Here is a 72,089-nt window from a genome sequence, read left to right as displayed (position 1 = left end):
GTCATCGACTTGGCGTGTGATTCACATGTTGGAACGGACACGCATCTCGTGAATGGCGGGCGACGCGACGTCCTGCTGTGGGTAGATTTTAAAAAATTTCAGATAACAGCCATCACTCGCGAGAGAGTCGAACTGCCATCAGTGGCAAAGCTCTGTAGGCCGCGGGACGGAGAAATATGTTCGGCTTAACTATGTATAATAATTCGCACGTGTGTTTTGCCAAATATAGACAGTACTGTTAACGACGCAAAACCGAGGTAAACAGACTTTTTTATTTCATACAAAGGCTTTACGTATTCTGTCATCAGAGAGGCCGCACAGATGAGATTTCGCAACTGTGGTTTCAACCTGGACAGCGGCTGTACTCCAGAGTAATTCGTCGAATCATTGACGCCCCGACGTGGGGAAACAGCGTCGCAGACATCGACATCTTCCCTGGCAGTACGACGACAATGATACGGTCACCAAAAGAAGAGCGATGGAACTTCATAAAATAATCCCGAACCGCTACTCAAGTTTAACTCGTCAAGAGCACCGACAGCATCTGACGCAAGAATGGCGTCGCGAGCAACTCCGTTCCCAGTTGTAACGGAATTGTCGGCCCACAGCAGGTTTCGCGGCAATTTATAAACACCGGGTCATTTTAATTGTCCGTTTATCTCATACCGAACAGCTATAGAGCGGTGACCGAGAAGGAAATCCGATTACGATAATGAAGTAAAGGCTTTTCTTAACTGTAGTTTAATCGGAAGACCTTAATATTTCTTATCGTGTTTTCTATGGGTTAAGGGAGACAACACTATGGTCTTTCAGTGAATTCCCCTAGGCAACGAAAGTAAAAAACAGAAGATTTACCCAGAGTTGGGAAATTGCTTCATCGCCTCACTAGTAAATGCGACCTCATTTCATGGCAGCTGTGGTTTGGAAACTGAGTTTCAGCTGTGGGCAAAAGTTTGCTACCGAAACTAACTAGAGACGCTCCTTACTTCCCAAATAAAGCATCGCATACGGCGAGAACTGAATAACAGGCACAGAAGTGAATGAGAGGAACTCATATATAATGATTTAATCGTTGTTTTCCTTTCTGGTCTCAATATACACCTGCGGCACAACCTGAGCAAAACGCGTGTGACGTGGTCCACGTGTAGGAACGGTCAAGCATAGTCTGTCGGAACAAAGAGGTGCTGTCAGTTTCTGAACACCAGAAGACAAAACAGCTTCATTTGTCACCAATCCTGATTACACTGAAAGCTGCTACATGTAGCCTCTGGAACCGTACGTGGATAAACTCCAAAGCAGTTTCGATATTTACTTCGAAGCGTCGGTCTGAACGAAACAAAAGTAGTATGCGTCATTCACAGAAATATTCAGAGTACGTTATAGTGCTACAACGATGAAAAACAATATTACGACGATGTCAAACCTTATTTTCATGATATAAAGAACTGAGGATATTAAAAATGTAATTATAATTTTATTATTTAAATTTTTTTGCTCATTGAATCAAAGACTTTCTATTGCACGGATTAATCTAGCATTGATCATACAATGTAAACTAGCATTGTTTGTACTATGAAACTATATATGATTGTTAAGTGAGAACTAATTCTATGTAAGACATTTGGTCTGGGCGGATTTTGATCTTGTACTGATCGGTAGAGAAAGAAAAATTTCTTAATCGATGTATGTAATGTGAATGTATAAAGGCTATAAAAAGGAGAGAGAGACAGATAATCCTTGCGGACAATGACCATATTGTATAAGAATACAAGTTATTCAAAACAAATATCTCTAAAGCGTATCGTACTGTGATTTAAAAAGACTGATGATTGCGGTGTTTAATCTAAACCTGTCCCGAATAACAGCGAAGAACATTTATGTCATCATTATATTTTCTTCGTTTGACCACGGTTGTGATTCGCATGTTACTTTTTGTTACGCGACGAGTTAGGAATATTTTCATTATACGCGCAAAAGTGCACACAGCTTTGATCGAACCTGCATCTTTCGGAAACGATAACTCTTAATCAGTACAATGACGCGAATACCGTCTGAATCGCAACCGTGATCACAAAAGTGTTTCCTGGACCTGATTTTTATAAATGTGTAGACTTGAAAGCGAACAATATTGCACCATCGCTGGCTCGCAACAATTGAAATAAACGAAACAGGGACTGAACAAATTTAAAGGCCGTCAGCGTTACGAAATCTGAACGACGTAAGTTAATTAATTAAATATTAACAGGAAGAGAATTATTAAATTTTAAAGATTAAATGGTAGCAAGAATTTAAAGCATTTTAGCATCAGTACGTTTCTTTGCATTAGTAGTTGAGTATCAGATACCATCATATCTATTTAAAAGATAGTGCGTAAATAACATTGCCACCTTTTATAATTATTGTTCTAGCAATTCAACGTGAGACGCTTTCCTATGTAAAGTCAGTGTATTGGAGACATATTAAACATTTTATTAGTACACACTAGTTTTAGCTTAGCAACTGTGCTTGCCGTAATTGGGACACGGTTTTTAAAGATTATCAACATACACAATGCGTGCCATTTTGTAGTGCGGTTTCCTGGTATGGACTTTTGCGACACGTCGGAGAGCGGACACCACACTTCGTACGAGCGCCTAGTAATGTTAAATTTCTTCTCTATTCTCATTAGGGCAACTTTCATGCTGATTTGATACGTGGATGGAATGTACAAGAAATCACAGCACTACTTTGCAGTGGAGGAAGCAAACCACAACGAAAACTCTTTGGCAACAAAGGCTGTGCAATTCGAATGTCGATGCAGAAAATAAAGCGATGGAAATTTGTGCGTTTTATATGTTTAGATAACATATTAAAGCAGTAGCAGAACAAACAGTACACCATTTAAACGCTAAAACTTAATTATAGGACAAATCTTTCGCAATACTAAACGCATCGTCTTAGTGAGAAAACTGTAAGGCCGAGCTCTGTCGAAGGCAGGGGCTGCACGTGTGGCGCTGCAGAGTGGGCCGTAATAAACAGGGCGAGTGTGTCCGTATTGTGACGTCACGGTTGTGTACCACGGAACGAGGCCTGCCGCGATGGGTACAGAATGTGCGTACAAATGGTTCAAATGGCTCTGAGCACTATGGGACTTAACATCTATGGTTATCAGTCCCCTAGAACATAGAACTACTTAAACTTAACTAACCTAAGGACATCACAAAACACCCAGCCATCACGAGGCAGAGAAAATCCCTGACCCCGCCGGGAATCGAACCTGGAAACCCGGGCGTGGGAAACGAGAACGCTACCGCACGACCACGAGATGCGGGCAATCTGCGTACATTTTCCAAAGTAGGTGTCTACATCTGCATATTATGCGTTTCCCGGGATGGGTGTGCGGCAGTGAATTACCAGCACTGCTTACTATGCAAGTGCTTGCAGACCGGCACAAGCGCACGTGAAACAAACGTCGTTACAGTCTGCCCAGTGACGGAGCACTGAGGAATGGATGGACACTCTTCTTTCAAAAGGGAGAATTTTAACTCAACTGGCTCCATAAGCTACGCACCAAACCTGCTTCAGAATCCTTCCATGGGTTGAAAGCAGGGACGCGTGTCGGTCGTCAGGTGTAAAACGCTACGAATGACGAAGATTTTGAGACGACGGGATGTTAATCTCTAACTCGGTATACGGGCGTCCTCCATCAGTAATGTATTCGGTCCTTCACGGTTCATATCTCGATACTATGTCGGTATCTCTACTGGAGGATGCAGGGACCATAGCCTCTTATTCTGTGTAAATTCGGACATCACAGATGTTAGTTCTTAAGGCATAATGATACACACCACACGTACTCCTGAGGAAACGGCCAGAAAACTGTTTGCTTCCCGGCAGACCGATATTTGCTCTTCTGTAGAAGCGGCCAGCTAAGTGAGCCACAGTCTAACAAGAACAGGAATTCTGTCGTTCGTGAAAATAAAGACTTGTCAGGACAGTGTGTGAAACGTTTGCTGTCGTCCCACCTGACCAAACGCAACAAGCATAGATACCGGATTAGCACTGCGAGTCTTGGGGAAATTAGCTTAACCGACTTGCTACACGTGTGACGCTAATACGACACGGAGATCCGTCTTTGAAATGAGTGCTTAATACTGCAACTGTCTTATCCACCTGGTTTCGAACCTCGACACGGCAAGGATAGATGCATTTGCCGTCTACATGTGTGTGACTATGGTCTAAGGTATGAAACGCTGTGTGTGTCCAAAGTTTCACGTGCGCGAACGAGCGCCGTACAACGCAAACAGGCGCCGTAAAATAAAATAAAGCCTTGGTGGCGTTCGTTCTCGCATTCGGCGCTGCCCAGACACGACAGAATAATACCGCTGACGCAAGATTTTTTTTTCATTTTTATCACCTTTCCAGTAAATTACTTGTTAGTTTCCATACGGTGCTCCTCTTTACATGCGCAGTGCGTTAAGGCCGATGATAGATCTTTTTCCTTATCCGTTACCAGATACGAATGCAGTCTGTAGAAACACAGAAGGACAACAGCTGGACACATTGCCACGAAGTAAGACAGGTTCTCACACTGCGATTATATTCCGCCTCGATGCGAAACAGACGACGCTGTCAACTTGTTTATTAAACCTTCACAATCGATGGGTGGTGACAACATATCTGCTAATCCTGTGTACGTGTTTAAGGTTTCGCCTCGACTCGACAGGAATTTTTCTAGCCATCATACGTCTTCAAAGCCGTGGAGTGTAAATAAGTTCCATCCCTTACCGCTACGCATATTCTGCACTACGTGTGTCATTAAAGTGAGCATAATATAAGTAGCACAAGCGTTAACTGGCTGGGATAAAAAGGTTCTGAAGGTATTTTTTGACGATTTCTATACGTGTTTTCCAGAAGATTTTCTCACAGAATGGTCTACTTCTTAGGAGTGTAGGATACCGTCAGCTGGAGGCAGCTGAGACACAAGTCCATCCATGTAGGTGCGGTGTGCGAAAGAGCACACTTCGAATGCAGTACAATGTTACAACTGCCAGCGACTAGGGATGCGATTCACGTGTCGGAATGGACACGCATCTCGCAACTGGACGGCTACGCCAGGCTCTGCTGCTCGTAAATATTAAAAATTAAGTCGCTGTGCCAATTAGGGATTCACTCTCGATCAGATGATGCATATACATTTTTCTCCCGCTTTCGTTTGCTTCAGAAAACCGCCGCTACTCGCGGCAGACTTTAAAATTGACATCGTTCTGCGTAGTAGCAGCAACAATCAGTCGGTGTGGCAGCGACAAAGCTCTGTCGGTTGCAGGACGCGGAAGACTAACGGAAAAAGAAATTCATCTTACACATTACTGCTCTCTACATTTGTGATTAACGTTTAAATATGCACATAATCGGTACAGTGTAATTACGCGGATCTGATACTGGTTTCGTGATTTTATGTGTCGCGTGCTGGCGTTCCAGTGACGTGGCAGAATATGGGTGGCAGTCACCCAGCGTTCGTAAAAAAAAGAAAAATTTAAGCTGTTCTGATTCAGCGAAGTTTGCCGTCCGGCGTCGTCATACAGGGTGCATAGAAACAATCTGACCAAAAGTGTATCGTCGAAACGCAGCATGAAACACAAAAATTTGAGTATAGCAACTAGGCTTCGCGACTGAATATTTTCGGCGGTACCGGAACGTAATTAAAATCCCACACACGAGCGTCTTGGCTCTAAATGATTGGTAGTTTACAGAAAATGTATACGTAAACACAGGCTGTGTGAACTAACCAACCGTCACCATGAGAACAAGAGAAATTTAAAGCGCCACTTACACGTGTATCGCACTTAGCTGACTTAGGACACAGCACGTTTTTAGAAATGAAGAGAATCAGATGTCCATGTCTCAAGTTTTAATATGTCTTAAAAAGGTGAAAATGAGTAAAAAACGATCCGCCACTTATTGCTATAAGTATGTCATAGCAAATGTTCAAAGTGACCACAGTTGCCATGTTGGCATAGCACCAGAAATATTCAACTGACACTTGCAATACCGAAATTCCTTCATTTGATGCTGCCTTCCTGCTCTGCACTTTCGGTCAAATTGTTTTTCCCCACCCTGTTACTTCTAGACGTGACGCGACAGTAATGGTCGAATTCTCAGCCATCCAATACACTTCGTTTATGGTAGAAAGTGCTAAATACGGCAAAATGACGGAATGCGTTACGAGCGATTTATAACTTTGAAGTTCAGTAGACAGTAACTACGTAAAAGCACATGCGATACATTTAACCAAATCGTTACGAAGCGAAGTGTAAAATAAGTTTCCTGATTAGAAATCATTGCCCACAGTGGGCAATGATTTCTGAGGAATATGTAGATACACAAATCGTGCCAATCTGTGGTACAACTGTGCAATGTCGGTCATTTAAACGCGACGGATAGCACACTTCACAAGAAGAAATAAAAATGATAATCTCGTTTTTCGTAGTAAAAAAAAATTGCGGTATTTTTTTAACGTATAGCAGAAATGTGAAACAGACTACTGTAGAATTTCGAGGTGGAAGACGCGACGGGAACTATGTCAGCATGTTGTCAACAATGGACAGGAGATTCGTTTGTCGAGGCGAAGACAATGCCTTAAAAAAGTATTTTTGCGCTTATCGCCCAGAGAGTAAAACACAGTCGAACAGATATCCGCCATTTCCACGTTTTCAAACTGTTTTACACTTACAGTAGAACAAAATTGAGAGCTTTGAAATAGCGAAGAATTTACTTTTTTCAAAAAACCATAATGTGTCAGAGCACTCACAGTATTATTTTAGTGAGGAGAATGTGAGGCCAGCCACACTCCATTACATAGCTAGCATATGTGGCAGTGCAGAGCCATTCGTAATGAATGAGTCGCGAGTGTGGATGTTATGACGTCACCATAGTGTATCAGCAAGAGACGCCTGCCCTGATCTTTAGATAATACTGTCGCAAAGAAACGGCATAGATACTCACTAAGCTCTTGATAGTACGAGACACAATAATAACAACTTTCTCTTTTCCATCATCATTGTCATCAGGACAATCATAACACTCTCTTAATATGTGGCCGGAATATGTATAGGGCCACAGCCCCACTTCGCAATGGAAAATGCTGTGATAAGGAAAACATGTCACCAGTCAGCTAGTAGAAACACGGGTAAGGCGAGAAAAATAATATGTAAGGTGCAGAGTTGCAAACGGGTACATAGACACAACTAAATGTTTTTATGGCGTTTTAAAGCTAGAGCCAAACAAAAAGTGCGCCCTTGACATTCCCTAACTTCCTAAACAGACGGAATTTTTCGAGTGCTAATTTTATTTTCTTAGTGTGGCCAATAACAGAGTAAGCTGTGTAGGTTCCAGAATACATGTAAACCCTCGTAAGTAGCTACCTTTCTAGGTACGCAAATTCGTCTCCGATGCCGGTTTCACTACGATGAGTTTTCTGCGCTGGTAATGATGCATTTGCTTGCCGACGACCACAAGCACATACGAAAACAGTTAAGGTATTACGAAACCTGAATACATTTAAGATGAGTAATGCGAAAAAGCAGTTACTAGTAACTGTAAATATTGGCTGTGGTGTTGTACGCAAAAATAGTTATGTTACTTATATTCACGTAAAACCGAGCCCCATTACTTGTGTGAAAAGACAGGCCGCAGAGAGGAGAATGCACAGCAGCAACTTGTAGCCGCACGGCGGCTGTTGCCGTAGCATCAACAGATGACAGAGGAGTCTCAAGACTCGTTTACTCGTTTACCTTTTAAGCATGGGGGAAGCAGCGTCGCAGACGTCGACACCTCGTTTGGGAGCACGGCTGGAGTCAGCTGGTCCAGGAAGAGGCGGTGGAGACATTCATCCGAACCTCGATTTGTTACTCACGTCTAAGCCGGCGAAGAACGCCGGAAGTGTGTGTCGGAAGAATGTCGTTGCGACACACTCCGTTCCCAGTCGTAACGGAATTTTCGGCGCAGTACTGTTTTAGTGGCATTTCATAAATACCTCGTCTTTGAAACTGTAGCTTTATGTATTGCCGAAGAACTGAAAACCCTTGAACTAAGAAGAATGCAATTAACAGTTGACGAAACATTTAGCTATGGAAAGAGAACGGTTACGGAAATTACTGTCGCTTTTATCAATAAGTACAGTTTTCTAGAGACGAATACGATAGTTAACTCATGTTCGGATGAACGACGAGTTTTGTGATTCGGTTTACACATGTGCTGTTTGATGACAGTAAATCATCATCTCTCCGTGTGAACAAACCGGTGGTCGACGCTCACATAACATATGTGAATACTGACGTGATAATTAAGAGGACCAAAGGTGACAGCTTTGAGTGTCTCCTAAATTACTATTGCGGAAATATTGAAGTGCTTCTACATCGGACAGAATGTGTAATAGAGCTCACAACCGTTTATTGTAGTGAGGTGGAAGTGTTATGAAAACATCACGCCACAAGTGATTAGTGGAAGTCAGTGGCATTTTTCATCGAAGAATACGATGCGTAATTTCGTTTGGACATAACGGTAACTTTTGCGACATTGTGCGTGGAAGGCCCAACTCTGAATGTGGATTTATGGAATAACGGTTATGTGTGCCCCATTGTCGTAATTTTTGGCTTAAGGCTTTGCTCGCCTATAACTTCGCTAAACGTTACGTTTGATTGGTGGTTGTGCAATTATTATCATTTTCCTCCGTTTTCCTTTACTTAATAAAATCGACATTACTAGCTAGAAAGTTCCACCGCCGACGTTGCGGATGGCTAGCACCAACAATCAATGGCTGGGGCACTGACAAAGCTCTGTGGGCTGCAGAAGAGGGAGAATCAACAGAAAAATACATTCGGCTTCTACGTTACTAAGATCTGCAAGCATAATTAAATGCGTTCACAGTCAATACAATGTCATTATTTGGCGATTTCGTGTAACCAGTGCTGGTATTCGAGTGACGTGGCGGAACATGGGGGGAAGTCATCCAGAGACGTATGTGCCACGATGTGAAAAAAGGTATAACTTAAGCAGTGCCGTTTAAGCGAGATTTTGTCATCGTGCATGTCGTTCACGCCAGAGATGAGCCGACTAGAGCGCTGACCGCATTCCCAGGAGTTCAATACTTACTTAGGCTCTGATAAAATGATTGTGCTACAAACGGTAAAATGATGGAATGTTGTGGTAGTGTGTTTTACTTTTAAAATACAGTAAAAAATCCGTAACCGGTAACCGCATTTCGAAAACCGATATGATAGTGTTTACATGACGAACCACAAGTGGTGGTGGAAGATCGGTTTGTGAAAAACACACTCGGTAGACATATGTAGAACTGCCAAGGAATGTTTTACTTTTCGTTTCACGCAATGAAAGTAAATATTAACATACCTTTCCTGTTACAAAACGGAAACACAGAGAAGCAAAGATTTTATTTTTACGCTTAACATTTCTCCCGCTTTCGATATTTACAATTCTCAACAAAAGGCTATCAGAATTTTCGTGTGCACTATTATATACAAGGTCCTTGATCGCCGCGTGTCACAAGATGCCCAGTAGACATGTTACTCTTTTTCGCGCTGTTTATTTCTTTTTAGCGTCTTATTGTTTATATCACTGCCGGACACTGCAAGTCGCCTACTGCCATCTGTCGACCAACGGCTGCACTGCGTCCTCCGAAACTCCTTTCGCAGTCAACGTCTTCTGCCACGCGAGGCGCCAATACAACGTGTCTTTCCGTATCGCTGGTTCGGCGCGAATCACGCATTTTCGTGAAATGAAAAAAAAAAAAAAAAAATAGAAATCTGTTTTTGTGTACGTGGAGAGAAGGCTGCGGTCTTTTAGCATGAAAGGAGGTAACACGAAATATGAAATAACTGTGAGCGAACAAGACTGCCACGTCACAGAGACAGGCGGCTGCGATTTAAAATCCGTCAGCACACAGCGCCAGAGAGTATCGCATAACGCAGTCTGGCGGTGTGGAATAAACTTTGGATTGCCTTCGTACGACCGTAGCGATGGCCAGCGCTTTCAAATAAATTTGTATTACAGATATGGGATAAGTTGATTTTTTTGTACTGCCTTTCTAGAGAATGGATATAAATAGATTCCTTTTTTCGTCACAGCGTTCAACACTACACAGAACATTTTTTCTCGTCCGAGGTAAACTCTGAATTGAATATCGGGTTCGAGGCTACTTGCTAAGAACTGTTACTTCCATCAGTTTAAAATAATAGTCTACGTTGCATTAATTTTCATTTAGCTCTTCGGAATGCAGATAACAATTCATGGCATGGAGTAACAAGAGGCATCAGTCATTAGAATCAACGTTGGAACAAATGTTATGTGACAGGAAAAGGAGCTAAGTTCACAATCGGCGGCAGACTGCAAAGAAAGCGGTCGTGAAACACGGACTGGGAGCGACTGTCATTTGGCAAACCTTGAAACGGAAAGTCTAAAATACATAAACTGGATATAAAGGCCGTGCACGTTCTGTAATAATCTGTGGACGGCGAAACAGCTCACTCCGGACAGATTACAATGGCGTAACTGATCAGTGACTACTGGGCGCGCACGTTGCAATCGGCAGTATATGCGAGGATGAGCTATGGGCGGAGTTTCGGACATACGTTCGCCGCTTCAAGTAGGGAGAGATTCCGACGCGTATCTTAAACAGAGATAAGGATTGACGTCTGTCTTTTTCGTAGAAAATTATATTCTGCGTGTAAATTACAAACACATGTTATGCACCTAATACTTCTAGAGATGTACCTGGTAAAAAGGTCCAAGTTTCGAAGGTACACGTGATTTGCTTGACGCTACCTGAGCGTAGAAAGAGGAAATGGGGTAACTAGCAAATAAGCTATTGATAAAAATTGAATATAAAATTGTTAATAATAATGCCCCTCGTAGGGAAGTATTATACAACACGTTTCATTTGTTTATACTGATAACAAAAAAAAAACATACTGACGTTTCAGGTATGAGCAAATAGTGAATTGATCAAATGCAGCGAAACACATTGTGGGTAGTCAACCGAGACAGGGGTGCGTTCTGACGTCACACCTCAGTGTGGGCTGCTGTGCGGTTGCTACGGTTGTAGACGCGCCTCAGCCGCTGTGGTCACGGCCAAGGTTTCATAAACCACTCGGCTACAACGGTAGCTCTGTGTTGCCACTATTCTACAGCCAAATCTCGGCATTCACTGGTTGTTTGTTGTTGTTGCCACCGAAATTGCAGCAATTGTTCACACTGTGCAGTATGTAATTCGGTTGGCCCTCTTACTAAATATTGAGTTTATAAAGTTACAGATGAATTCCATGTAGATGTAATCACAAAATCATTCCTATGCCGCAACAGAAAATGCTGTGACTGTAGAAATTGTATCCTGGATGATGGAAATGGAAATGTCGTGTGGCTAGGGCCTCCCGTCGGGTAGACCGTTCGCCTGGTGCAGGTCTTTCGATTTGAGGCCACTTCGGCGACCTGCGCGTCGATGGGGATGAAATGATGATGATTAGGACAACACAACACCCAATCCCTGAGCGGAGAAAATTTCCGACCCAGCCGGGAATCGAACCCGGGCCCTTAGGATTGACAGTCTGTCACGCTGACCACTCAGCTACCGGGGCGGACATCCTGGATGATGGCATGCTAAACGCAAAACTGCTATTTTGCTCGTTCTTTACCTAAGAAAGATACGATAGTAGTAATAGAAACAGACAACTTGGACATGAGTTATGGCCTCAGTTAAGTGCAGTTCACAAGAAGTAGTCAGAATCAGTTGTCTGTAAAATGAGAAGTGGCAAGGACGAAAACTTTAATCAGTTTGTCCATCGAGGGTATATTGCAGATTTCTGTGAAAGCTCCTAGTTCCACTGCGCAGTTTATTGTTTAAAATTGTCATAGCATTAAACCACTAGGAACGTTGAGTTTGACTGCTAGTTGCCGTTTTCGTTACTTCTTTTCATTTTCGTTTATATCGTAGAATCCCTTATACTTGGAGGAAATTTGAATTTAACTGCCATCATTCCCTGGCGGCAACAGCAACAATCGACCGCTGATGCAGCGATAGAGCTCTGTGGGTCGCACAGTACGGGAAACGGCCGGAGAAACGAGACGAGACATATTCATTGCTGCTTTCTGCAATTGCGATTAATATCGAAAGTAGCACACGATTAACACAATAGTTTTACAAGAATGTGATGCATGTATCGTAATCAAAGTCTTAACTGTATTGTCCGCCGAAACTTTCAAAAATGACCATTCTACGTGAATCTATTGTGAAACGAATCAAAATTATATACACCTCTTAACCGAGCCAGTCAATTTACTTCCTCGCATAGTCAGTCAGGATGCCCGTGTGTAAATAGTGTCTTTGCATTAAGCTTTTAGAAGATGTTCACTACAACAACACCTTGCAATGTCATTTTACTTACGAAATTTATCTCAGCAAACTAGAAGTGAATCATGTCGATGTGTGTAGGTTACCTGGCCCCATAAACTGAGTAGCTGTGACGTAAAGTCTTAATGTTATCTCGTTATATGCTTACGACAGAGTAACCAATCTGACCCTTGGATGGGACAGTGTGCTGATACGAATTGTTAACCTCTGTCTGTGGAAACAAATAATCTCTTTTAGTTTCTCCTGACCAGAGACTACTTTTATTCTACTTACTAACAATGACAACAATATCGGAAGGTGGTAAATGTTTCCCATATTCCTTAATGTAGGTGAGCGACAAGAATAAAATACTTGCTGTAAGTTACACGATGGCGATATCGAGACATCAGTATGAACCATGCAACAGAATTCTTTGCGGAGGTTTCAAACACATGGTGGCATTACACTAGGCGCTGAATCACAGCTATCGAACTGATTCGGTCAATTTAAGAGTTTAACATGTGTGTCTGTGCACGATTTTCGCTGGATGCTTTCTAAGATTGCAAGAGGGGGGGGGGGGGGGGGCGGGAATGGTTAGCTCATCCAAACCAAGCGACAGAGGTGGATACGTATGTGACACTTATCCATAGCTTTCATACTGACTGCATGCGATGAAAGAGTTGAATTTATGAAATGTGATACATTATGAATCCATAAACAGCATAGGGAGCTCCCTAAAAGCAAGTAGCTTGAAAGACTTTATGTATGAGGCAAACGTTGATATTATTCTAGTTACAGAAGTAAAGGTTACTGCACTACACGATGTATTGGGATATAGTGCTGTAATTAATGCTGGAGCTGGAGATGAATTAGAGACCGTGATACCCGCGAAAGAGGGCATAATAGTGGATCACGTTGAAAACTCACATGTAATACAGTTGTAGCTTGTACTGTTTACAACACCTGGCTATTTAATATATATGTTCCACCTGGAAGCAGTAAACGAGCAGAGTTTCTTTAAATACGAAATTGTCCCTCTCTTCAAATTTCATTAAGGTAATATCATTTTGGCAGAAGATATCAAAGGCGTTCTACGTCCAAGAGGTCAATCTCCTAATCGGAACCCTTCTATTGAATTATAAAACGTAAGACAAGAGTACCATTAAATTAACACGTAGAGCACAAAACAGCGACATGGCTGGGTTTACATAAATTATTAACTGCTTGGAAGGTCGCTCGTACAGGCTACACCTGTGGAACAGAGACCAACGTGCTGCACACAGAAGTGTGGCGCAGCAGCTGCACTGTACGCTGCACTCGCGTGCACAGCTGATGTGGAGCGACAGGGCGCCCACCACACCAGAAGTCATGACGGAACCGCAACCCTGCACACCTACTGCCAGATGCCGAATGCTGCGACCGTTCCCGCAAAAATACGCAGGAATGGGAAGGTAACTTCACATCCTATGTTTCTTTCCTCAGTTTGTGGACAACATGCACGAAAGTAAACTGTCTCCAGAAGGTGTGCTTCCTTTGGGATATGTGCTGTCTTTTGGAGGAGAGCTGTATTTAGGAAATGTGCTGTCTTTGCAAGGTGTCCTGCATTTGCAATGTGTGCAGCCTCCACAAGGTGTGCTGCCTTTGCAAGGCAGTTGTTCTTTGCAAGGTTTTCTCCTGTGCAACATTTTTTGCCATTGCATTCTGTTCTGTCTTTGCAAGGTGTGCTACTTTCGCGAGGTGTACTGCCTTTGCAAGCTGTTCTGCCTTGACACAGTGTGTAGCCTTCGCAAGCTGTGCAGCCTATGCTTGGTTTTCTGCCTCTACTTTCAGAAGATGTGCTACCTTCACAAGATGTGCTGGCTTCTCAAGGAGTGCTGCTTCACAAGAAATGCTGCATTAGCTACGTGTGCTGCCTTCACAATGTGTGCTGCCTTTGCAAGGTTACCTTGTGGAAGCTGCATATTTGGTGAAGACAGTCAACCTTTCGAAAGTAGGAAACCTTGCGAAGGTAGCACACCATGCAAAGGAAGAAGACCATGTGAAGAAATAAGACACTGCAAAGGCAATACATATTGTGAAGGAGGACCGACTTGTGAAGGCAGCACACCTTGTAAAGCCAGTACACTGTATAAATGCAGCACACAGTGTGAAGGCAGCACACATTGTGAAGAAGCCGGCCGCGGTGGCCGAGGGGTTCTAGGTGCTTCAGTCCGGACCTGCGCAAGGGCTATGGTCGCCAGTTCGAATCCTGCCTCGGGCATGGATGTGTGTGATGCCCTTAGGTTAATTAGGTTTCAGTAGTTGGAAGTTCTAGGGGACTGATGACCTCAGATGTTAAGTCCCATAGTGCTCAGAGCCATTTGAACCACATTGCGAAGACAGCATCACTTGTGAAGGCTGCAAACATCGCAAAGCCAGCACACATTGTGAACATAGCACACCTTGCTAAGGCAGCATACCTTGTGAAAGCTGCACAGATTGCGAATGCTGCAAACTTTGCAATCACTGCAAGCATTGCATATACTACAAATTTTATGAAGGCTGCAAACCTTGTAAAGGCTGCATACCCTGCAAAAGCAGCACATGCTGCGAAGGCGGCACACACTGAAAATGCAACACATGCTCAACTGCAGCACACACTGCAAAGAGGCACATGCAGCAAAGGAAGCACATGCTGCAAAGGCAGCACACATTGGGAAGCCTGAAACACACTGGAAAGGCAGCACAAACTGGAAAGGCAGCAGATACTGGAAAGGAAGAATACACTGAAAAGGCGCAGACATTGGTAAGGCATCACAAACTGGATAGGCAACACACACTGGAAAGGCAGAACACACTGCGGAGCCACATCACTAGAAAACCACACACAATGAGAGGCAGCACACGCTGCAACTGCAGCCTTACCAGTGTGTGATGCCTTTCCAGTATGTGGTGCCTTTCTAATGTGTGGTGCCTTTCCAGCATGGTTCAAAATGGTTCAAATGGCTCTGAGCACTATGGGACTTAACATCAATGGTCATCAGTCCCCTAGAACTTAGGACTACTTAAACCTAACCAACCTAAGGACAGCACACAACACCCAGTCATCACGAGGCAGAGAAAATCCCTGACCCCGCCAGGAATCGAACCCGGACGCGGGAAGCGAGAACGCTACTGCACGACCAGGAGCTGCGGACTCCAGCGTGGAGCTTTCCACTGTGTGTGCTTCTCCAGTGTTGCTGCATATTAAATGTGTGCTTCCTTTCCAATGTGTGCTGCCTTCCCAATATGTGCTGCCTTCCCAATGTGTGCTGCATTTAAAATATGAGGTGACTTTCCAATGTGTGTTGCCTTTCTAATATGTGCTACCTTTGCAGCATGTGCTGCCATTGCAGTATGTTCTGTCATAGCAGCATGCTGCTGCCACAGCAGTGTGTGCTGCTATTGCAGCGTGTTCTGCCATTGCAGCATGTGCTCCTTTCCAATTTGTGCTGCCTACCATTGTGTGTGGACTTCTAGTGTGCACCGCTTTTGTAGTGTGTGCTGCATATCCCAGGTTGTGATGCATATCCAGGGTGTGCTGCCTTTCCAGGGTGTGTTGCCCTTCCAGAGTGTGCTGCCTTTCCACATTGTGCTGCCTTTCCAGGGTGTGCTGCCTTTTTGGGGTATGCTGGCTTTCCAGAGTATGCTGCCTTTCCATGGTGAGCTGCCTTCCCAGTGTGTGTGATTTTGCTGTGTGTGCTGCCTTTCAAGTGTGTATGGCTTTCTGCTGTGTGTGCAAGAATGTGCTGCCTTTGCAGTGTGTATTACCTTTCCAGCATGTGCTACCTTTCCTGCATATCCTGCCAATGTAGCGCATGCTGACATTACAGCATGTGCTGCCATAGGACCACATGCTGCCATAGCAGCGTGTGTGGCCATAGAGGCATTTGCTGTTATAGAGGGAGGTGCATGCTGCCTTTGCAGCATTTGCTGAATTCCCAATGTATGCTGCCTTTTCAGCGAGTGCTGGCTATGCAGTGTGTACTGCCATTGCACCAGGTGCTGCCTTCTCATCATGTGCTTCACAGCATGTGCTGTGTTTGCAGGGCCTGCTGCCTTTGCAGTATGTGCTGCCTTTGCAGTGCATGTTTTCTTTGCAGTGCCTACTACCTTTGCAGCGTGTGCTGCATTTAAAGTGCGGGCTGCCTTTGCCATGCATGGTGCCTTTCCTTTCTCTTATGCTTTTCTAGTGTTTCCTGCATTTCAGTGTGTGCTGCCTATCGACATTGTAACACTTTACAGTGTGTTGTTATTTCATTGTATGCTTGCTTCCTAGTGAGTGCTGGCTTTCCAGTGTGCAGTACCTTGCCATTGTGTGATGCCTTTCCAATATGTGCTGACTTTTCAGTTTGTGCTGCCTTTCCCAGCGTGGGCTGCCTTTACAGTGCATGCTGCCTTTCCAAGAAAGCGAAGACAGTACGATTTCCAAAGGCAGTACACCATGTGAAGATAGCACACCTTGTGTAGACAGCACAACTTGCAAAGATGGCACATCTTGCGAAGACAGCATGTCTTGCGAAGACAGTATGTCATGGCAACTTAGCACGACTTGTGTAGGCAGCACACCTTGTAAAGGCAGCATGACTTACAAAATCAGCTCACCTTGTGAGGACAGCACACCTTGCGAATGCAGAACTCGTTGTGAACAAAGCTCGCCTTGCGAAGACAAATAGCCTTACAAAGACAGCGCGGCTTGGAAAGACAGCACGCCTTGTGATGGAGGAATGCTTTGTAAAAGCAGGACTCCGTGTCAGGGCAGCCAACCTCAAGAAGGCAGCAAACCTTGCGCAGGCAGCATGCCTTGCGAAGGCAGCATGCCTTGCGAAGGCAGCATGCCATGTGAAGGCAGCACACCTTGCGAAGGCAGCACACATTGCGAAGGCAGGACGCCTTTCAAAGACAGCATGCCTTGCGAAGGCATCATGCCTTGTAGGGCAGCATGCCATGTGAAGGCAGCACTGCTTGCGAAGGCAGCACATCTTGCAAAAACAGCACACCTTGCAAAGACAGTACACCTTGCAAAGACAGCACACGTTTCAAAGATAGCAGGCATTGCAGGGACAGCAGAATTTGCAGAGATGGCATGACTTGCAAAGACAGAACAATTTGCAAAGACAGCACACCTTGCAAGGACAGAAACCTTGCAAATACGGCATGCATTGTATAGACAGCTCACCTTGCAAAGACAGTACACCTTGCAAAGACAGCAAACCTTGCAAATACAGCATGCCTTGCAAAGAATTCATGGCTTGCAAAGAATTCACACCTTGCAAAAATGGCACACATTTAAAAGATGGCACACCTTGCCAAGATGGTACACAATTCCAAGACAAAGCACCTTGCATCGCCAGAACAGCATGCCTTGACAAGGCAGGACACCTTGACAAGACAGCATGCCTTGAGAAGACAGCACGCCTTGCCAAGACAACACACTTTGCCAAGAAAGCATGCCTTGCCAAGACAGCATGCATTGCCAAGACAGCACACCTTGCCAAGACAGCACACCTTGCCAAGACAGCACACCTTGCGAAGACAGCATGCCTTGCAATGATGGCACACCTTGTGAAGACAGCTCACCTTGCGAAGACAGCACACCTTATGAAGAGAGCACCCCTTACCAAGACAACACGCCTTGCCAAGACAGCACGCCTTGCCAAGACAGCACACATTGCCAAGACAGCACACCCAGCCAAGATAGCACACCTAGCCAAGTCAGCACACCTTGCCAACACAGCACTCCTAGCCAAGACAGCACACCTTGCCAAGACAGCATGCCTTGCCAAGACAGCACACCTTGTCAAGGAAGCACACCTTGCCAAGACAGCACACGTTGCCAAGACAGCACGCCTTGCCAAGACAGCATGACTTGTCAAAACAGGATGCATTCCCAAGACAGCACACCTTGCCGAAACAGCACGCCTTGCCAAGACAGCACGACTTGCCAAGACAGCACACCTTGCCAAGGCAACATGCCTTTCCCAGACAGTAGGCCTTGCCAAGAAAAAACTCCTTGCCAAGACAGCACTCTGTGCAAAGACAGCACACCTTGCGAAGGCAGCACGCCTTGCAAAGACAGCACGCCTTGCGAAGACAGACGGCTTGAAAAGACAGCACACCTTGCAAAGAAAGAAGGCTTGCGAAGACAGACGGCTTGAAAATACAGCACACCTTTCAAAGAAAGAAGGCTTGTGAAGACAGCATGCCTCGCTAAGGCAGCACGCCTTGCCATTGCAACATGCCTTGCCAAGACAGAAGGATTGTCCTTGATGGTACGCCTTGCCAAGACAATGCGCCTTACCAATACAGGTTGCCTTGCCAAGACAGCACACCCTGCCAAGACAGCACACCTTGCCAAGACAGCACGCCTAGCCAAGACAGCACTCCTTGCCAAAACAGCACGTCTTGCAAGACAGCACACCTTGCAAAGGCAGCATGCCTTGCAAACACAGCACGCCTTACCAAGAAAGCACACCTTGTAAAGAGAGAAGGCATGCGAAGACAGAATACCTTACCAAGGTACCACGCCTTGCCAAGACCGCGCGCCTTGCCGAGACAGCACACCTTGCCATGACAGCATGCATTGCCAAGGCAGAATGCGTTACGAAGACAGCACGCCTTGTCAAGACAGCACGCCTTGCAAAGACAGCACGCCTTGTGAAGACAGTACACCTTTTGAAGACAGCAACCATTCTCAAGACAGCAAGCCCTGTCAAGACAGCACGCACTGTCGAGACAGCACACCTTGTAGAGACAGCACGCCTAGCCAACACAGCACGCATTGTGAACACAGCACTACTTTCCAAGACAGCACGCCTAGCCAACACACCATGCCTTGCCAAGACAGCACGTCTTGAAAAGACAGCAAGCCTTGCCAAGACAGCACACCTTGCCAAAACAGCACGCGTTGCAAAGACAGCACACCTTGTGAAGATAGCACACCTGGCAAAGACAGCACGCATTGCTAAGAAAGCATGGCTTGCGAAGACAGCACGGCTTGCTAAGACGGCACACCTTGTCTTGACAGCACGCCCTGCCAAGAGAGCACGACTTGCCAAAACAGCACACATTGAGAAAGCAGCACAGCTTGCAAAGACATCTCACCTTGAAAAGACAGCACACCTTCAAAGACAGAACGCCTTTCCAAGACAGCATACCTTGCCAAAACAGCACACCTTGTGAAGACTGCACAACTTGCAAAGACAGAACGCCTTGCCATGACACCTCGCCTTGTCAAGGCAGCATCCCTTGCCAAGACAGCACACCTTGCCAAGACAACACACATAGCGAAGACAAAACGCCCTGTTGAAGGCTGCACTCCATGCGAAGGCTGCACTCCATGCAAAGGCTGCACACCATGTGAAGGCTGCACTCCATCAGAAGGCTGCACTCCATGAGAAGGCTGCACTTCATGAGAAGGCTGCACTCCATGCAAAGGCTTTACTCTATGTGAAGGCTGCACTCGATGCGAAGGCTGCACTCCATGCAGAGGCTGCACTCCATGCGAAGGCTGCACTCCTTGCGAAGGCCATCATCCTTGCGAAGGCTGCACTCCTTGTGAAGGCTACGCTCCTTGTGAAGGCTGCACTCCTTGCAAAGGATGCAGACCTTCCGAAGGCTGCACTCCTTGCGAAGGCTGCACTCCTTGTGAAGGCTTCACAAAATGGGAACACTGCATTCCATGCGAAGGCTGCACCACATGTGAAGGATGAACTCCATGCTGAGGCCACACTCGAACCAATGGCCGCACTCCAAGCGAACGCCGTGATTCGTGTGAAGGCTGTACCCCATGTGAAGGCTGCATTCCCTGTGAAGGCTACACTCCATGCGAAGGCTGCACTCCATGCAGAGGCTGCACTCCATGCGAAGGCTGCACTCCTTGCGAAGGCCATGCTCCTTGCGAAGGCTGCACTCCTTGTGAAGGCTACGCTCCTTGTGAAGGCTGCACTCCTTGCAAAGGATGCAGACCTTCCGAAGGCTGCACTCCTTGCGAAGGCTGCACTCCTTGTGAATGCTTCACTCTTTGCGAAGGCTGCACTCCTTGTGAAGGCTTCACTCCTTGTGAAGGCTGCAATCCTTGCGAAGGCAGCACTCCTGCGAAGGCTACATTCCAAGCGAAGGCTGCACTCCATGTGAAGGCTGCATGCCATGCGAAAGCTGCACACCATGCAAGGGCTACACACCAAATGAAGCCTGCACCCCATGAGAAGGCTGCACTCCTTGTGAAAACTGCAGTCCTTGCGAGGGCTGCACTCCTTGCGAAGGGTGCAGACCCTGCGAAAGGTGCACAACTTGCGAAGGCTGTATTCTGTGCAAAGGCTGCAGTCCCAGCGAAGGCTGTATTCTGTGCGAAGACTTCACTCCGTGCGAAGGCTGCACTCCATGCGAAGGCTGGACTCCATGCGAAGGCTGCTATCCATGCGAAGGCTGCACTCCATGCGCAGGCTGCACTCCATGCCAAGGCTGCACTCCATGCGAGGGCTGCAACCCCATGCGAAGTCTGCACCCCGTTCGAAGGCTGCACTCCCTGTGAAGGCTGAACTCTGAGCGAAGGCTGCACTCGACGTGAAGGCTGCACTCGACGTGAAGGCTGCACTCAATGTGACGGCTGCATTCTATACGAAAGCTGGACTCCAAGCGAATGCTTCTCTGCATGCAAAAGCTGCACTCCATGCCAAGGCTGCACTCCATGTGAAGGCTGCATTCCATGTCAAGGCTGCACTCCATGCCAAGGCTGCACCCCATGCGAAGGCTGAACTCCATGTGATGGCTGCACTCCTTGCAAAGGCTGCACTCAATGCAATGACTGAACTCCATGCTAAGGCTGCACCACATGCAGGGGCTGCACTCCATGCTGAGAGCGCACTCCAAGGAAAGGCCACACTCCAAGCGAACGCCTTAAATCTTAAGAAAGGTGCACTGAATGCGAAAGCCGCAATCCATGTGAAGGCGGCTCTCCATGTGAATGCTGGAACCCTTGCGAAAGCTACACACCTGTAGAAGGCTATACTACATGTGAAGGCTGCACGTCATACGAAGGCTGCACTCCATGTGAAGGCTGCAGTCCATGCGAAGACTGGAGTCCATGCGAAGACTGCACTCCATGCAAAAGCTGCACTCCATGCGATGGCTGCACTCCATGCGAAGGCTGCACTCTGCGTGAAAACTGCTCTCTGAGTGAAGGCTGTACCCCATGCGAAGGCTTCACTCCATGCGAAGGTTTCACTCCATGCGAAGGCTGCACTGTGAGTGAAGGCTGCACTCCATGTGAAGGCAGCACTCCATGCGAAGACTGAAATCCATGCAAAAGCTGCACCCCATGCGAAGGCTTCACTCCATGCAAAGGTTTCACTCCATGCGAAGGCTGCACTCCATGCCAAGGCTCCACTCCATGCGAGGGCTGTACTCTATGTGAAGGCTTCACTCCATGCGAAGGTGGCACTCCATGCAAAGGCTTTACTCCATGTGAAGGCTGCACTCCATGCGAAGGCTGTACTCCATGCAGAGGCTGCACTGATGCCCAGGCTGCACTCCATGTGAAGGCTGCACTCCTTGCAAAGACTGAAATCTTTGCGAGGGCGGCACTCCTTGCGAAGGCTGTGCTCCTTGTGAAGGCTGCACTCCTTGCGAAGTCTGCGCTCCTTGCAAAGTCTGCACTCCTTGCAAAGGCTGCGCTCTTTGTGAAGGCTGCACACCTTGCGAAGGCTTCACAAAATGGGAACGCTGCACTCCATGCGAAGGCTGCGCCACATGTGAAGGATGAACTCCATGCTGAGGCCACACTCGAACCAATGGCCACACTCCAAGCGAACGCCGTGATTCGTGTGAAGGCTGTACCCCATGTGAAGGCTGCATTCCCTGTGAAGGCTACACTCCCTGTGAAGGCTGCACTCCGTACGAAAGCTGGACTCCAAGCGAATGCTTATCTGCATGCAAAAGCTGCACTCCATGCGAAGGCTGCACTCCATGCGAAGGCTGCACTCCATGCCAAGGCTGCACTGCATGTGAGGGCTGCACCCCATGCGAAGTCTGCACCCCTTTCGAAGGCTGCATTCCCTGTGAAGGCTACACTCCCTGTGATGGCTGCACTCCATGCAAAGGCTGCACTCCATGTGAAGGCTGCCCACTATGCAAAGGCTGCACTCCTTGTGAAGGCTGTACTCCATGCGAAGGCCTCACCCAGTGCGAAGGCTGCACGCTGTAAGAAGGCAGCACTCTGTGCGATGGCTGCCTCCCATGTGAAGGTAGCACTCCATGCTTAGGCTGCACTCCATGCAAAGTCTGCACTCCATGCAAAGGCTGCACTCCTTGCAAAGGCTGCAATCCATGCAAGGGCTGCACTCCATGCGAAGGCTGCACACCATGTGAAGCCTATACTCCTTGCAAATTCTGCACTCTTTGCGTAGGCTGCACTCCTTGCGAAGGCTGTGCTCCTTGTGAAGGCTGCACTCCATATGAAGGTTGCCCTCCTTGCGAAGGTTGCACTCCTTGCGAAGGCTGCACTCCATGCGAAGGCTGCAATCCTGCGATGGTTACATTCCAAGCGAAGGCTGCAGTCCATGTGAAGGCTGCACGCCATGCAAAGGCTGCACACCATGTGAAGGCTGCACTCCATCAGAAGGCTGCACTCCATGAGAAGGCTGCACTTCATGAGAAGGCTGCACTCCATGCAAAGGCTTTACTCTATGTGAAGGCTGCACTCCATGCAAATGCTGCACTCCATGCAGAGGCTGCACTCCATGCGAAGGCTGCACTCCATGTGAAGGCCATGCTCCTTGCGAAGGCTGCACTCCTTGTGAAGGCTGCACTCCTTGTGAATGCCATGCTCCTTGCGAAGGCTGCACTCCTTGTGAAGGCTACGCTCCTTGTGAAGGCTGCACTCCTTGCATAGGATGCAGTCCTTCCGAAGGCTGCACTCTTTGTGAAGGCTGCACTCCTTGTGAATGCTTCACTCTTTGCGAAGGCTGCACTCCTTGCGAAGGCTTCACTCCTTGCAAAGGCTGCAATCCTTGCGAAGGCAGCACTCCTGCGAAGGTTACATTCCAAGCGAAGACTGCACTCCATGTGAAGGCTGCATGCCATGCGAAAGCTGCACACCATGCAAGGGCTACACACCAACTGAAGCCTGCACCCCATGAGAAGGCTGCACTCCTTGTGAAAACTGCAGTCGTTGCGAGGGCTGCACTCATTGCGAAGGGTGCACACCTTGCGAAGGGTGCACAACTAGCGAAGGCTGTATTCCGTGCAAAGGCTGCACTCCCAGCGAAGGCTGCATTCCATGCGAAGACTTCACTCCATGCGAAGGTTGCACTCCATGCGAAGGCTGGACTCCATGCGAAGGCTGCACTCCATGCGAAGGCTGCACTCCATGCGGAGGCTGCACTCCAGGCCAAGGCTGCACTCCATGCGAGGGCTGCACCCCATGCGAAGTCTTCTCCCCATTCGAAGGCTACATTCCCTGTGAAGGCTGAACTCAGAGCGAAGGCTGCACTCGACGTGAAGGCTGCACTCGACGTGAAGGCTGCACCCAATGTGAAGGCTGCACTCCATACGAAAGCTGGACTCCAAGCGAATGCTTCTCTGCATGCAAAAGCTGCACTCCATGCCAAGGCTGCACTCCATGTGAAGGCTGCATTCCATGCCAAGGCTGCACTCCATGCCAAGGATGCACTCCATGCAAAGGCTGCACTCCATGCGATGGCTGCACTCCTTGCAAAGGCTGCACTCAATGCAATGACTGAACTCCATGCGAAGGCTGCACCGCATGCAGGGGCTGCACTCCATGCTGAGAGCGCACTCCAAGCAAAGGCAGCACTCCAAGTGAACGCCTTAAATCTTAAGAAAGTTGCACTGAATGTGAAAGCCGCAGTCCATGTGAAGGCGGCTCTCCATGTGAATGCTGGAACCCTTGCGAAAGCTACACACCTGTAGAAGGCTATACTACATGTGAAGGCTGCACTCCATGTGAAGGCTGCACTCCATGCGAAGGCTGCAGTCCATGCGAAGACTGCACTCCATGCAAAAGCTGCACTCCATGCGAAGGCTGCACTCCATGCGAAGGCTGCACTCTGCGCGAAAGCTGCTCTCTCAGTGAAGGCTGTACCCCATGCGAAGGCTTCACACCATGCGAAGGTTTCACTCCATGCGAAGGCTGCACTACGAGTGAAGGCTGCACTCCATGTGAAGGCAGCACTCCATGCGAAGACTGAAATCCATGCGAAAACTGCACCCCATGCGAAGGCTTCACTCCATGCAAAGGTTTCACTCCATGCGAAGGCTGCACTCCATGCCAAGGCTGCACTCCATGCGAGGGCTGCACTCTATGCGAAGGCTTCACTCCATGCGAAGGTGGCACTCCATGCAAAGGCTTTACTCCATGTGAAGGCTGCACTCCATGTGAAGGCTGTACTCCATGCAGAGGCTGCACTGATGCCCAGGCTGCACTCCATGTGAAGGCTGCACTCCTTGCAAAGACTGAAATCTTTGCGAGGGCGGCACTCCTTGCGAAGGCTGTGCTCCTTGTGAAGACTGCACTCCTTGCGAAGTCTGCGCTCCTTGCAAAGTCTGCACTCCTTGCAAAGGCTGCGCTCTTTGTGAAGGCTGCACACCTTGCGAAGGCTTCACAAAATGGGAACGCTGCACTCCATGCGAAGGCTGCGCCACATGTGAAGGATGAACTCCATGCTGAGGCCACACTCGAACCAATGGCCACACTCCAAGCGAACGCCATGATTCGTGTGAAGGCTGCACTCCACGTGAAGGCTGCACACTATGCAAAGGCTGCACTCCTTGTGAAGGCTGTACTCCATGCGAAGGCCTCACGCAGTGCGAAGGCTGCACTCTGTAAGAAGGCAGCACTCTGTGCGATGGCTGCCTCCCATGTGAAGGTAGCACTCCATGCTTAGGCTGCACTCCATGCAAAGTCTGCACTCCATGCAAAGGCTGCACTCCTTGCAAAGGATGCAATCCATGCAAGGGCTGCACTCCATGCGAAGGCTGCACACCATGTGAAGACTATACTCCTTGCGAATTCTGCACTCTTTGTGAAGGCTGCACTCCTTACGAAGGCTGCAATCCTGCGATGGTTACATTCCAAGCGAAGGCTGCAGTCCATGTGAAGGCTGCACGCCGTGCGAAAGCTACACTCAATGCAAAGACTGCACTCCATCCGAAGGCTGCACTCCATGTGAAGGCTGCATTCCTTGTGAAAGCTGCAGTCCTTGCGAAGGCTGCAGTCCGTGCGAAGGCTGCGCTCCTTGCGAAGGCTGCACTCCATGCGAAGGCTGCACTCCTGCGAAGGTTACATTCCAAGAGAAGGCTGCACTCCATGCCAAGCTTGCACTCCATGCGAAGGCTGCACTTCATGTGAAGGCTGCACTCCATGCGAACGCTGCACTCCATGTGAAGGTTGCACTCCATACGAAGGCTGCACTCCATGCGAAGGCTGCACTCCAAGCGTAGGCTGCACTCGATGCAAAAGCTGCACTCCTTGCAAAGTGTGCACTCTTTTGAAGGCTGCACTACTTGCGAAGGCTATGCTCGTTGCAAAGGCTGCACTCCCTTCGAAGGCTATGCTCGTTGCGAAGGCTGCACTCCATGTGAAGGCTGCACTCCATGCAAAGGTTGCACTCCTTGCGAAGTCAGCACTCAATGCGAACGCTGCACTTCTTGCCAAGGCTGCACTCCATGCCAAGGCTGCACTCCATGCGAAGGCTGAACTCCATGCGAATCCTGCACTCCTGGTCGAGGGCTGCACTCCATGTGAAGCCTGAACTACATACAAAGACTGCACCCCATGCCAGGGGTGCACTCCATGCTGAGGCCGCAATCCAAGCAAAGGCGGCACTCCAAGCAAACACCTTAAATCTTATGAAAGGTGCACTCCATGCGAAGGCCGCACTCCACGTGAAGTCAACACTCCATGTAAATGCTGGAACCCTTGCGAAAGCTACACTCCTCTTGAAGGCTGGTCTACATGTGAAGCGTGCACTCCATGCGAAGGCTGCACTCCATGCTAAGTCTGCACTAAATGCGAAGGCTGCACTCAATGCAAAAGCTACACTGCATGCGAAGGCTGCACTCCATGCGAATTCTGCACTCTGAGTGAAGGCTGCACTCCAAGCGAAGGCTGCACTCCATGCAAAGGCTGCACTCCTTTCGAAGGCCACACCCCATGCAAAGGCTTCACTCCATTCGAAGGTTTCACTCCATGCGAAGGCCGCACTCCATGCGAAGACTGCACTCCATGTGAAGGCTGCAATCCTTTCGAGGGCTTCACTCAATGCGAAGGCTGCACTCCATGTGAAGGCTGCCCTCCAAGCGAATTCTTCACTCCATGCAAAAGCTGCACTGCATGCAAAGGCTGCACTCCACGCAAATGCTGCACTCCGAGTGAATGCTGCACTCTTAGCAAAGGCTGCACTCCATGCAAAAGCTGCACTGCATGCGAAGGCTGCATTCCATGCAAATGCTGCACTACTTGCAATGGCTGAACTCTTTGCGGAGGCTGCACTCCTTGCGAAGGCTGTGCTCCTTGCAAATGCTGCTTTCCTTATGAAGGCTGTGCTCCTTGCGAAGGCTGCACACCTTGCGAAGGCTGCACGCCTTGCAAGGGCTGCACTACTTGCGAAGGCTGCACACCTTGCTAAGGCTGCACTCTTTGCGAACGCTGCAGTCTTTGCGAAGGCTGCACTCCTTGTGAAGGCTTTACAACATGCAAATGCTGCACTCCATGCGAAGGCTACACCCCATGCAAAGGATGAACTCCATGCTGATGAAACACTTGAAGTGAAGTCCGCACTCCAAGCAAGCGGCACGATTCTTGTGAAGGCTGCACCCCATTTGAAGGCTGCTTTCCCTGTGAAGGCTACACTCCCTGTGATGGTTGCACTCCATGCGAAGGCTGTACTTCATGCAAAGACTGCACAGATTGCGAAGGCTGCACTCCTTGCGAAGGCTGCACTCCTTGTGAAGGCTGCACTCCTTGGGAAGGCTGCACTCTTTGCAAAGGCTGCACTGCTTGCAAAGGCGCCTTCCGTGCGAAGGCTGCACTCCTTGCAAAGGCTGTATTCCGTGCGAAGGCTGCACCCCATGCTAAGGCTGCACTCCTTGCAAAGGCTTTATTTCGTGTGAAGGCTGTTCCCTGTGCGAAGGCTGCACTCCAGTGAAGGTTACACTCTAAGAAAGGCTAATTTCCATGTGAAGGTAGCACTCCATGATTAGGATGCACTCAATGCGAATGCTGCACTCCATGCAAAGGCTGCACTCCATGCGAAGGCTGCACTCCATGCGAAGGCTGCACTCCATGCAAAGGCTGCACTCCATGAGAAGGCTGCACTCCATGTGAAGGCTGTACTTCATGCGATGTCAGCACTCCTTGCGGCGGCTGCACTCCATGCGAAGGCTGCACTCCCTGTGAAGGCTGCACTCCCTGCGAGGGCTGCACTCCATGCGAAGCCGGCACTCAATGCGAAGGCTGCACTTCATGCGAAGGCTTCACTCCATGCGAAGGCTTGTCTCCATGCGAAAGACTGCACTCCATGCGAAGGCTGCACTTCATGCGCAATATGGGAGTAACGCAAATATGGTAGATTCGCAAATATGGGAGAAACGGAAATATGGGAGAAACTCAAATACGGGAAAAACCCAAATATGGGAAGAAAAATGCAAAAATGGGACAAACGCAAATGTGGGAAAAACGTGAATGTGGGAAAAACTCAAATGTGGGAAAAACGCAAAGGTGGGGAAATACGCAAATATGGGAAAAACGCAAACATGGGAAAAACGCGAATATGGGAAAAACGCGAATATGGGAAAAATGCAAATATGATAAAAACGCAAATATGAGAAAAACGCAAATATGGGAAAAACACAAATATGGGAAACATCCAAGTATGGGAAAAACGCAAATATGTGAAAAACGAAATATGGGGAAAACGCAAATACAGGAGAAATACGAATATGGGAAAAACGCAAATATGGCAAGAAAAACGCAAATTTGGGAAGAGAAACGCAAATATGGGAAGAAAAACACAAGTAAGGGGAAAACACAAATATGGGGAAAAACGCAAAAATGGGGAAAACGCAAATATGGAAAAAACGCAAATATGGAAAAACGCAAATATGGAAAAAAGCAAATATGGGAAAAACGCAAATGTGGGAAAAACGCAAATATGGGAAAAACGCAAATATGGGAAAAACGCAAGTACGGAAAAAACGCAAGTACGGGAAAAACGCAAATACGGGAACAACGCAAGTAAGGGAAAAACGCAAGTACGGGATAAACGCAAATACGGGAAGTACCCAAGTATGGGTAAAACGCAAGTACGGGTAAAACGCAAGTACGGGTAAAACGCAAGTACGGGTAAAACGCAAGTACTGGTTAAACGCAAGTATGGGTAAAACGCAAGTATAGGGAATACGCAAATATGGGTAAAATGCAAATATGGGGAAAACGCAAATACTTGGAAAACGCAAATATGTGGATAACGCAAATATGGGGGAAACGAAAACATGGGGAAAACGCAAATATCGGGAAAACGCTAACATGGGGAAAACGCAAATATGGGAAAACACAATTACGGGAAAAACGCATATATGGGAAAAACGCACATTTGGGAAAAATTAATATATCTGAGAATTGCAAATATAGGAAAATTGCAAAAATCTGAAAACTGCAAATATCGGAAAATCGCAAATATCGGAAAATCGCAATTATGGAAGAAGAGAATTTCTTCGCACAACTTGAGCAGAAGAAGGAATCGTTTGGTAGGGAGGGTTCATGAAAAATGCAAAAAAAAACGAAATTATGAGAATAACGATAATATTGGAGAAATGCAAAATGGGAGAAACGCAAATATGGGAGTAACACAAATATGGGAGAAACGCAAATATGGGAGAAACGGAAATATGGGAGAAAATCAAATAGTGGAAAAACGCAAATATGTGAAGAAAAACGCAAATACGGGAAGAAAAACGCAAAAATGGAACAAACGCAAATGTGAGAAGAACGCAAATGTGGTAAAAACGCGTATGTGTGAAAAACTCAAATGTGGGAAAAACGCAAATGTGCGGAAATTCGCAAATATGGGAAAAACGCTAACACGGGAAAAACGCAAATATGGGAAAAATGCGAATATGGGAAAAACGCGAATATGGGAAAAATGCAAATATAAGAAAAACGCAAATATGAGAAAAACGCAAATATGGGAAAAACACAAATATGGGAAACATCCAAATATGAGAAAAACGAAATATGGGAAAAACGCAAATATAGGAAAAATCCGAATATGGGAAAAACGCAAATATGGCAAGAAAAACGCAAATTTGGGAAGAGAATCGCAAATATGGGAAGAAAAACATAAGTATGGGTAAAACACAAATGTGGGAAAAACGCAAGAATGGGAAAAACGCAAAATATGGAAAAAACGTGAATATGGAAAAAACGCAAACATGGGAAAAACGCAAATATGGGAAAAATGCAAATATGAGAAAAAACGCATATATGGAAAGAAAAACGCAAATATGGGGACAAAAACGCAAATATAGGATCAACAACGCAAATCTGGGAAGAAAAACGCAAATATTGGAAAAACGAAAATATGGGAAAAACGCAAATGTGGGAAAAACGCAGATATGGGAGACACCCAAATATTGGAAAAACGCAAATTAGGGAAAAACGATATATGGGAAGAACGCAAATACAAGAAAAATACGAATATGGGAAAAACGCAAATATGGCAAGAAAATCGCAAATTTGGGAAGAGAAACGCAAATATGGGAAGAAAAACACAAATATGGGAAAAACACAAAAATGGGAAAAACGCAAATATGGAAAAAACGCAAATATGGAAAAAACGCAAATATGGGAAAATCGCAAATATGGAAAAAACGCAAACATGGGAAAAACGCAAATAGTGGAAAAATGCAAATATGAGAAAAACGCATATATGTCAAGAAAAACGCAAATATGGGGACAAAAACGCAAATATGGGATGAACAACACAAATCTGGGAAGAAAAACACAAATATGGGAAAAACGAAAATATGGGAAAAACGCAAATGTGGGAAAAATGCAGATATGGGAAAAACGAAAGTATGGGAAAAACGCGAATATGGGGAAAACGCAAATATGGGAAGAAAAGCACAAATATGGGAACAGAAACACAAAAATGGGAAAAACGCAAAATGGGAAAAACGCAAATATGGGAAAAACGTAAATATGGGAAAAACGCAAATATGAGAAAATAGCAAACTTGTGAAAAACGCAAATATGGGAAAAACGCAAATATGGAAAAAAGGAAATATTGGAAAAAAGCAAATATGAGAAACACGCAAACACGGGAAAAACGCAAACATGGGAAAGACGGAAATATATATAAAACACAAACATGGGAAAATGCAAATATGAGATAAATGCAAATATAAGAAAAACGCAAATATGGGAAACACACAAATATGGGAAAAACGCAAATATGGGGAAAACGCATTACGGGAAAAACGCATATATGGGAAAAACCCCAATATGGGAAAAACGCAAATATGGGAAAAATCACAAATATGAGAAAAACGCAAATATAGGAAGAACCCAAATAGGAGTTAAACGCAATTTTGGGAAAAATACAAATACGGGAAAAATGCAAACATGGGTAAAATGTAAATATGGGAAAACCGCAAATATGAGAAAACTGCAAATATGAGAATAATCCAAATATAAGAAAAACGCAAATATGGGAAAAACACAATTATGGGAAATATCCAAATATGGGAAAAACGAATATATGGGAAAAACACAAATGTGGGAAAAACGCAAATATGGGAAAAATGCAAATACGGGAAAAACGCGAATATGGGAAAAACGCTAATATAAGGAAAACGCAAATATGGGAAAAAAACAAATATGGGAAAACCCAAATATGGGAAAAACGCGAATATGGGAAAAACGCAAATATGGGAAAACCACGAATATGGGAAAAACGCGAATATGGGAAAAACGCAAATATGAAAAGAAAAACGCAAATATGGGAAGAAAAACACAAAAATGGGAATAACGCAAATATGCGAAAAACGCAAAATTGGGAAAAAGCAAAAATGGGAAAAACGCAAATACGGGAAAAACGCGAATATGGAAAAAACGCAAATATAAGAGAAACGCAAATATGGGAAAAACCCAAATAAGGGAAAAACGCAAATGTGGGAAAAACGCAAATGTGGGAAAAACGCAAATATGGGAGTAACTCAAATATGGGAGAAACGCAGATATGGGAGAAACGGAAATATGGGAGAAACTTAAATAGGGGAAAATCGCAAATATGGGAAGAAAAACGCAAATATGGGAAGAAAAACGCAAAATTGGGACAACCTCAAACGTGGGAAAAACGCGAATGTGGGAAAAACGCAAATGTGGGAAAAACGGAAATGTGGGGAAAATGCAAATATGGGAAAAAGCAAATATGGGAAAAAATCAAACATGGGAAAAACGCAAATATGGGAAAAACGCAAATATGGGAAAAACGGAAACATAGGAAAAACACAAATATGGGAAAAATGCAAATTTGAGAAAATGCAAATATAAGAAAATCGCAAATATGGGAAACACACAAATATGGGAAACACCCAAATATGGGAAAAAGGCAAATATGGGAAAACCGCAAATATGGGGAAAACGCATTACAGGAAAAACGCAAATATGCGAAAAATAATCCAAAATAGGAAAAACGATAATATGGGAAGAAAAACGCAAATATGGGTACAAAAACGCAAATATGGGAAGACAAACGCAAATTTGGGAAGAAAAACGCTAATATGGGAAAAACGCAAATGTGGGGAAAACGCAAACGTGGGATAAACTCAATTATGGGAATAACGAAAATATGGGAAAAACGCAAATAGGGGACAAAAGCAAATATGGGACAAACACAAATATGGGAGAAGAGAAATTTGGGGCACACCTTAACTAGAAGAAGGAAATGGTTGGTAGGACGGGTTCATGAGTAATGGCAAAAACGCAAATATGTAAAAAACGTAAATATGCGGAAAACGCAAATATGGGAAGAAAAACACAAATATGGGAAGAAAAACGCAAATATGGGAAGAAAAACGCATATATTGGTAAAAAACACAAATATGGGAGAAACGCAAATGTGGGAAAGACGCAAATATGGGAAAGATGCAAAAATGGAAAAAACGTAAATATGGGAAAAACGCAAATACGGAAAAAACGCAAGTACGCGAAAAATGCAAGTACAGGAAAAAAACAAGTACGGGTAAAACGCAATTACTGGTTAAACGCAATAATGGGTAAAACGCAAGTATGGGGAAAACGCAAATATGGATAAAACGCAAATATGGGGAAAACGCAAATACTTGGAAAACGCAAATGTGGATAACGCAAATATGGGGAAAACGCAAATATGTTAAAAACGCTATTATGGGGAAAACAGAAATATTGGAAAAGCACAAATATGGGTAAAACGCATATATGGGAAAAACGCACATTTGGGAAAAGCTAATATATCTGAGAATTGCAAATATCGGAAAATTGCAAAAATCGGAAAACTGCAAATATCGGAAAATCGCAAATATCGGAAAATCGCAATTATGGAAGAAGAGAATTTTTTCGCACAACTTGAGCATAAGAAGGAATCGTTTGGTAGGGAGGGTTCATGAAATATGCAAAAAAAATGAAATTATGAGAATAACGAAAATATTGGAGAAATGCAAATATGAGAGAAACGCAAATATGGGAGTAACGCAAATATGGGACAAACGCAAATATGGGAGAAACGGAAATATGGGAGTAACTCAAATAGTGGAAAAACGCAAATGTGGGAAGAAAAACGCAAATACGGGAAGAAAAACGCAAAAATGGGACAAACGCAAATGTGGGAAGAACGCGAATGTGGTAAAAACGCGCATGTGTGAAAAACTCAAATGTGGGAAAAACGCAAATGTGCGGAAATACGCAAATATGGGAAAAACGCAAACACGGGAAAAACGCAAATATGGGAAAAACGCGAATATTGGAAAAACACGAATATGGGGAAAAATGCAAATATAAGAAAAACGCAAATATGAGAAAAACGCAAATATGGGAAAAACACAAATATGGGAAACATCCAAATATGGGTAAAACGAAATATGGGAAAAACGCAAATACGGGAAAAATCAGAATATGGGAAAAACGCAAATATGGCAAGAAAAACGCAAATTTGGGAAGAGAAACGCAAATATAGGAAGAAAAACACAAGTATGGGTAAAACACAAATGTGGGAAAAACGCAAGAATGGGAAAAACGCAAAATATGGAAAAAAAGTGAATATGGAAAAAACGCAAACATGGGAAAAACGCAAATATGGGAAAAATGCAAATATGAGAAAAACGCATATATGGAAAGAAAAACGCAAATATGGGGACCAAAACGCAAATATAGGATGAACAACACAAATCTGGGAAGAAAAACGCAAATATGGGAAAAACGCAAATGTGGGAAAAACGCAAATGTGGGAAAAACGCAAATATGGGAAAATGGAAATATAGGAAAAACGCAAATATGAGAAGAAAAACGCAAATATTGGGGCAAAAACGCAAATATAGGAAGAAAAACGCAAATTTGGGAAGAAAAACGCAAATATGGGAAAAACGCAAATGTGGGGAAAACCCAAATGTGGGAAAATCGCCAATGTGGGAAAAACGCAAATGTGGAAAAAACGCAAATGTGGGAAAAATTCAATTATGGGAATAACGAGAATATGGGAAAAACGCAAAAATGGAGAAAAGCAAATATGGGACAAACGCAAATATGGGAGAAGAGAAACTTGGGGCACACCTTAACTAGAAGAAGGAAACGGTTGGTAGGATGGGTTCATGAGTAATGGCTAAAACGTAAATATGTAGTAAACGTAAATATGGGAAAAACGCAAATATGGGAAGAAAAACGCAAATATGGGTAAAAAACGCAAATGTGGGAAAAACGCAAATGTGGGAAAAACGCAAATATGGGAAAAACGCAAATATGGGAAAAACGCAAATATGGGAAAAACGCAAATACGGAAAAAAGGAAAATATGGGAAGAGAAACGCAAATATGGGAAGAAAAACGCAAATATGGGTAAAAAACGCAAATGTGGGAAAAACGCAAATGTGGGAAAAACGCAAATATGGGAAAAACGCAAATATGGGAAAAACGCAAATACGGAAAAAACGCAAATATGGGAAAACCGTAAATATGGAAAAAACACAAATACGGGAAAAGCGCAAATACAGAAAAAACGCAAGTACGGGAAAACACGCAAGTACGGGAAAAACCCAAGTAAGGGAAAAACGCAAGTACGGGATACACGCAAATACGGGAAGAACCCAAGTATGGGTAAAACTCAACTACGGGTAAAATGCACGTACAGGTAAAATGCAAGTACGGGTAAAACACAAGTATGGGTAAAATGCAAGTACTGGCTAAACGCAAACTGCAGGCATAGGGAAAACGCAAATATAGGTAAAACGAAAATATGGGGAAAACGCAAATACTTGGAAAACGCAAATGTGTGGATAACGCAAAATATGGGGAAAACGCAAACAAGGGGGAAAACGCAAATATGAGGAAAGCGCTAATATGGGGAAAACGCAAATATGGGAAAACCACAATTATGGGAATAACGCATGTATGGGAAAAACGCCAATTTGGGAAAAATGCAAACACGTGAAAAATGCAAACATAGGAAAAACGCTAATATGGGAAAAACGCAAATACAGGAAAAATACGAATATGAGAAATACGCAAATATGGTAAGAAAAACGTAAATTTGGGAAGAGAAACGCAAATGTGGATAGAAAAACACAAATATGGGAAAAACACACATATGGGAAAAACGCAAATATGGGAAAAATGCAAATATAGAAAAAACGCAAATATGGAAAAAACGCAAATATGGGAAAACGCAAGTATCGGAAATTCGCGAACATGGGAAAAACGCAAATATGGGAAAAATATAAATTTTAGAAAAACGCAATATGGGAAGAAAAACCCAAATATGGGGACAAAAACGCAAATATGGGATGAACAACGCAAATCTGGGTAGAGAAATGGAAATATGGGAAAACGCAAATATGGGAAAAACGCAAATGTGGGAAAAATGCAGATATGAGAAAAACGCAAATATGGGAAAAACGCGAATATGGAAAAATGTAAATATGGGATGAAAAATGCAAATATGGGAAGAAAAACAAAAAAATTGGAAAAACGCAAATATGGGAAAATCGCAAATATGGGAAAAACGTAAATATGGGAAAAACGCACATATGATAAAAACGCAAATATGGGAAAAACGCAGATATGGGACAAAAGCAAATATGCGACAAATGCAAATATGGAAGAAGAGAAATTTGGGGCACACCTTAACTAGAAGATAAACTGAGAAATCTGGATAAACTAAAAGAACCAGAGGTTGTACAGAGATTCAGGGAGAGCATAAGGGTGCAATTGACAGGAATGGGGGAAATAAATACAGTAGAAGAAGAATGGGTAGCTTTGAGGGATGAAGTAGTGAAGGCAGCAGGGGATCAAGTAGGTAAAAAGACGAGGGCTAGTAGAAATCCTTGGGTAACAGAAGAAATATTGAATTTAATTGATGAAAGGAGAAAATATAAAAATGCAGTAAGTGAAACAGGCAAAAAGGAATACAAACGTCTCAAAAATGAGATCGACAGGAAGTGCAAAATGGCTAAGCAGGGATGGCTAGAGGACAAATGTAAGGATGTAGAGGCCTATCTCACTAGGGGTAAGATAGATACCGCCTACAGGAAAATTAAAGAGACCTTTGGAGATAAGAGAACGACTTGTATCAATATCAAGAGCTCAGATGGAAACCCAGTTCTAAGCAAAGAAGGGAAAGCAGAAAGGTGGAAGGAGTATATAGAGGGTCTATACAAGGGCGATGTACTTGAGGACAATATTATGGAAATGGAAGAGGCTGTAGATGAAGATGAAATGGGAGATACGATACTGCGTGAAGAGTTTGACAGAGCACTGAAAGACCTGAGTCGAAACAAGGCCCCCGGAGTAGACAATATTCCATTGGAACTACTGACGGCCGTGGGAGAGCCAGTCCTGACAAAACTCTACCATCTGGTGAGCAAGATGTATGAAACAGGCGAAATACCCTCAGACTTCAAGAAGAATATAATAATTCCAATCCCAAAGAAAGGAGGCGTTGACAGATGTGAAAATTACCGAACTATCAGCTTAATAAGTCACAGCTGCAAAATACTAACACGAATTCTTTACAGACGAATGGAAAAACTAGTAGAAGCCAACCTCGGGGAAGATCAGTTTGGATTCCGTAGAAATGTTGGAACACGTGAGGCAATACTGACCTTACGACTTATCTTAGAAGAAAGATTAAGGAAAGGCAAACCTACGTTTCTAGCATTTGTAGACTTAGAGAAAGCTTTTGACAATGTTGACTGGAATACTCTCTTTCAAATTCTAAAGGTGGCAGGGGCAAAATACAGGGAGCGAAAGGCTATTTTCAATTTGTACAGAAACCAGATGGCAGTTATAAGAGTCGAGGGACATGAAAGGGAAGCAGTGGTTGGGAAGGGAGTAAGACAGGGTTGTAGCCTCTCCCTGATGTTGTTCAATCTGTATATTGAGCAAGCAGTAAAGGAAACAAAAGAAAAATTCGGGGTAGGTATTAAAATTCATGGAGAAGAAATAAAAACTTTGAGGTTCGCCGATGACATAGTAATTCTGTCGGAGACAGCAAAGGACTTGGAAGAGCAGTTGAATGGAATGGACAGTGTCTTGAAAGGAGGATATAAGATGAACATCAACAAAAGCAAAACAAGGATAATGGAATGTAGTCTAATTAAGTCGGGTGATGCTGAGGGAATTAGATTAGGAAATGAGGCACTTAAAGTAGTAAAGGAGTTTTGCTATTTGGGGAGCAAACTAACTGATAATGGTCGAAGTAGAGAGGATATAGAATGTAGGCTGGCAATGGCAAGGAAAGCGTGTCTGAAGAAGAGAAATTTGTTAACATCCAGTATTGATTTAAGTCTCAGGAAGTCATTTCTGAAAGTATTCGTATGGAATGTAGCCATGTATGGAAGTGAAACATGGACGATAAATAGTTTGGACAAGAAGAGAATAGAAGCTTTCGAAATGTGGTGCTACAGAAGAATGCTGAAGATTAGATGGGTAGATCACATAACTAATGAGGAGGTATTGAATAGGATTGGGGAGGAGAGAAGTTTGTGGCACAACTTGACCAGAAGAAGGGATCGGTTGGTAGGACATGTTCTGAGGCATCAAGGGATCACCAATTTAGTATTGGAGGGCAGCGTGGAGGGTAAAAATCGTAGAAGGAGACCAAGAGATGACTACACTAAACAGATTCAGAAGGATGTAGGTTGCAGTAGGTACTGGGAGATGAAAAAGCTTGCACAGGATAGAGTAGCGTGGAGAGCTGCATCAAACCAGTCTCAGGACTGAAGACCACAACAACAACAACTTAACTAGAAGAAGGAAACGGTTGGTAGGATGGGTTCATGAGTAATGGCAAAAACGTAAATACGTAGTAAACGTAAATATGGGAAAAACGCAAATATGGGAAGAAAAACGCAAATATGGGTAAAAAACGCAAATGTGGGAAAAACGCAAATGTGGGAAAAACGCAAATATGGGAAAAACGCAAATATGGGAAAAACGCAAATATGGGAAAAACGCAAATACGGAAACAACGCAAATATGAGAAGAAAAACGCAAATATGGGTAAAAAACGCAAATGTGGGAAAAACGCAAATGTGGGAAAAACGCAAATATGGGAAAAGCGCAAATATGGAAAAAACGCAAGTACGGGAAAACACGCAAGTACGGGAGAAACGCAAGTAAGGGAAAAACGCAAGTACGGGATAAACGCAAATACGGGAAGAACCCAAGTATGGGTAAAACGCAACTACGGGTAAAATGCACGTACAGGTAAAATGCAAGTAAGGGTAAAACGCAGGTATGGGTAAAACGCAAGTACTGGCTAAACGCAAGTATGGGTAGACCGCAAGCATGGGGAAAACGCAAATATGGGTAAAACGCAAATATGGGGAAAACGCAAATACTTGGAAAACGCAAATATGTGGATAACACAATATATGGGGAAAACGCAAACATGGGGTAAACGCAAATATGAGGAAAACGCTAATATGGGGAAAACGCAAATATGGGAAAACCACAATTATGGGAATAACGCATGTATGGGAAAAACGCCAATTTGGGAAAAACGCAAACACGTGAAAACTGCAAACATAGGAAAAACACTAATATGGGAATAACGCAAATATGGGAAAACACAAATATGGGAAAAACGTGAACATGGGAAAAACGCAAATATGAGAAAAATATAAATTTGAGAAAAACGCAATATGGGAAGCAAAACGCAAATATGGGGACAAAAATGCAAATATGGGATGAACAACGCAATTCTGGGAAGAGAAACGCAAATATGGGAAAAACGCAAATATGGGAAAAACGCAAATGTGGGAAAAATGCAGATATGAGAAAAACGCAAATATGGGAAAAACGCGAATATGGGAAAAATGCAAATATGGGAAGAAAAACGCAAATATGGGAAGAAAAACAAAAAAATTAGAGAAACGCAGATATGGGAAAATCACAAATATGGAAAAAACGTAATTATGGGAAAAATGCAAAAATGATAACGCAAATATGGGAAAAACGCAAATGTGGGGAAAACGCAAATGTGGGAAAAACGCCAATGTGTGAAAAACGCAAATGTGTGAAAAACGTAACTGTGGGAAAAACTCAATTATGGGAATAACGAAAATATGGGAAAAACGCAAATATGGGACAAAAGCAAATATGGTACAAACACAAATATGGGAGAAGAGAAATTTGGGGCACACCTTAACTAGAAGAAGGAAACAGTTGGTAGGATGGGTTCATGAGTAATGGCAAAAACGTAAATATGTAGTAAACGTAAATACGGGAAAAACGCAAATATGGGAAGAAAAACGCAAATATGGGTAAGAAACGCAAATGTGGGAAAAACGCAAATGTGGGAAAAACGCAAATATGGGAAAAACGCAAATATGGGAAAAACGCAAATACGGAAAATACGCAAATATGGCAATAAAAACGCAAATATGGGAAGAAAAACGGAAATATGGGTAAATAACGCAAATGTGGGAAAAACGCAAATGTGGGAAAAACGCAAATATGGGAAAAGCGCAAATATGGAAAGAAACGCAAGTACGGGAAAACACGTAATTACGGGAAAAACGCAAGTAAGGGAAAAACGCAAGTACGGGATAAACGCAAATACGGGAAGAACCCAAGTATGGGTAAAACGCAACTACGGGTAAAATGCACGTACAGGTAAAATGCAAGTAAGGGGAAAACGCAGGTATGGGTAAAACGCAAGTACTGGCTAAACGCAAGTATGGGTAGACCGCAAGCATGGGGAAAACGGAAATATGGGTAAAACGCAAATACGGGGAAAATACAAATACTTGGAAAACGCAAATATGTGGATAACGCAATATATGGGCAAAACGCAAACATGGGGTAAACGCAAATATGAGGAAAACGCTAATATGGGGAAAACGCAAATATGGGAAAACCACAATTATGGGAATAACGCATGTATGCGAAAAACGCCAATTTGGGAAAAACGCAAACACGTGAAAAACGCAAACATAGGAAAAACGCTAATATGGGAATAACGCAAATATGGGAAAAACACAAATACGAGAAAAACGCAAATATGGGAAAAATGCAAATATGGAAAAAACGCAAATATGGAAATAACGCAAATATGGGAAAACGCAAATATGGGAAAAACGCGAACATGGGAGAAACGCAAATATGGGAAAAATATAAATTTGAGAAAAACGCAATATGGGAAGAAAGACGCAAATATGGGGACAAAAATGCAAATATGGGATGAACAACGCAAATCTGGGAAGAGAAACGCAAATATGGGAAAACCGCAAATATGGGAAAAACGCAAATGTGGGAAAAATGCAGATATGAGAAAAACGCAAATATGGGAAAAACGCGAATATGGGAAAAATGCAAATATGGGAAGAAAAACGCAAATATGGGAAGAAAAACAAAAAAATTGGAAAAACGCAAATATGGGAAAATCGCAAATATGGGAAAAACGTAATTATGGGAAAAATGCAAAAATGATAACGCAAATATGGGAAAAACGCAAATGTGGGGAAAACGCAAATGTGGGAAAAACGCCAACGTGTGAAAAACGCAAATGTGTGAAAAACGTAACTGTGGGAAAAACTCAATTATGGGAATAACGAAAATATGGGAAAAACGCAAATATGGGACAAAAGCAAATATGGTACAAACGCAAATATGGGAGAAGAGAAATTTGAGGCACACCTTAACTAGAAGAAGGAAACGGTTGGTAGGATGGGTTCATGAGTAATGGCAAAAACGTAAATATGTAGTAAACGTAAATATGGGAAAAACGCATATATGGGAAGACAAACGCAAATATGGGTAAAAAAAGGCAAATGTGGGAAAAACGCAAATGTGGGAAAAACGGAAATATGGGAAAAACGGAAATATGGGTAAAACGCAAATACGGAAAAAGCGCAAATATGGGAAGAAAAACGCAAATATGGGACGAAAAACGCAAATATGGGTAAAAAACGCAAATCCTGGGAAAAACGCAAATGTGGGAAAAACGCAAATATGGGAAAAACGCAAATATGGGAAAAACGCAAATATGGGAAAAACTCAAATACGGAAAAAACGCAAATATGGGAAAACCGTAAATACGGAAAAAACGCAAATATATGAAATGCGCAAATACGGAAAAAACGCAAGTACGGGAAAACATGCAAGTACGGGAAAAACGCAAGTAAGGGAAAAACGCAAGTACGGGATAAACGCAAATACGGAAAGAACCCAAGTATGGGTAAAACGCAAATACGGGTAAAATGCACGTACAGGTAAAATGCAAGTACGGGTAAAACGCAAGTATGGGTAAAAGGCAGGTACTGGCTATACGCAAGTATGGGTAAACCGCAAGCATGGGGAAAACGCAAATATGGGTAAAACGCAAATATGGGGAAAACGCAAATACTTGGAAAACGCAAATATTTGGATAACGCAAAATATGGGGAAAACGCAAACATGTGGAAAACGCAAATATGAGGAAAATGCTAATATGAGGAAAACGCAAATATGGGAAAACCACAATTATGGGAAAAACGCATGTATGGGAAAAACGCCAATTTGGGAAAAACACAAACACGTGAAAGACGCAAACATAGGAAAAACGCTAAAATGGGAAAAACGCAAATATGGGATATATGCAAATATGAGAAAAACGCATATATAAGAAAAACGCAAATATGCGAAAAACACAAATATGGGAAACACCCAAATATGGGAAAAACGCAAATATGGGAAAAACGAAATATTGGAAAAACGCAAATACAGGAAAAATAAGAATATGAGAAATACGCAAATATGGTAAGAATAACGTAAATTTGGGAAGAGAAACGCAAATGTGGATAGAAAAACACAAATATGGGAAAAACACAAATATGGGAAAAACGCAAATATGGGAAAAATGCAAATATGGAAAAATCGCAAATATGGAAAAAACGCAAATATGGGAAAACGCAAATACGGGAAAAACACGATGGGAAAAACGCAAATATGGGAAAAATATAAATTTGAGAAAAACGCAATATGGGAAGAAAAACGCAAATATGGGGACAAAAACGCAAATATGGAATGAACAATGCAAATCTGGGAAGAGAATCGCAAATATGGGAAAAACGCAAATATGGGAAAACGCAAATATGGAAAAACGCAAATATGGAAAAAAGCAGATATGGGAAAAACACAAATATGGGAAAACCCAAATGTGGGAAAAACGCAAATGTGGGAAAAACGCAAATACCGGAAAAACGAAAATATGGGAGTAACGCAAATCTGGGAAGAGAAACGGAAATATGGGAAAAACGCAAATATGGTAAAAACGCTAATGTGGGAAAAATGCAGATATGAGAAAAACACAAATACAAGAAAAACGCAAATATGGGAAAAACACAAATATTGGAAACACCAAAATATGGGAAAAACGCCAATATGGGAAAAACGATACATGGGAAAAACGCGAATATGGGAAAAACGATACATGGGAAAAACGCAAATACAGGAAAAATACAAATATGGGAATAACGCAAATATGGTAAGAAAAACGCAAATTTGAGAAGAGAAACGCAAATAAGGGAAGAAAGACAGAAATATGGGAAAAACACAAAAATGGGAAAAACGAAAAATGGGAAAAACGCAAATATGGAAAAAACGCAAATATGGAAAAACGCAAATATGTGAAAAACGCGAATATCGGATAAACGTTAACATGGGAAAAATGCAAATATGGGAAAAATGCAAATATGAGAAAAACGCATATTTGGGAAGAAAAACGCAAATATGTGGACAAAAACGCAAATATGGGAAAAACGCAAATATGGGAAAAACGCAAATATGGCAAAAACGTAAATATGGGAAAAACGCAAATATGAGAAAAACGCTAATATGGGAAAAACGCAAATATGGGAAAAACGCAAATATGGAAAAAAGCAAATACGGGAAAAATGCAAATATGGGAAGAAAAACGCAAATATGGGAAGAAAAACGCAAATACGCGTAAAAAACGCAAATGTGGGGAAAACGTAAATGTGGAAAAAATGCAAATATGGGAAAAACGCAAATATGGGAAAAACGCAAATATTGAAAAAACACAAATATGGGAAAAACGCAAATACGGAAAAAATGCAAGTACGGGAAGAATCCAAGCATGGGTAAAACGCAACTGCGGGTAAAATGCACTTACAGGTAAAAGGCAAGTACGGGTAAAACGCAAGTATGGGTAAAACTCAAGTACTGGCTAAACGCAAGTGTGGGTAAACCGCAAGCTTGGGGAAAACGGAAATATGGGTAAAACGCAAATATGGGGAAAATACAAATACTTGGAAAACGCAAATATGTGCATAACGCAAATATGGGGAAAACGCAAACATGGGGAAAATGCAAATATGGGGTAAACGCTAATATGGGGAAAACGCAAATATGGGAAAACCACAATTATTGGAAAAACGCATTTATGGGAAAAACGCACATTTGGGAAAAACGTAAACACGTGAAAATGCAAACATAGGAAAAACGCGAATATGGGAAAAACGCAAATGTGGGATATAGGCAAATATGAGAAAAACGCAAATATAAGAAAAACGCAAATATGCGAAAAAGAAAAATATGGGAAACACCCAAATATGGGAAACACCCAAATATGGGAAAAACGCAAATATGGGAAAACCGCAAATATGCGGTTAACGCATTATGGGAAAAATGCAAATATTCGAAAAACCCAAATATGGGAAAAACGCAAATATAAGAAAAATCGCAAATATGAGAAAAACGCAAATATAGGAAAACCGCAAATAAAGGAAAAACGCAAACATGGGAAAAACGCAGATATGGGAAAAATGCATATATGAGAGAAACGCATATATGGGAAGAAATACGCAAATATGGGGACAAAAACTTAAATATATGATGAACAATGCAAATCTGGGAAGAAAAGCGCATATATGGAAAAAACGCTAATATGGGAAAACCGCAAATATGGGAAGAAAAACGCAAATATGGGAAGAAAAACGCAAAAAGGGAAAAACGCAAATGTGGGAAAATCGCAAATGTGAGAAAAACGCAAATATGGGAAAAACGCAAATATGGGAAAAACGCAAATATGGAAAAAATGGAAATAAAGGAAAAACGCAAATGTGGGAAGAAAAACGCAAATATGGGGACAAAAACGCAAATATGGGGAGAAAAACGCAAATTTGGGAAGAAAAACGCAAATATGGGAAAAACGCAAATATGGGGAAAACGCAAATGTGGGAAAAACGCCAATGTGGGAAAAACGCAAATGTGGGAATAACGCAAATGTGGGAAAAACTCAATTATGGGAATAATGAAAATATGGGAAAAACGCAAATATGGGACAAAAGCAAATATGGGACAAATGCAAATATGGGAGAAGAGAAATTTCGGGCACACCTTAACTAGAAGAAGGAAACGGTTGGTAGGAGGGGTTCATGAGTAATGGGAAAAACGCAAATATGTAAAAAACCTCAATATGGCAAAAACGCAAATATGTAAAAAACGTAAATATGGGAAATACACAAATATGGGAAGAAAATCGCAAATATGGGAAGAAAAACGCAAGTATGAGAAGAAAAACGCAAATATGGGTAAAAAACGCAAATGTGGGAAAAACGCAAATGTGGGGAAATCGCCAATATGGAAAAAACGCAAATATGGGAAAAACGCAAATATGGGAAAAACGCATATACAGGAAAAACGAAAATATGTGAAAAATGCAAATATGGGAAAAACGGAAACATGGGGAAAATCAAATATGGGAAAAATGCAAATATGAGAAAAACGCATATATGCGAAAATCGCAAATATGGGAAAAGCACAAATATGGAAAAAAGCAAATATGGGAAAAACGCAAATGTGGGAAAAACGCAAATATGGGAAAAACGTAAATATGGGAAAAACCCAAATATGAGAAAATCGCAAATATGAGAAAAACGCAAATATGGGAAAAATGCAAATATGGAAAAAAGCAAATATGGGAAAAGGAAATATGGGAAAAACGCAAACATGGGAAAAACGCAAACATGGGAAAAATGTAAATATGGGAAAACCGCAAATATGGGAAAACTGGAAAGAAGAGAAAAACGCAAATATAAGAAAAATGCAAATATAGGAAAAACAGAATTATGGGAAAATCCCAAATATGGGAAAAACACAAATATGGGACAAACGCAAATGTGGGAAAAACGCAAATATGGGGTAAACGCAAACATGGGAACAACGCAAATATGGGAAAAATGCAAATATGAGAAAAACGCATATATGGGAAGAAAAACGCAAATGTGGGGATAAAAACTTAAATATTGGATGAACAATGCGAATCTGGGAAGAAAAGCGCATATATGGGAAAAACGCAAATGTGGGAAAAACGCAGATATGGGAAAAAAGCAAATATGTGAAAACCGCAAATATGGGAAGAAAAACGCAAATTTGGGAAGAAAAACGCTAAAAGGGGAAAAACGCAAATGTGGGAAAATCGCAAATGTGAGAAAAATGAAAATATGGGAAAAACTCAAATATGGGAAAAACGCAAATATGGGAAAAATGCAAATATGAGAAAAACGCAAATATCAGAAAAACGCAAATATCAGAAAAACGCAAATATGGGAAACACACAAATATGGGAAACACCCAAATATGGGAAAAACGCAAATATGGGAATACCGCAAATATGGGGAAAACGCATTATGGGAAAAACACAAAGATGTGAAAAACCCAAATATGGGAAGAAACGCAAATATGGGGAAAATCGCAAATATGAGAAAAACGCAAATTTAGGAAAAACGCAAATAGGGGAAAAACGCAAACATGGGAAAAATGTAAATATGGGAAAACCGCAAATATGGGAAAACCGGAAAGATGCGAAAAACACAAATATAAGAAAGACGCAAATATAGGAAAAACACAATTATGGGAAAATCCCAAATATGGGAAAAACACAAATATTGGGAAAACGCAAATGTGGGAAAAACGCAAATATTGAAAAACGCAAATACGGGAAAAACGCGAATATGGGAAAAACGCAAATATTAGAAAAATGCAAATATGGGAAAAACACAAATATGGGAAAATCCCAAATATGGGAAGAACGCAAATATGGGAAAAACGCAAATGTGGGAAAAACGCAAATTTGGGAAAAACGCAAATATGGGAAAAACGCTCTTCTTCTTCTTCGGTTATCAACCCACAGGTTGGTTGGCAGCAGCACGCCATTCCGTTCTTTTGTCAACTTTCTTCTTCATATCTGCATAGGTCTGGCACCCGATGTCATTTATTACTTGTTGAATGTAGCTTAATCTAGGTCGTCCTCGGCGAGTTCTTCCTTCAATGATTCCTTCTAATATTCTCTTAATGAAGTTGTTATGCCGTAAAATGTGACCTATGAAGGTTATTCTTCTTTTCTGTATATTTCGCCAAAGAGATCTGTTTTCTTTCACTCTTCTGAGGACATCTTCGTTTGTAGCCTTGTCTCGCCAGCTGATTTTTTCCATTCTCCGGTAGCACCACATTTCGAATGCCTCTAATCTTCTCTTTTCTTCTTTTCCACTAGTCCAAGTTTCACATCCGTAAAGGGCTGTACTCCACACATAGGTTTTCATGACTCTCTTTCTTACGTCTAAACTAACATTTCTACTCGTCAGTAAGTTTCTTTTTCCATTGAATGCTATTTTGGCAAGTTGTATTCTGTTTTTAATGTCACTTTTGCTCCTTCCATCTGCTGTTATTTTGCTACCTAAGTAGTTAAATTCTGTAACCTGCCCTAGTTTCTCTCCCTTTATTGTTATTCGTATGGGTTCATTGTAGTTCAGGGCGCCACTCACCATCACTTTAGTCTTTTTCTTATTTATTTTCATTCCATACTGTTCTTTTAAGGTGTTTTCCATTTCATTGAGTGCGGCTTCTAAATCTTCTTTCCTTTCTGTAATTATGGCGATATCATCTGCATATCGCAACATATCTATTTTCATTCCGTTAAGTTTTATTCCTACTTCAATATTCTCTCTTATTTTGTCTATTGCTTCTTGGATATATGCGTTGAAAATTACTGGAGATAGTGGGCATCCCTGTCTCACTCCTTTCCTTATTCTTGCTGTTTCTTCTTTGTTTTCCTTCTTAACTAAGGCTGTTTCATTTTGGTATATTTTAAAGATTATCCTTCTATCATTATATTTCAGACCAGCCTTCTTCAGAATTCTAAACATTTCTGGCCATACAACATTGTCAAATGCCTTTTCGAGGTCTACGAAGGCTATAAATACTTGTTTGTTTTTGGAAATTTGTTTCTCAATTATTAGTCTTAAAGATAAGATTGCTTCCCTCGTCCCTACACCGCTTCTAAAACCGAATTGGTCTTCACTTAGAGTGCTATTCAATTGGTTTTCAACTCTTTTCAAAATTATTCTTATTAGAATTTTTGATGCGTGTGAAAGAAGACTGAGTGTTCGATGGTTTTCACAGTCCATAGTAGATGCTTTCTTAGGTATGGGGAATATGATGCATTTCTGATAGTCTTCAGGAACTTCACCTGTTTTGTATATTTTCTGTATGAGTTGCAGTAATGTAGCTTTCATTTTGTCTCCTGATTTCTTAATTAGTTCAGAAGGTATATCATCAACACCTGCCGCTTTCTTATCTGGTAGTTCTTTTAGTGCTTTTTCAAATTCATCTTTCAGAATTGTGTCCCCTAGTTCTTCTTTCTCTACTTCTTCGCTTAATTCTATCATATTATCTGTTAGAGGGTCTCCTTGATATAGCTCTTCAATGTATTCTTGCCATCTCTTCAGCGTGTCATATCCAAATAGTACCTTGCCCTCTTTGTTCTTTATAGTTCCTGAAGATTTTACTTTCCGTTTAGCAAAGTTTTGTTTTATTGTTCTGTAGGCCAAGTCAGTTTTTCCTTTAACCATGTTTTCCTCCACCTCTTTACAAATGCTGTTGAGGTAATTTTCTTTTGCTTTCCTAGATTCTCTGTTTATTTGGTTTCTAAGCTTTCTATATTTGTTTTCGCTTTGCTCGTCAGAGGCGTTTTTGTATAGTCTTCTTTCTTCCATTAGACAAATTATTTCAGGTGTTATCCACTCTTTCCTGTTTACAGGTTTGGCTTTCCCAATAAATTCTTCTGCTGCTTTATGTATGCCTTCTTTGATTTGTTTCCACTCCTCGTTAGTACTCCCGGGAATAATGTTTGATGCCATCTCATCAGTTTTCCGTGCATAAGGGATCACTAGTTCTTCAGACTTTAGGTTATCTCTGTTCCATACTTTGTTCGTTTTTCTCTCTAATCGCTTGAGTTTGAGTAAGCATTTCATCATTACAAGGTTGTGATCACTATTAATATCCGCAGACGGGTAGCTTCTGCAATCCTTGATTTGGTTTTTAAAACGCGATTTTACTAATATATAGTCGATTTGGTGTCTTCTAGTATCTCCTGGGGCTTTCCACGTGTACCTTCTTCTTTTATGGTGGTTGAAAAGGGAGTTCGCTATGACCAACTTGTTTTTGGCACAAAATTCAATTAGCCGGCTTCCTCTTTCGTTTCTATCTCCTAGACCATATTTCCCTACAATTCCGTCAACTTTCTCTTCTCCAACACTAGCATTCCAATCTCCCATTATAATTAAGTTCTCTTCACCTTTAACATAATTTATAACTTTGTTGATGTCTTCATACACTGTTTCTATTACATCGTCTTCTTCTGCCGATGTCGGCATATAGACTTGTACTATTACCGTGTTCTTTGGTTTGGTTCCAATTTTGACTAGTATTATCCTAGAGTTAAATTGCACATATCCTGTGACTAGATTCCCGAGTTTTCCTTTTAGAATTATTCCAACTCCACCGATTCCAGTTGTTCCTTGGTTAGTACCTGTATGAATGATACGATAATTTCCTGATCTGAAGTCTCCTGGTTCAGGCCATCGCATCTCAGATATTCCTATTATGTCTGTTCCCATTCTGTCCATCTCTAGTTTGAGGTTCTCTAATTTCCCGCATTGGAGGAGTGTTCTTACATTCCATGTTGCTATTTTTAGTGTATTCTTCAACTTTGCCTGACCTTCCATTGTCCCCACCCGGAGATCCGATTGGGGGACTATTACTCCGGATTTATGTTTAACAGAAGATTCTGGCATGGTGCGCTACTGATTCTTGGGATATCTTGAGTGATCTTTAATGGAGTGGTTTCCCGTTGCCTTCTCCATCCTATGCCGTTGACTGTGAAGTTCTTCCGCCTTTAGGAGCAATTTCTCACTCCAAGGACAAGAGAGTGCCCTGCCTCTATCCGCTCATCCGCTCTCTTTGAGACCGTTGGCACTTGATAGGGGGCGTTTCCTTATCCCGGGAAACACTCGGTCGTCAGAGCCTCGTTAGCAATAACAGGGTGTACCGTGCAGCAATCCTTAGCTGCAACTCGGGTAGGTGAGGTTGACATTTGTACAGGAGAGGCTGTTAGAGTCGCTTCACTGTACCTTACACCCCGAAAAACGCTAATATGGGAAAAAAACGAAAATATCTGAAGAAAAACACAAATATGGGAAGAAAAACACAAGTATGGGTAAGAAACGCAAATGTGGGAAAAAAGCAATTATGGGAAAAACGCTAATCTGCGAAACACGCAAATATGGAAAGAACCAAAACATGGGACAAACGCAAATATTAGTACAAACGCAAATACGAGAGAAGAGAATTTTGTGGCACGCCATGACTTTAAGAAGGAAATGGTCGTTAGCATGGGTTCATGAGTATTGGAAAAAACTGAAAAATGGGGAACACGCAAATAAGGGAAAAATTCAAATACAAGAAAATTGCAAATATGGAAAAAACGCAAATATGGAAAAAACCAAAATATGGAAAAAACGCAGATATGGAAAAAACGAAAATATGGAAAAAACGAAAATATGGAAAAAACGCAAATATGGAAAAAACGCAAATATGGGAAAAACGCAAATATGGGAAAAACACAAATATGAGAAGAAAGACGCAAAAATGGGAAAAACGCAAATGTGGGAAAAACGCAAATGTGGGAAAAACGCAGATATGGGAAAAACGCGAATATGGGAACAACGCAAGTATGGAAACAATGCAAATACAGGAAATACGCAAATATGGGAAGAAAAACGCAAATATGGATACAAAAACGCAAATATGGGAAGAAAAACGCAAATATGGGAAGAAAAACGCAAAAATTGGACCAACACAAATGTGGGAAAGATGCAAATGTGGGAAAAACAAAAATGTGGGAAAAACGCAAATGTGGGGAAAATTCAAATATGGGAAGTACACAAATATGGGAAAAACGCGAACACGGGAAAAACGCAAACATGGGAAAAACGCGAATATGGGAAAAACGCAAATATAAGAAAAACGCAAAAATGGGAAAAACAGAAATATGGGAAAAAACCAGATGTGGGAAAAACGCAAATGTGGGAAAAACTCAATTATGGGAATAACGAAAATATGTGAAAAACGCAAATTTGGGACAACAGCAAATATGGGACAAATGCAAATATGGGAGAAGAGAAATCTGGGGCACACCTTGACTAGAAGACGGAAACGGTTGGTAGGATGGGTTCATGAGTAATGGCAAAAACGTAAATATGTAAGAAACGTAAATATGGGAAAAACGCAAATATGGGAAGAAAATCGCAAATATGGGAAGAAAAACGCAAATATGGGTATAAAAAACGCAAATGTGAGACAAATGCAAATGTGGGAAAAACACAAATATGGGAAAAACCCAAATATGGGAAAAACGCAAATATGGAAAAAACACAAATATGGGAAAAACGCAAATACGGAAAAAACGCAAGTACGGGAAAAACGCAAGTACGGGGAAAATGCAAGTAAGGGAAAAACGCAAGTACAGGATAAACGCAAATATGAGAAGAACCCAAGTATGGGTAAAACGCAAGTACAGGTGAAATGCAAGTACGGGTAAAACGCAAGTACGGGTAAAGCGCAAGTACGGGTAAAACGCAAGTACTGGTTAAACACAAGTATGGGTAAAACGCAAGTATGGGGAAAACGCAAATACTTGGAAAACACAAATATGTGGATTACACAAATATGGGGAAAACGCATACTTGGGGAAAACGCAAATATGAGAAAAAACACAATTATGGGAAAACCGCATATATGGGAAAAACGCTCATTTTGGAAAAACTAATATATCTGAAAATTGCAAATATCGGAAAATTGCAAAATTCGGAAAACTGCAAATATCGGAAAATCGCAAATATCGGAAAATCGCAATTATGGAAGAAGAGAATTTTTTGTCACAACTTGAGCAGAAGAAGGAATCGTTTGGTAGGGAGGGTTCATGAAAAATGCAAAAAAAAAACGAAAATATGAGGATAAAGAAAATATTGGAGAAATGCAAATATGGGAGAAACGCAGATATGGGAGTAACGCAAATATGGGAGAAACGCAGATATGGGAGAAACGGAAATATCAGAGACACTCAAAGAGGGGAAAAACGCAAATATGGGAAGAAAAACGCAAATATGGGAAGAAAAACGCAAAAATGGGACAAACACAAATGTGGGAAAAATGCGAATGTGGGAAAAACAAAAATGTGGGAAAAACGTAAATGTGGGGAAAATGCAAATATGGGAAGTACACAAATATGGGAAAAGCGCAAACATGGGGAAAACGCAAACATGGGGAAAACGCAAATATGGGACAAACGCAAATATAAGTAAAACGCAAAAATGGAAATAACACAAATATGGGAAAAACCTAAATGTGGGAAAAAAGCAAATGTGGGAAAAACTCAATTATGGGAATAACGAAAATATGTGAAAAACGCAAATTTGGGAAAAAAAGCAAATATGGGACAAATGCAAATATTGGAGAAGAGAAATTTGGGAACACCTTGACTAGAAGAAGTTAACGGTTGGTAGGACGGGTTCATGAGTAATGGCAAAAACGCAAATATGTAGAAAACGTAAATATGGGAAAAACGCAAATATGGGAGGAAAAACGCAAATATGGGAAGAAAAACGCAAAAATGGGTAAAAAACGCAAATGTGGGAGAAACGCAAATATGGGAAAAACACAAATATGGGAAAAACACAAATATGGGAAAAACGCAAGTACGGGAAAAACGCGAGTACGGGAAAAACGCAAGTAAGGGAAAAACGCAAGGACGGGATAAACGCAAATATGAGAAGAACCCAAGTATGGGTAAAATGCAAGTACGGGTGAAATGCAAGTACAGGTAAAACGCAAGTACGTGTCAGGCGAAAGTACGGGTAAAACGCCAGTACTGGTTAAACGCAAAAGTGGGTAAAACGCAAGTATGGGGAAAATGCAAATACTTGGAAAATGCAATTATGTGGATAATGCAAATATGGGGAAAACGCATACTTGGGGAAAACGCAAATATGAGAGAAACACAATTATGGGAAAACCGCATATATGGGAAAAACGCTCATTTTGGAAAAACTAATATATCTGAAAATTGCGAATATCGGAAAATTGCAAAATTCGGAAAACTGCAAATATCGGAAAATCGCAAATATCGGAAAATCGCAATTATGGAAAAAGAGAATTTTTTGTCACAACTTAAGCAGAAGAAGGAATCGTTTGGTAGGGAGGGTTCATGAAAAATGCAAAAAAAAACGAAAATATGAGAATAAAGAAAATATTGGAGAAATGCAAATATGGGAGAAACGCAGATATGGGAGAAACGCAAATATGGGAGAAACGCAGATATGGGAGAAACGGAAATATCGGAGACACTCAAATAGGGGAAAAACGCAAATATGGGAAGAAAAACGCAAATATGGGAAGAAAAACGCAAAAATGGGACAAACACAAATGTGGGAAAAATGCGAATGTGGGAAAAACAAAAATGTGGGAAAAACGTAGATGTGGGGAAAATGCAAATATGGGAAGTACACAAATATGGGAAAAACGCAAACACGGGAAAAACGCAAACATGGGGAAAACGCGAATATGGGAGAAACGCAAATATAAGTAAAACGCAAAAATGGGAATAACACAAATATGGGAAAACCTAAATGTGGGAAAAAAGCAAATGTGGGAAAAACTCAATTATGGGAATAACGAAAATATGTAAATGTGGGAAAAACTCGAATAAGGGAAAAACCCAAATTTGGGAAGAAAAACGCAAATATGTGAAGAAAAACACAAATATGGGAGGAAAAACACATAAATGGAATAATGCAAATATGGGAAAAACGTAAATATGGGAAAAACGCAAATACGGGAGAAACAGAAATATCGGAAAAACCCAAGTATGGGAAAAATGCAAATATGGGAAAAAACGCAAATATGAGAAAAACGCCAATATGGGAAAAACGCAAATATGGGAAAACTGCAAATATGAGAAAAAAGCAAATATAAGAAAAACGCAAATATGGGAAAAACGCAAAAATGGGAAAAACGCAAGTATGGGAAACGCAAATATGGGAAAAACTCGAATATGGGCAAACCCAAATTTGGGAAGAAAAACGCAAATATGGGAAGATAAACACAAATATGGGAAGAAAAACACAAAAATGGAAAAACCTAAATATGGGAAAAACGCAAATAATGGAGAAACAGAAATATGGGACAAACCGAGGTATGGGAAAAACGCAAATATGGGAAAAAACGCTAATATGAGAAAAACACAAATATGGGAAAAACGCAAATACAGGAAAAACGAAAACATGGGAAATACGCAAATATGGGAATAACGCAAATATGGGAAAACTGCAAATATGAGAAAAACGCAAATATAAGAAAAACGCAAATATGTGAAAAACTCAAATATGGGAAAAACGCAAATGCGGGAAAAACGCAAGTATGGGATAAACGCATATACGGGAAAAACTCGAATATGGGAAAAACCCAAAATTGGGAAGAAAAACGCAAATATGGGAAGAAAAACACAAATATTGGAAGATAAACACAAAAATGGAAAAACGCAAATATGGGAAAAACGTAAATATGGGAAAAACGCAAATATGAGAAAAACGCAAATATGGGAAAAACGCAAATATGGCAACAACGAAAAATATGGAAAAAAGCAAAAATAGGAAAAACGCAAATATGGAAAAACGGAAACACGGGAAAAACGCAAACATGGGAAAAACACAAATATGGGAAATACGCAAATATGGGAAAAATGCAAATATGAGAAAAACACACATATAAGAAAAACGCAAATACGGGAAGAACACAAACATGGGAAAAACCCAAATATGGGAAAAACGCTAATATCGGAAGAAAAACGCAGATATGGGAAGAAAAACACAAATATGGGAAAAACGCAAATATGGGAAACTCGCAAATGTGGGAAAAAACCAAATATAAGAAAAATGCAAATATGGAAAAAACTCAATTATGGGAAAATTGCAAATATGGGAAAAACGAAAAAATCCGAAAAACGCAAATATGGGACAAAAGCAAATATGGGACAAACGCAAATATGTGAAAAGAGAATTTTGTGGCACACCTTGACTAGAAGAAGGAAACGGTTGGTAGGATGTGTTCATGAGTAATGGCAAAAAAGCAAATATGGAAAAAACGCATATATGGCAAAAACGCAATTGTGGAAAAAACCCTAATATCGCAAAAATGCAAGTATGGGACAAATGCTAAAATGGGAGAAACGCAAATATAGGGTAAACGCAAATATGGAGGAAATGCAAATATGAGAAAATCGCAAATATGGAAAAACCGCAAAAATGAGAAAATCGCAAATATGGGATAACCACGAATATGGAAAAAACGCAAATATGGAAAAACCGCTAACATGGGACAAACGCAAATATTAGACAAACGCAAATAGGGAGATGAGAATTTTGTGACACACGTTGTCTAGAAGAAGGAAATGGTTGGTAGCATGGGTTCATGAGTAATGGGAAAAACGCAAAAATTGGTAAACGAAAATATGGGAAAAATGAAAATATAAGAGAACTGTAAATATGGAAAAAACGCAAATATCGAAAAAACGCAAAAATGAGAAAAACGCAAATATGGTGAAACGCAAATATGGGAAAAACGCAAATATGGGAAAAACGCAAATATGGGAAAAACACAAATATGAGAAAAACGCAAATATGGGAAAAACGCATGTATGGGAAGAAAAAAGCAAATATGGGAAGAAAATCGCAAATATGGGATGAAAAACGCATATATGGGAAAAACGCAAATATTGGAAAAACGCAAGTATAGGAAAAATGCAAATATGGGAGACCACAAATATGTGAAAAACGCAAATTTGAGAAAAACGAAAATTTGGGAAAAACATTGAGTTGCGAAAAACGCAAATATGGGCAAAACGCAAATATGGGAAAAACGCAAATACGGGAAAAACGCAAATACGGGAAAAACGCAGATATGGAAAAAATGTAAATATGGGAAAACGAAAACATTGGAAAACGCATATAGAGAAAAAACACAAATATGGACATAACGCAAATATGTATAAGAAATGCAAATATGGGAAAAACGTAAATATTGGAAAAACGCAAATATGGGACAAACGCAAATATGGGGAAAATGCAAATATGGGTTAAACGCAAATTATGGAAAAACAGAAATTTGGCAAAAAAGCGAATTTGGGAAAAACGCAAATTTGGGATAACGCAAATTTGGGAGAAACGCAAATTTGGGAAAAACCGAAATTTGGGAAAAACGTAAATTTGGGAAAACGCAAATACGAGAAAAACGCAAGTATTGGAAAAACGCAAATAAGGGAAAACGCAAATATGGGTAAAACACAAACACGTGAAAAATGCAAACATGGGAGAATCGCAAACATGGGTAAAACGCAAACACGGGAAAAACGTAAACATGGGAAAAACGCAAACATGGGAAAAACACAAATATGGGAACAATGCCAATATGAGAAAAACGCAAATATGGGACTAACGCAAATGAGGGAAAAACGCTAATATGTGAAAAACGCAAATACCAGAAATACCCAAATATGGGAAAAACGCAAATATGGGAGAAGCGCAAATATGGGAAAAACGCAAATATGGGAAAAACTCAAAAATAGTAAAAACGCAAATATGGGAAAAACGCAAACACGGGAATAACGCAAATATAGGAGAAATGCGAATATGGGAAAAACGCAATTATGGGAAGAAAAATGCAAATATTGGAAGAAAATTGCAAATATGGGAAGAAAAACGCAAATGTGGGAAAAACGCAAATATGGGAAAAATGCAAATATGAGAGAAACGCAGTTATGGGGAAAACGCAAATATGGATAAAACGCAACCATGGGACAAACGCAAATATTACACAAACGCAAGTATGGGAGAAGAGAATTTTGTGGCAAACCTTGACTAGAACATGGAAATGGTTGATAGCATGGGTTAATGAGTAATGGGAAAAACGCAAAAATGGGGAACACGCAAGTATGGGAAAAATGCAAATATAAGGAAAATGCAAATATGAAAAAAATGGGAAAAACACAAGTATGGGAAGAACGCAAATATGGGAAAAACGCAAACATCTGAACAACGCAAAACAGGTGAAAAACGCAAATATGGGGAAAGCTCAAATATGGGAAAAAACGCAAATATGGGAAATCACCAATAGCAGAAAAATGATAATATGGGAAAAACGCTTATGTGCGAAATCGCAAATATGGGACACGCAAATATGGGAAAATCGCAAACACGGGAAAAACACAAATATGAGAAAAACGCAAACATGGGAAATACGCAAATGACGGAAAAACGCTAATGTGGGAAGAATTGAAATGAGGGAAAAACGCAAATGTGAGACAAACGCAAATATGGGAAAACGCAAATATGGCACAAATGCAAATATGAGAAAAGATAAATTTGTTGCACAACTTGACTAAAAGAAGGAATCGGTTGGTAACATGGGTTCATGAGTAATGGAAAAACTCAAATATGGGAGAAGAGAATTATGTGGCACAACTTGACTAGAAGAAGGAAACAGTTGGTAGGATGGGTTCATGAGTAATGGGAAAGATGCAAATATGGTAAAGATGCAAATATGGGAAAAATGCAAATATGGGAAAGATACAAATATGGAAAAGATGCAAATATGGGAAAGACGCAAATATGGGAAAACGCAAATATGGATAAAACGCAACCATGGGACAAACGCAAATATTACACAAACGCAAGTATGGGAGAAGAGAATTTTGTGGCAAACCTTGACTAGAACATGGAAATGGTTGATAGCATGGGTTAATGAGTAATGGGAAAAACGCAAAAATGGGGAACACGCAAGTATGGGAAAAATGCAAATATAGGGAAAATGCAAATATGAAAAAAATGGGAAAAACACAAGTATGGGAAGAACGCAAATATGGGAAAAACGCAAACATCTGAACAACGCAAAACAGGTGAAAAACGCAAATATGGGGAAAGCTCAAATATGAGAAAAAACGCAAATATGGGAAATCACCAATAGCAGAAAAATGATAATATGGGAAAAACGCTTATGTGCGAAATCGCAAATATGGGACACGCAAATATGGGAAAATCGCAAACACGGGAAAAACACAAATATGAGAAAAACGCAAACATGGGAAATACGCAAATGACGGAAAAACGCTAATGTGGGAAGAATTGAAATGAGGGAAAAACGCAAATGTGAGACAAACGCAAATATGGGAAAACGCAAATATGGCACAAATGCAAATATGAGAAAAGATAAATTTGTTGCACAACTTGACTAAAAGAAGGAATCGGTTGGTAGCATGGGTTCATGAGTAATGGAAAAACTCAAATATGGGAGAAGAGAATTATGTGGCACAACTTGACTAGAAGAAGGAAACAGTTGGTAGGATGGGTTCATGAGTAATGGGAAAGATGCAAATATGGTAAAGATGCAAATATGGGAAAAATGAAAATATGGGAAAGATACAAATATGGAAAAGATGCAAATACGGGAAAGACACAAATATGGGAAAAACGCATATATGGGGAAAACGCATATATGAGAAAAACGCATATATGGGAAAAACGAATATATGGGAAAAACGCATATATGGGAAAAATGCATATATGGGATAACGCATATATGGGAAAACGCATATATGGGAAAAAATATGGGATAAACGCAAATATGGGAAATACGCAAATATGAGAAAAATGCTAACACTGCAAAAACGCAAATATGGGAAAAACACAAATATGGGACAATCGCAAATATCGTACAAACGCAAATATTGGACAAACGCAAATATGGAACAAACGCAAATATGGGACAAACCCAAATATGGGAAAAACGCAAATATGGGTAAAACGAAAGTACCGGAAAAACGCAAGTACGGGAAAAACGGAACTACGGTGAAAACGTAAGTATGGGAAAACGCAAATATGGGACAAACACAAATGTGGGACAAACGTTAATGTGGGACAAACGCAAATATGGGACTAACGCAAATATGGGACAAACGCAATTATGGGACAAACGCATATATGGCAAAATGCATATTGGGTAAACGCATATATGCGAAAAACGAATATTTGGGAAAAACGAATATATGGGAAAAACGAATATATGGGAAAAACGAATATATGGGACAAACGAATATATGGGACAAACAAATGTATGGGAAAAACGCATATATAGGAAAACCGCAACTATAGGAAAAAGGCATATATGGGAAAAATGCATATATGTGAAAATTGCAAATATCGGAAAATTGCAAATATCGGAAAGTCGCAAATATCGGAAAATCGGAAATATGGGAGGAGAAAATTTTGTGGCACACCGTGACTAGAAGAAGGAAACGGTTGGTAGGATGGGTCCACGAGTAATGGGAAAGACGCTAATATGGGAAAGATGCAAATATGGGAAAGATGAAAAAGTGACAAAGTTGCAACCATTGGAAATTACGCAGATATGGGAAAAACGCAATTATAGAAAAACGCAAATACGGGAACCACGCAAATATAGGAAACATGCAAATATAGAAAACACACAAATATGAGTAAAACAAAAATATGAGAAAAACGCAAATATGGGAAAAACGCAAATATGAGAAAAAAGCAAATATGGGAAAAACGCAAATATGGGAAAAATACGAATAAGGGAAAGTCGCGAATATGGGAAAAACGCAAATATGGGAAAAACGCATTTATGGGAAAAACGCAAATATGGGAAAAACGCAGATATGGGAAAAACGCAGGTATGGGAAAAACCCATATATGGGAGAAACACAAATATGGAAAAAACGCAATTATGGGAAAACGCCAATATACGAAAACCGCAAATATGGGAAATACACAAATATGGGAAAAACGCAAATATGGAAAAAGCGGTAATTTGTGAAATACGCAAATATGTGAAAAACGAAAATATGGCAAAATGCAAATATGGGAGAAACGCAAATTTGGGAGAAACGCAAATATGGGAAGAACACAAATATGGGAAAAATGAAAATGTTGGAAAAAAGCAAATATGGGAATAAAGCAAATATGGGAGAAACGCAAATATGGGGAAAACGCAAATATGGAAAAAGCGGTAATTTGTGAAATACGCAAATATGTGAAAAACGAAAATATGGGAAAAATGCAAACGAGGGAAAATCGCAAATATGGGAAAAACGGAAATATGGGAAAAACGCAACTATGGGACAAATGCAAATATGGGACTAACATAAATATCGCACCAATGCAAATATGTGACATACGCAAATATGGGACAAATACAAATATGGGAGAAGATAAATTTGGGGCACAACTTGACTAAAAGAAGGAATCGGTTGGTAGCATGGGTTCATGAGGTATCGAATAACTCAAATGTGGGAGAAGAGAATTTTTGGCACACCTTGACTAGAAGAAGGAAATGGTTGGTAGGATAGGTTTATGAGTAATGCGAAAAACGCTTCTATGGGAATGATGCAATTATGGGAAAACCACAAATATGGGAAAAACGCAATTATGGGAAAAACGCAAATATGTGGAAAACGCAAATATGGGAAATACACAAATCTGGGAAAAACAAAAATATGGGAAAAACACAAATATGGGAAACATGCAAATATGGGAAAAACGCAAATATGGGAAAGACGCAAATATAGGAAACATGCAAATATGGGAAACATGTAAATATGGGAAAAATATAATTTTGGGAAAAACTTCAATATGGGAAAAACGGAAATATGGGACAAACGCAAATATGGGAAAAACGCAAATATGGGCAAATCGGAAATATCGGAAAAACAAAAGCATGGGAAAAACGCAAATATGAGAAAAACGAAAATTGGGAAAAACGCAAATTTGGGATAGCGCCAATATGGGAAAAAAACAAATATGGGAAAAACGCAAATATGGGAAGAACGCAAATATGGCAAAAACGAAAAATTGGCAAAAACGCAAACATGAAAAACGAAAATATGGGAAAAACGCAATATGGGAAAAACGAAAATATGGGAAAAACCCAAACATTGGATAAACGCAAATATGGGATAAACGCTAATATGGGAAGAACGAAAATATGGGAAAAACGCGCATGTGGGAAAAACGCAAATATGGGAAAAACGCAAATACGGGAAAAACGCAAATATGGGAAAAATGCAAATATCGGTAAACGCAAATATGGGGAAACGCAAATATGGGAAAAACGCAAATTTTAGAAAGACACAAATATGGGAAAAACGCGAATATGAGAAAAACGCAAACATTGGAAAAAAGCAAATATAGGAAAAAAGCAAATATGGGAAAAACGCAAATATCGGAAAAACGCAAATATGGGGAAAACACAAATATGGGAAAAACGCAAATATGTGAAAAACGCAAATATGGGAAAAACGCCAATATGGAAAAACGCAAATACAGGAAAAATGCAAATATGGGAAAAACGCAAATATGGGAAACACGAAAATATGGGCAAAACGCGAATATGGGAAAAACACAAATATGGGCAAAACGCAAATATTGGACAATCACAAATATGGGAAAAACGCAAATATGAGAAAAACGCAAATATGGAAAAAATACAAATATGGGAGAAGATAAATTGGGGGCACAACTTGACTAAAAGAAGGAATCGGTTGGTAGCATGGGTTCATGAGGTATCGAAAAACTCAAATGTGGGAGAAGAGAATTTTTGGCACACCTTGACTAGAAGAAGGAAATGGTTGGTAGGATAGGTTTATGAGTAATGCGAGAAACGCTTCTGTAGGAATGACGCAAATATGGGAAAACCACAAATATGGGAAAAACGCAATTATGGGAAAAACGCAAATATGTGAGAAACGCAAATATGGGAAATACACAAATATGGGAAAAACAAAAATATGGTAAAAACACAAATATGGGAAACACGCAAATATGGGAAAAACGCAAATATGAGAAAAACGCAAACATTGGAAAAAAGCAAATATGGGAAAAAAGCAAATATGGGAAAAACGCAAATATGGGAAAAACGCAAATATGGAAAAAGCGCAAATCAGGGAAAAACGCAAACATGAGAAGACGCTAATATGGGAGCAACGCAAATATGGGAGAAACGCTAATATAGGAAAAACGCAAATATGGGAAACATGCAAATATGAAAAACATGTAAATATGGGAAAAACACAATTATGGGAAAGACTTCAAGAAGGGAAAAACGAAACTATGGGACGAACGCAAATATGGGAAAAACGCAAATATGGGCAAATCGGAAATATCGGAAAAACAAAACTATGGGAAAAACGCAAATATGGGAAAAACGAAAATTGGGAAAAACGCAAATATGGGATAACGCCAATATGGGAAAAACACAAATATGGGAAAAACGCAAATATGGGAAAAACGCAAATATGGGAGAAACGCAAATATGGCAAAAACGAAATATTGGCAAAAACGCAAACATGGAAAAAACGAAAATATGGGAAAAACGCAATATGGGAAAAACGAAAATATGGGAAAACCCAAACATGGGAAAAACGCAAATATGGGATAATCGCTAATATGGCAAGAACGAAAATATTGGAAAAACGCGCAAGTGGGAAAAACGCAAATATGGGAAAAACGCAAATATGGGAAAAACGCAAATATGGAAAAAACGCAAATATCGGTAAACGCAAACATGGGGAAACGCAAATATGGGAAAAACGCCAGTTTTAGAAAGACACAAATATGGGAAAAACGCAAATATAAGAAAAACGCAAACATTGGAAAAAAGCAAATATGGGAAAGAAGCGAATATGGGAAAAACGCATATATGGGAAAAACGCAAATATGGAAAAAGCGCAAATCAGGGAAAAACGCAAACATGGGAAGACGCTAATATGGGAGTAACGCAAATATGGGAGAAACGCTAATATGGGAAAAACGCAAATACGGGAAAAATGCATATATGGGAGAAAGGCAGACATGGGACAAATGCAAATATGGGACACACGCATATATGGGACAAACGCAAATATTGGACAAACGCATATATGTGACAAACGCAAATATGGGACAATCGCAAATATGGGAGAAGAAAAATTTTGGTACACAACTTGACTAAAAGAAGGAACGGTTGGTACCATGGGTTTGTTAGTAACAGGAGAAATGCAAATATGTGAGAAGAGAATTGTATGGCAAATCTTCACCAGAAGAAGCTAACGGTTGGTAGGATGGTATCATGAGTATTGGGAAAAACGCAAGTACGGGGAAAACGCAATTATGGGTAAAACGCAAGTATGGGTAAGACGCCAGTATGGGTAAAACGCAACTGTGGGTAAAACGCAGGTTTGGGTAAAACGCAAGTATGGGGAAAACGCAAGTATGGGTAAATGCAAATATAGGAAAAATGCAAATATGGGAAAAACGCATATGGCGGAAACACAACTATGGGACAAATGCAAATATGGTACCATCACAAATATGAGAACAACGCAAATTTGGGACAGACGCAAATATGGGAAAAAAGCAAATCTGGGAAAATCGGAAATATCGGAAAAACAAAAATATGGGAAAAACGCAAAAATGGGAAAAACGAAAATTGGGAAAAACGCAAATATGGGAAAAACGCAAATATGGGAACAACGCAAATATGGGAAAACGCAAATATGGCAAAAACGCAATATTGACAAATACGCAAATATGGAAAAAGGAAAATATGGGATAAACGCAATATGGGAAAAACGAAAATATAGGAAAAACCCAAACATGGGAAAAACGCAGATATTTGAAAAACGCAAACATGGGAAGAACGAAAATATGGGAAAAACGCAAATGTGGGAAAAACGCAAATATATTGGAAAAACGCAAATGTGGGAAAAAGGCTAATATGGGAAATACGCAAATATGGGAAAAACGCAAATACGGGAAAAACGCAAATATGGGAAAAACGCAAACATTGCAAAAACGCAAACATTGGAAAAAAGCAAATATGGGAAAAAAGCAAATATGGGAAAAACGCTAATATGGAAAAAGAGCAAATAAGGGAAGAACGCAAACATTGCAAAAACGCCAACATTGGAAAAACGCAAATATGGGAAAAAAGCAAATATGGGAAAAACGCAAATATGGGAAAAAAGTAAATATGGAAAAAGCGCAAATCTGGGAAAACGCTAACATGGGAAAAAGGCAGATATTGGACAAATGCAAATATGGGACATGCGCATATCTGGGACAAACGGAAATATGGGACAAATGCATGTATGGGACAAACGCAAATACGGGACAGTCACAAAAATGGACAATCGCAAATATGGGAGAAGAGAAATTTTGGTACACAACTTGACTAAAAGAAGGAATGGTTGAAGGATGGGATCATGAGTATTGGGAAAAACGCAAGTACGGGGAAAACGCAATTATGGGTAAAATGCAAGTATAGGTAAAACGCAAGTATGGGTAAAACGCAAGTATGGGTAAAACGCAGGTTTGGGGAAAACGCAAGTATGAGGATAACGCAAGTATGGGCAAATGCAAATATGGGAAAAATGAAAATATGGGAAAAACGCATATGGGGCAAACACAAATATGGGACTAACGCAAATATGGTACCATGACAAATATGGGCCGAATGCAAATATGGGACAAACACAAATATGGATGAAGATAAATTTGGGGCACAACTGCACTAAGAGAAGGAATCGGTTGGTAGAATGGGTTCATGAGTAATGGAAAAACTAAAATATGGGAGAAGAGAATTATTGGCACACCTTGACTAGAGAAAGGAAATGGTTGGTAGGATGGGTTCATCAGTAATGGGAAAAACACTAATATGTGAAAAACGCGTATATGTGAAAAACGAAAATATGGGAAAAACGCGAATATGGAAAAAACGAAATATGGGAAAAACGCGAATATGGGTAAAACGTAAATATGGGAAAAACGCAAATATGGGAAAAACGCAAATATGGGAAAAACACACATATGGGTAACACACAAATACGGGAAAAACACAAATATGGGAAAAACTAAAATATGGGAAAAACGCAAATATGCGACAAACGCAAATATGGGAAAAACGCAAATATGCGCAAACGCAAATATGGGAAAAACGCAAATATGGGAAAATCGAAAATATGGGAAAAACGCAAATAGGGGAAAAACGCAAATATGGTAAAAACCTAAATATGGGAAAAACGCAAAAATGGGGAACACGCAAATGTGGAAAATATGCTAATATGGGAATAACGAAAATATGGGAAAAACTTCGATATGGGAAAAACGCAAATATGGGACAAACGCAAATATGGGGAAAACGCAAATATGGGAAAATCGGGAATATCGGAAAAACAAAAATATGGGAAACACGAAAATATGGGAAATTGGCAAATATGGAAAGAAGCAAATATGGGAAAAAAGCAAATATGGGAAAAACGCAAATATGGGAAAGACGCAAATACGGAATAAGCGCAAATCTGGGTAAAACGTAAACATGGGAATAACGTGTATATGGGGAAAACGCGAATATGGGAAAAACGCAAATATGGGAAACACGCAAATATGGGCAAAACGCAAATATGGGAGAAACACAAATATGGGAAAACGCAAATATGGGAAAAACGCGTATATGGGAAAAACGCTAATACGGGAAAAACGCAAATTTTAGAAAGATGCAAATATGGGACAAACGCATATATGGACAAACGCAAATATGGGACAATCACAAATATGGGACAATCGCAAAAATGGGAGAAGAGAAATTTTGGTACACAACTTGACTAAAAGAAGGAACAGTTGTTACCATGGGTTTATGAGTAACGGGAGAAACGCAAATATGGGAGAAGAGAATTTTAGGGCAAATCTTTACTAGAAGAAGCTAATGAATGGTAGGACGGGATCATAAGTATTGGGAAAAACGCCAGTACGGGGAAAACGCAATTATGGGTAAAACGCAAGTATGGGTAAAACGCAAGTATGGGTAAAACGCAGGTTTGGGGAAAACGCAAGTATGGAGAAAATGCAAGTATGGGTAAATCGAAATATGGGAAAAATGCAAATATGGGAAGAACGTGTATGGGGCAAACACAACTATGGGACAAACGCAACTATGGGACAAATGCAAATATGGGACTAACGCAAATATGGTACCATCACAAATATGGGACAAACGCAAATATGGACGAAGATAAATTTTGGGCACAACTTGACTAAGAGAAGGAATCGGTTGGTAGAATGGGTTCATGAGTAATGGAAAAACTAAAATGAGGAAGAAGAGAATATTTGCCACACTTTGACTAGAAGAAGGAGATGGTTGGTAGGATGCGTACAGGAGTAATGGGAAAAACGCTAATATGGGAAAAACGCAAATATGGGAAAAACACAAATATGGGAAAAATATGGGAATAACGCAAATATGGGAAAACGCAAATTTTAGACAAACGCAAATACAGGAAAAACGCAGATATGGGAATAACGCAAATATGGAAAAAACGCAAACATTGCAAAAACGCAAACATTGGAAAAAAGCAAATATGGGAAAAATGCAAATATGGGAATAACGCAATTATGGGAAAAAAGCAAATATGGAAAAGGGCAAATTTGGGAAAACGCAAAAATGGGAAAAACGCAAACATGGGAAAAACGTAAACATTGGAAAAAAGCAAATATGGCAAAAAAGCAAATATGCAAAAAACGCAAATATGGGAAGGACACAAATATGGGAAAAACGCAAATATGGGAAAAGCGCAAATATGAGAGAGACGCAAATATGGGAGAAACGCAAATATGGGAAAAACGCAAATATGGGAAAAATGGAAATATTGGAAAAAGGCAGATATGATACAAACGCAAATATGGGACAAACGCATATATGGGACAAACACAAATATGGGACAACCGCAAATATGAGACAACCGCAAATATGGGACAATCGCAAATATTGGAAAAAATAAATTTTGGTACACAACTTGAATAAAAGAAGGAACGGTTGGTACCATGGGTTTATGAGTAATGGAAAAACTCAAATATGGGAGAAGAGAATTTTTGGCACACGTCTACGAGAAGAAGGAAATGGTTGGTAGGATGGGTTCATGAGTAATGGGAAAAACGCTAATATGGCAAAAACGCAAACATGGGAAAAACGCAAATATGGGAAAATCGCAAATACGGAAAAACGCAAAAATGGGAAAAACGCAGATATGGGTATACGCAAATTTTGGAAATATGCAAATATGGGAAAACCGCAAATATGGGAAAAATGCAAATATGGGAAAAACGCAAACATGGCAAAAACGCAAATATGGAAAAAACGGGAATTTGGGAAAATGCAAATATGTTTAATACGGAAATATGGGAAAAGTGCAAATTTGGGAAAATCGCAAATATGGGAAAAACGGAAATATGGGAAAAACGCAACTATGGGACAAACGCAAATATGGAACCAACGCAAATATGGCACCAACGCAAATATAGGAAGAATGCAAATATGGGACAAACGCAAATATGGGAGAAGATAAATTTGGGGCACAACTTGACTAAAAGAAGGAATCGGTTGGTAGCATGGGTTTTTCAGTTATGGAAAAACTTTAATGTGGGAGAAGAGAATTTTGGGCACACCTTGACTAGAAGAGGGAAATAGTTGGTAGGATGGGTTCATGAGTAATGGGAAAAACGCTTATGTGGAAAAACGCAAATATGGGAAAAACACAAATATGGGGAAAACGCAAATTTTGAAAAAAGCAAACAAGGGAAAATAGCAAATATGGGAAAAACTTAAATATGGGAAAAACGCAAATACGGGAATAACGCAAATACGGGAAAGACGCAAATACAGGGAAACCGCAGATACGGGAGAAAAGCAAATACGGGATAGAAGTACATACTGGAAAAACGCAAGTATGGGTAAAGCGCAAGTACGGGTAAAACGCAAGTACGGGTAAAATGCAAGTACGGCGAAAACGCAAGTACGGGGAAACAAAAGTATGGGATACGCGCAAATGGGAAGAACGCATATTGGAAAAATGCAGATACGGGAAAAACACATATGGGACAAACGGATTTGGGACAGCGCAACTATGGGGCAAATGCAAATATGGCTCAACTGCAAATATGGGCAAATGCAAGTATGGGACAAATGCAAATATGGGACAAATGCAAATATGGGACAAACGCAAATATGGGTCAAACGCAAATGTGGGACAAATGAAAATATGGGACCAAAGCAAATATGGGGCAATCGCAAATATGGGACAAAAGAAAATATGAGATACGGTAAATATGGGGAACAACGTGACTAAAAGAAGGAATTAGTTGGTAGCATGGGTTCATGAGTAATGGGAAAAACGCAAATATGGGAAAAACGCAAGTATGGGAAAAATTGAAATATACGAAAAACGCAAATATGGGAAAAAACGCAAATATGGGAAAAACGCAAATATGAGAAATCACAAACATTGGATAAAGGCAAATATGGGAAAAACGCAAAAATGGGAAAAACGCAAATATGGGAATAACGCATATATGGAAAAACGCATAAATGAGAAAAACGCATATATGTGAAAATTGCTAATATTAGGAAATTGCAAAATTCCGAATACTGGAAATTTCAGAAAGTTGCAAATATCGGAAAATGGCAAATATGGGAAAAGAGAATTTTTTGGCACAACTTGAGTAGAAGAAGGACTCGTATGGTAGGCTCGGTTCATGAGTAAAGCAAAAAAAAACGAAAATATGGGAAATACGCAAATACGGGGAAAGAGCAAATATGGGACAAACGCAAATATGGGGAAAACACAAATAAGGGGAAACACAAATATGGGGGAAACGGAAATATGGGGAAAACACAAATAGTGGGGAAACGTAAATATGGGGAAAACGCAAATATGGGGAAAACGCATATGTCGGGAAAACGCAAATATGGGGTAAACTCAAATATGGGGAAAATGCAGATATGGGGCAAACGCAGATATGGGAAAAACGCAGATATGGGACATACGCTTAAATGGGACAAACGCAGATATGGGACGAACAAAAATATCAGACAAACGCAAGTATGGGAAAAACTAAAATATATGAAAAACGCATATATGTAAAAAAACGCAAACATGGGAAAAACGCAAACATTGAAAAAACGCAAATATGGGAAAAACCTAAACATGGGGAAAATGCAAATATGGGACAAACGCAAATATGCAAAAAACGCAAATATGGGAAAAACGCATATATTGGAAAACCGCAAATAGGGGAAAAAACATATATGGGAAAAACGCAAATATGGGACAAACGCAAATATGGGACAAACGCAAATATGGGAGAAGACAAATTTGGGGCACAACTTGACTAAAAGAAGGAATCGGTTGGTAGCATGGGTTTTTGAGTTACAGAAAAACTCAAATGTGGGAGAAGAGAATTTTGGGCACACCTTGACTAGAAGAAGGAAATGGTTGGTAGGATGGGTTCATGAGTAATGGGAAAAACGCTTATGTGGAAAAACGCAAATATGGGAAAAACACAAATATGGGGAAAACGCAAATTTTGAAAAAAGCAAACATAGGAAAATAGCAAATATGGGAAAAACGTAAATATGGGAAAAACGCAAATACGGGAATAACGCAAATACGGGAGAGACGCAAATACAGGGAAACCACAGATACGCAAACCGGGAAAGAAGTAAATACTGGAAAAACGTAAGTACGGGTAAAGCGCAAGCACGGGTAAAACGCAAGTACGGGTAAAATGCAAGTACGGCGAAAATGCAAGTATGGGGAAACACAAGTATGGGATACGCGCAAATGGGAAGAACGCTTATGGGAAAAATGCAGATACGGGAAAAACACATATGGGGCAAACGGATTTGGGACAACGCAACTATGGGGCAAATGCAAATATGGGACAACTGCAAATATGGGCAAATGCAAGTATGGGACAAATGCAAATATGGGACAAATGCAAATATGGGACAAACGCAAATATGGGTCAAACGGAAATGTGGGACAAATGAAAATATGGGACCAAAGCAAATATGGGGCAATCGCAAATATGGGACAAAAGAAAATATGAGATAAGGTAAATATGGGGCACAACTTGACTAAAATATATGGGAGAAACGCATATATGTGAAAATTGCTAATATTAGGAAATTGCAAAATTCCGAATACTGGAAATTTTAGAAAGTTGCAAATATCGGAAAATGGCAAATATGGGGAAAGAGAATTTTTTGGCACAACTTGAGTAGAAGAAGGACTCGTCTGGTAGGCTCGGTTCATGAGTAATGCAAAAAAAACCAAAATATGGGACATACGCAAATACGGGGAAAGAGCAAATATGGGACAAACGCAAATATGGGGAAAACACAAATAAGGGGAAACACAAATATGGGGGAAACGCAAATATGGGGAAAACACAAATATTGGGGAAACGCAAATATGGGGAAAACGCAAATATGGGGTAAATTCAAATATGGGGAAAACGCAGATATGGGACACACGCTTAGATGGGACAAACACAGATATGGGACAAACAAAAATATCAGACAAAAGCAAGTATGGGAAAAACGAAAATATATGAAAAACGCATATATGGGAAAAACGCAAACATGGGAAAAACGCAAATATGGGAAAAACGCAAATATGGGAAAAACCTAAATATGGGAAAAATGCAAATGTGGGACAAATGAAAATATGGAAAAAACGCAAATATGGGATAAACGCATATATTAGAACAACGCAAATAGGGGAAAAAAACATATATGGGAAAAACGCAAATATGGGACAAACGCAAATATGGGAAAAACACAAATATTGGAAAAGCGCAAATATGGGAGAAGATAAATGTGGGTCACAACTTGACTAAAAGAAGGAATCGGTTGACAGCAAGTGTTCATGAGTAATGGGAAAAACGCAAATATGGGATAAACGCTTAAATAAAAGAAGGAATCGGTTGGTAGCATGGGTTCAAGAGTAATGGAAAAAATCAAATATGGGAGAAGAGGATTTAGTGGCACACATTGACTAGAAGAAGGAAACGGATGGTGGGATGGGTTCATGAGATATGGCAAAAACGCAAATATGCAAAAAACGCAAATATGTGAGAGAGGCAAATATGGGAGAAATACAAATATGGGAGAAACGCAAATATGGCAAAAACGCAAATATGGGAAAACAAAAATATGGGAAAAACGAAAATATGGCAAAAAAGCAAATATGGGAAAAACGCAAATATGGGAAAAACGCATATATGGGGAAAATGCAAATATGGGAAAAATGCAAATATGGGAGAAACGCAAATATGGCAAAAACGCAAATATGGGAAAACGAAAATATGGGAAAAACGAAAATATGGCAAAAAAGCAAATATGGGAAAAACGCAAATATGGGAAAAACGCATATATGGGAAAAACGCAAATATGGGAAAAATGCAAATCTGGGAAAAACGCAAATATGGGAAAAACGCTAATATGGGGAAAACGCAAATATGGCAAAAACGCAAGTATGGGAGAATTGCAAATATGGGAGAAATGAAAATATGGGAGGAATGCAAAAATGGCAAAAACGCAAATATGGGAAAAACGAAAATACAAGAGAAACGCAAATACGGGAAAAACGCAAGTACGGGTCAAGCATAAGTACGGGGAAAACGTAAGTACGGGGAAAACGCAAGTACGATGAAAACGCAAGTACGGGGAAAAACACAAATGCGAAAAACGCATATGGGAAAAACGTAAATATGGGAAAAACGCAAATATGGGAAAAACGCAAGTATAGGAAAAACGCAAATTACAGGAAAAACGCAAATATAGGAAGAATGCAAATATCCGAGAAAAACTCAAATATGGGAGAATTGCAAATATGAGTAAAATTCAAATGTGTGAAAAATGCAAATCTGGGATCAAAGCGAATATGGGAAAATGGAACTATGGGAAAAATGCAAATATGGGAAAAACGCAAACATGGGAAAAACGCATAAATGGGAGAAACGCAAAATACGGGGAAAACGCAAATATGGGACAAATACAAATATCGGATGAATGCATGCATGGGACAAACGCAAATATGGGACAATCGCAAATATGGGACAATCACAAATATGGGGGAATATAAATTTTGGGACTCAATTTGACTAAAAGAAGGAATCGGTCGGTAGCATGGGTTCAAGAGCAATGGAAAAACTCAAATGGGAGAAGAGTATTTTGTGGCACACCTTGACTAGAAGATGGAAACAGTTGGTAGGATGGGTTCATGAGTAATGGGAAAAACGCTAATATGGGAAAAACGCAAATATGGGAAAAACGCAAGTATAGGAAAAAGGCAAATTACAGGAAAAACGCAAATATAGGAAGAACGAAAATATGGGACAAACGCAGATATGGGAGAATTGCAAATATGTGAATAATTCAAATGTGTGAAAAATGCAAATCTGGGACCATTGCGAATATGGGAAAATGCAACTATGGGAAAAATGCAAATATTTGAAAAATGAAAATATGGGAAAATTGCAAATATGAGAAAATTGCAAATATGGGAAAAACGCAAATATGGGAAAAACGCAAGTATGGGAAAGCGCAAATATGGGAAAAACGCAAATATGGGAAAACGCAAGTAGGGAGAAAACGCAAATACGAAAAAACGCAAATATGAGAAAAACGCAAATATGGG

General features: G+C 41.0%; 1 protein-coding gene across 1 annotated transcript; it reads left to right on the top strand.

Annotated features, from left to right (window-relative positions):
• Positions 1-20,586: 20,586 nt before the first annotated feature.
• On the top strand, positions 20,587-27,532 carry LOC124553302. Its single transcript, XM_047127182.1, has 7 exons — positions 20,587-20,929; positions 21,027-21,314; positions 21,836-22,600; positions 22,807-23,267; positions 23,471-24,327; positions 24,819-25,287; positions 26,600-27,532. The coding sequence occupies exons 1-7, from the start codon at positions 20,587-20,589 to the stop codon at positions 27,530-27,532; spliced, it is 4,116 nt and encodes a 1,371-aa protein (XP_046983138.1).
• The last annotated feature ends 44,557 nt before the right edge of the window (positions 27,533-72,089 follow it).

Source organism: Schistocerca americana, chromosome 11 (assembly GCF_021461395.2).
Source record: "Schistocerca americana isolate TAMUIC-IGC-003095 chromosome 11, iqSchAmer2.1, whole genome shotgun sequence".
NCBI classification, from domain to species: domain Eukaryota; kingdom Metazoa; phylum Arthropoda; class Insecta; order Orthoptera; family Acrididae; genus Schistocerca; species Schistocerca americana.
This window is presented reverse-complemented; position numbering and strand designations above follow the sequence as displayed.

Excerpts from the sequence above, each read along its gene's own strand:
- LOC124553302 (XM_047127182.1), top strand. The coding sequence starts at position 20,587 with ATGAAGCCTGCACCCCATGAGAAGGCTGCACTCCTTGTGAAAACTGCA. Across the intron at positions 22,601-22,806 it reads CAGTGCGAAGGCTGCACGCT|GCTGCACTCCTTGCGAAGGC; the intron begins GTAAGAAGGCAG and ends CTCTTTGCGTAG. Across the intron at positions 24,328-24,818 it reads CTTGCGAAAGCTACACACCT|AGGCTGCACTGATGCCCAGG; the intron begins GTAGAAGGCTAT and ends TACTCCATGCAG.